The 72089-nt window shown below is 38.5% G+C and overlaps 5 protein-coding genes across 5 annotated transcripts in view; all 5 read right to left on the minus strand.

Moving 5' to 3' along the window:
• Positions 1–5057: 5057 nt before the first annotated feature.
• LOC119738583 (plexin-A4-like) lies at positions 5058–23360 on the minus strand. The gene is made up of 24 exons (XM_038213490.1): positions 22221–23360; positions 19611–19817; positions 18576–18701; positions 18047–18162; positions 16296–16428; positions 15555–15708; positions 15126–15225; positions 14869–14986; positions 14431–14565; positions 13685–13780; positions 13419–13527; positions 12696–12886; positions 11425–11579; positions 11162–11276; positions 10538–10674; positions 9576–9743; positions 9025–9106; positions 8473–8700; positions 7783–7959; positions 7244–7448; positions 6425–6592; positions 6053–6133; positions 5423–5604; positions 5058–5171 (listed from the first exon to the last, which is right to left on the minus strand). Exons 1-24 carry the CDS (start codon positions 23358–23360, stop codon positions 5058–5060), a joined length of 4437 nt encoding a protein of 1478 aa, XP_038069418.1.
• A 7811-nt stretch (positions 23361–31171) lies between these two features.
• On the minus strand, positions 31172–40918 carry LOC119738585 (hepatocyte growth factor receptor-like). Its single transcript, XM_038213492.1, has 14 exons — positions 40880–40918; positions 40251–40387; positions 39284–39451; positions 38651–38747; positions 37794–38021; positions 37076–37252; positions 36180–36381; positions 35403–35570; positions 35031–35111; positions 33272–33453; positions 32911–33020; positions 32504–32666; positions 31899–32035; positions 31172–31487 (listed from the first exon to the last, which is right to left on the minus strand). The coding sequence occupies exons 1-14, from the start codon at positions 40916–40918 to the stop codon at positions 31172–31174; spliced, it is 2205 nt and encodes a 734-aa protein (XP_038069420.1).
• Positions 40919–50486: 9568 nt separating this feature from the next.
• On the minus strand, positions 50487–53416 carry LOC119738587 (plexin-B-like). Its single transcript, XM_038213494.1, has 2 exons — positions 52280–53416; positions 50487–50708 (listed from the first exon to the last, which is right to left on the minus strand). The coding sequence occupies exons 1-2, from the start codon at positions 53414–53416 to the stop codon at positions 50487–50489; spliced, it is 1359 nt and encodes a 452-aa protein (XP_038069422.1).
• A 10321-nt stretch (positions 53417–63737) lies between these two features.
• Positions 63738–64538, minus strand: LOC119737093 (fibroblast growth factor receptor 4-like). The gene is made up of 2 exons (XM_038211183.1): positions 64382–64538; positions 63738–63911 (listed from the first exon to the last, which is right to left on the minus strand). The coding sequence occupies exons 1-2, from the start codon at positions 64490–64492 to the stop codon at positions 63738–63740; spliced, it is 285 nt and encodes a 94-aa protein (XP_038067111.1). The 5' UTR covers positions 64493–64538.
• A 258-nt stretch (positions 64539–64796) lies between these two features.
• LOC119738589 (plexin-B-like) overlaps positions 64797–72089 on the minus strand; it is a 16350-nt gene continuing 9057 nt past the window's right edge. The window contains exons 14-24 of the mRNA XM_038213496.1: positions 71760–71874; positions 71147–71283; positions 69733–69900; positions 69146–69242; positions 68194–68421; positions 67475–67651; positions 66938–67142; positions 66122–66289; positions 65751–65831; positions 65153–65334; positions 64797–64910 (exon numbers count right to left, since the gene is read on the minus strand). Of these exons, the coding sequence (XP_038069424.1) occupies positions 64797–64910; positions 65153–65334; positions 65751–65831; positions 66122–66289; positions 66938–67142; positions 67475–67651; positions 68194–68421; positions 69146–69242; positions 69733–69900; positions 71147–71283; positions 71760–71874 (1672 nt within the window). The remainder of the gene's footprint in view (positions 64911–65152; positions 65335–65750; positions 65832–66121; positions 66290–66937; positions 67143–67474; positions 67652–68193; positions 68422–69145; positions 69243–69732; positions 69901–71146; positions 71284–71759; positions 71875–72089) is intronic.

Below are 72089 nucleotides of genomic sequence, written 5' to 3' on the forward strand. Positions count from 1 at the left end.
TGTTATTCATAAGTTGCTCAAAGCCATAGATGATGGTACATTTTTATTGGTATTTTTTGGACCTTTCCAAGGCTTTTGATACAGTTAATCGTGAAATCTTAATTTGTAAACTAGAAAAGTATGGTATTCGTGGTGTATAGCCTTAAACTGTTACTTATCTGAACAAAAAGAATTTGTTTCTTATAACTCTGTAAATTCAAACCAGCAATCTATCCACTGTGGTGTTCCCCAGGGCTCTACATTAGGTCCTCTACTATTTATTCTGTATATTTACGATATATCTTATACATCTGACATCATATCATTCTGCTTGTTTGCGGATAACACAAGTTTGGTGTAATATTGAACTTAAAAAAATTAGTCACTTGGCATTTAGCAAACAAATTGTGTATAAATCTATTTAAAACTAACTGTATGATATTTTCTTCAAGACAACAAAAGTAAACCCAATCTGTTCCACTTGTTTTAAATGATATAATTTAAATCGTGTCAAGATTATCAAATTTCTTGGTGTGTCAATGGATGAACATCTTACATGGAAAAAACACATAAGTGATATCTAGAGCAAGATATCAAAAACGTTGGTATAATGAATCGCTTAAAGTTCCTATTCCAAGCAACATTTTAGTTATGCTTTATAATTCTTTAGTTCTCCCATTTTTTAACTTTTCAGTTCTAAACTGGGGTAGTTCCTCAGTAAATTTTGACAAACTTTTGTTGTTACAAAAGCGAGCTGTTTGCATCATTTCTAATGTTGGCCACCGTGATCATACTGCTAGCTTATTTGCAAATCTGTTACGAATTAAAGACATTTACTACTTAAATTAAGGTAAATTTATGTACATGAATAATTCATTACCTGCTTGTTTTAGCTCATAGGCCTATTTTACGTTATCATCAAACATACATTCACACAATACTCGAAGTGCTTCTAGAAAAAATATCCATGTTTGTTACAGTCGAACGTCCTTGTTTAAAAACAGTCCTATTCAACGTGGTGTAAATTACTGGAACAGTCTTAGTAAAATCTTTGAAAAAGTCACCATCACAAACTATATGTGTCGAAAAACTGAAGAAAAAAACCCAACTTCTTGATGCATATTTATAACTGTTATGTTTATAACTGTTATGTTATCTCGTAATGTTATCATGGGCGTCGCCAGGATTTTTTCAAGAGGGGGGCAAAAAAAAATTTGCCAAAAAATGCTTGTATTTCTCAACACATTCTCGATTTATCAGTTTTAGAGGGGGGCAGGGACATTTTGCCCCCCCCCAACTCATTACATTTACACCACTTTGTCTTCGCGCCTCTTTTTTTTTTCTTCCTTTATTTTTTTGGTTGCTTTTCCAGGGGGGGGGGCAAGTGCCCCCCCCTTGCCCCCCCCCCCCTCGCGACGCCCATGAATGTTATGTCTTAGTACCTGCATGCACACTCATTTGTTGTTGTAGTCCTTTGTCCTGTCTGTCCTGTTGTCTGTCCCTAGGTTAGGCTTCAAAAGCATTCTTGCCTCACCCAAACCTATATAAATGTTGTCCTTTGCGTAATAACTTGATATTAAACTTAACCTGTAATATTGTACGTGATGCAACACATCTGAACTAAAATTTGTCTTGACATTTTCAACAGAAACTCAATATTGGCTATGTTAGCAATACACCAGTTACTATGCAATGCTAATAATCTGTATTAAAAAAATGATTAAATATGTATCCGTGTATCAAATAAATGAAATAATGATCCAAAAGCAAGATTATCTTAAGTCAATTGAATATCGAATATGAGCATTTATACAGCACTCGGTGCTAACTACAATCATTGTCAGATCTCCTAACTCTAAGACATTTTCGCAGGAATTTACCAACTGTTTCTGGTGTTTTTTTTAACCTATTATGTCAAGTTGTTTTTGAACATTTACTAGGCAACCATTGAGCAGCTTCCCATACCTTGCATATAAAGAACCTCTTATAAAAAAGCAAATTTCTCTCAACACCTTCGACATCAGACTGTCCTTTCACCCCCAAAATGTAAATTTTAAGGTAAACAAGATATCGTTTTAATAAAATGAGCTACATTTCATATTCATTTTGCAGAAGAATGCATATGCACGTGCCATCTTTCCACTAAGAATATAACTCCTTTACAGGCATTCCAAATATAAAATGTCAATTATGTAATGCTAGAAAAACCTGTGTACAATACGTTAAATACAATAATATTGCTAGTATTGTTTGTTCCTTCTACTTTTATAGCGATACCGACAGTCGTTAATTTCCTGATAACTTCACCCCATTTTTATATAAATGCTTTGTGGAGCTTGCAGGAATCTGTGAAGATATTTCCCAGTCGGCAAGTTATCATTTGCAATCAAACATGTATGGCTTATTATTGTTTTACCGTTTTCACAGGAATGTATTTTACAAAGTTTAGATAACGTAGCATCACGTTTTAAAATGTTGCAATTTGGCTTGCTAAGCATGGTTATATAATACAATCCTGAAAAATCACTGTGTATTAGATTAAACGGCACAAGTATTAATATAACATGTAGGCCTATGAATTTTTCTTTATAAACGATCTGACAGGCATAATATTTTTCGGAAAATCCGAATGTAACTTACGGAATACAAATATTAAGTATCTGTGAACGTGTCGTTCAGTGATGGTAAACAACAGTAATACCTAAGATTAAAATACCATTGTCCATGAACAACAATGTCAATCGAAAATAAAAATGGCTTTTGGCATTGGTTTAAGACTCTTAAAAAGACGGATGTTTTAGCTATTATTTTAGCTTGCCACCTTCTATATATTGTAAACGATTTCATTCCAATACACGAAGAGAAAAAGCTAAAAAGGTCAAATCTTTTTTTCGTAGGATGAAAGTGAGCAAGGAGCGTGTCCTATAGATCCGTCTTGATAAGTAAAGATTTTAACATATTAGCCACTTAAAACAGACTTTTTCTTCAAACCATTTTCTTTTCGGATATCTCTTATCGGGGAATTTGCACAGTACTTACCTAATGACAATTTTATTGACATAATCCAAGGGATCATGGGCGGCGGTCGCATGGCTCCCGCTGGTTTCTCCGTCACTACACGGGCCGTCAGCACCAAAGGCGGTCTCTTGCTGCATCGGGACCAGATAGCTGTCGTCTGTGACACCAGGTTCTTCGCGATGTTTGATGGGTCGCATATCAACCACACCCGCACTAGGAGCTGCTACGTAGTCACGGTCTCCCTCCAACAGTTCTTCCAGCTCGTTGGCAACTTGGACAAAGGTGCAACGTGATTTGGGGTTGTCCTGCCAGCAACGTACCATTATGCCATAGCTGTATCAGTCAGCAAATGTAACAAGAATCATTAGATGCTGCATGCTTGATCATATATCAAATTCTGTTTGCATTTTTACGTGAAACCCCCGACAATACACTTTCCATCATGGGCGTAGCGAGGAGGAGGCAAGGGGGGGCACTTGCCCCCCCCCCCCTGGAAAACCACAAAAAAAAAAAAAAAGAAGAAGAAGAAAAAAAGAGAAAAAAGAAAAGAGAAAGAGGCGCGAAGACAAAGTGGTGTAAATTTAATGAGTTTGGGGGGGGCAAAATGTCCCGCCCCCCTCTAAAACTGATAAATCGAGAATATGTTGAAAAATACAAGCATTTTGGGCAAAAAAAATGTTTGCCCCCCTCTAGAAAAAATCCTGGCGACGCCCATGCTTTCCATTATTACTGATTACTCGAGCACATTAATCCTTCATTTTTGAGAGAAATGTTCGAGAATTTAGTTTCCCCTTTTTTCATTTGAAACCCCAAACAAAACACTCTTCACTGTTTCTCACAACTAGAGAGTGTTATACCTACTTTCAATCATGTAAAACCTTTGAGAGTAAAAAAGATGCATTAAGATCCATTCACCTTCAGAAAAATTTGAGTAAAATATATAAATAGAATCATGCATACTTTTACAGAAGTTAAAACCTCATTAGATGTGATATTATTTAAAGGTAATGGTGACCGCTGTTTGAACATACATTTCTGGCGGGCAGTTCTTGGGAGCATCCATGCGTTGACCTCTCTTCAAGAAATCATACACATCTTGGTTGGGAATTCCTTGATAAGGTTTTGCACCCTTACTGAAAATCTCCCACAGGAGCACACCGTAAGACCACTGTAGAAAACCAAAAAAAGACAAATATTTTTTCAATGTAAGAGACCATTCTAATGATGCCTGTTCAATTGCGCTACCGAACAGTTGACATGAGCAAGCTGGAAAGGGTAGCCAAGATTAACGAAGATTGACCAAACTACATTGTATTTGAGTCTTTATTGAACTGTTTAATGAGATCTTGTGTCAAATTGAAATAAAAACGTTTATTACTAAGTTAACTTAGAAATCACATCGAGGTGGGCGTCTTAAGACGAAATACTCCAGCTAATGAGGGTCAGGCGCCTTGAAAACATACCCGATGTAAATTATCAATAAACTGACGTTTCATGACCGGACATCGAAGTTCATGTAGTTTCTCTTCGAAAGATAGTTCCACAGAACGCAAAGAGATGTGTTTCGCTTTCTTTTTCCTCAGATCTTCATCTTAACATTATGGAACATTCCAATCAAAGATGGACCTAATTGCATACCACGTCAGTCCTGGCGTTGTACACTCGACGTTCCATGGACTCGGGAGCCATCCATTTGATAGGCAGCTTAGCCTGGGCATCGCCGCTTGTGTAGTAATCCGATTCGTGCATGTCACGGGATAGTCCAAAATCCGCTATCTTCACCAGAAGATCACTGTTCACCCTAAAGAGGTTGTTAAAAGTTTATCTTACTTTGGGGTCACATCATTTAAGAATTGCAATACCATTAATTCGAACTCTGGAGTTAATTCAATGAATGCATGTCCCTTGGTATCTCTGGTGCATTAAAATTATTTTCGATGAAACAGCTAACCATTTCTCGTAAGATTACCAAAATATCCGGAGTCAAATTTTGCTTTCATACAAACCCTTATATAAAGACATGTGCAAAAGCCTTGGATGACATAGAAGAGAGGATACACTTACATGCAATTTCTGGCCGCAATATCTCTGTGGACAAACTTGTGCTGAGCCAAGTAACTCATACCGAGTGCGGCATGTGAGGCAAACCTCATCAGCAGAGATGTCGCCAAGGTCTAAATTGAAAGTAAAAACCTCCAATGAATAAGTAAATACCACACTCAGAACAAAACACATGACATACTGTTTACTAAATGGGACAGCATTTTGTTTAATAAATCTCGTGAGTGAACTATTAATTATCAAACGTAACAACATCTACCAAAATCACCATTAAGTGAGTTCCAAACTCATGCCACTCATCACCAATTCTTTTATCAAACCTTCCTCTATTTATTATCGACATTGATCGCTCTTGACCACATACCTGTTTCTTCTTGACCAGATATGTCTTGAGGTCACCGTTGGCCATGAAGGGTATCACCACCAAGGGGTTTTTGACCGCGTCAAAGGTCAACCCCAGCAGCCCCAGTACGTTGACATGGTCGAAGGTTTTCATGATCAGGCCTTCCTCCAGGAACTTCACCACATTTTTCGGGTCCGAGGTGTCTATACATGCAAAAATAAGTCATTTATATGTGTTAACTGGCACGCCCAACTTACATTTGGCCAAGCTACTACACAAAAACAGGAACTTGTATTTCAACTTATTTTTATCACCACAGAAATGCAATAACACAGAGACACATTCAATTCAGTTCAAGAACATTTTACAACCAACAATTCGCAATTCTGAATGAAACGACTCTTTCGGCTCTTTCATTCAAGATGCACATTGATTAATGTTTTTTTGTTCCTCTTTCTCGGTATAAGGTCATCCAACACCTCTTCTGTAACTCTAATTAGCAACAAGTATAATCAAGACCAAAATGCATACCATTCTGAAATGGGCCCTTTTTTAACCGAGGAACAACTTTTCAGTGCTTTGTTTTGAATCCACGATACTGTCATAGAAAACATCTCTCACAAAATAATGGCCGACATTCTCATCACCAACCTTGCACTGTCTTTACGGCCACAATTTGATCTTCCCCTGACGTATCGTGTAGAACAGCTTTCAGTACACGCCCAAATGCACCTGTAAAATTTAGTCAAGTGTATTATATTCATCTGTACTGATTATCTTTTTCTGGTACCGAAGAACTAGCCAGCTGGCAGACCAACCGACCTACCGACTTACTAACAGACCCAGCGACTGGCCGAGTCTAAATTATTTCCCAAGGGTCGAAACGTGAAAATGTGTTTCAATCACGCCAATAACGGTATGCACACACAGCCCCTTTATGTAGGCCTCTCCTTCTCAGGTAAAATAACAGCTTACACTTTGAACTCAAGAAATGTTCATAGTTTCCTCGTACAGAGTCACTACCTTGTCCGAGAGTTTCCCCCAATTCCAGTTGGCTGAAGTCGATATGAATGTCGTCGGGAACGAAGCTGACCTTGTTGTTCAGGACAATGCGCTTTTGTTTTGGCTGAGCAGATTCGGACTGTTTCTGTGATCTATACCACCTGCGTCTTTTGACGTGGGAGTCAATTTCTGAGGAAAAGAGATACAATGTCGCATTAACAGTAAATAACGTAATATAGTGGTAAGTTTACGAGCACGTTCAGGCTTACAAATAAACAGACAAAACAACCTTTGCATGCTACACAAGATTCACAAGTTGTCTAAAATGGTAAACACAATTTTGACAAAAGAGTTCTATATTTATTTTTGTTTTTGTAGAGAAATTTGTTTCATCCTGTCCACAACTTGACAATTTACAGTCAAATGAGGAGCACGCCATTTGAATTCTTTTGTCATGTATTTTACCATCCAAACTGGCTGCCCGTTAGCAGCCATCTTGAGAGTTTTTTTTAGAAGTAGAACATAATTTAATACGGAGATGTGCAGCTACGTACTGTTTTAATTTTTTTTCTAAACTATCATAATTATGTTTGAAAATTAGGAATTTATAAGTAGCCGGTAGACACAAGTGATGAAGGATAATTGGCTTTGATATTCGAAAGGGTTTCGTGTTGTTTACCATTTCGCCGTCTTGCGATCAAGTGATTTTAACTTACAAGAGCATACTCATGTAGACTGCGATGATACCCTCTCTTCACCGCAGTTTTGTGCACCTGTTTCTAGCACTCAGGAATTAAATATTCGAGTAAACTGAAGTCATCTCTTGCCACCAGCACTTACCGAGATGAATCGCCACTATCCTGCCCAATAGTCTTCGATCGTGGGTGCGCTTCCTTCGCAATTGTCTGCAATACACGAAGGTAGCAGCGAGCAGTATCGCCATGGAGAGTGGAATGACCAAACTCGGTACAAGTATAGCGACAAGTGGCACCGTACTGGGATAGACCAAATAGCCCAACCTGAATTGTAAGTTATTGTGGCGAACCTATGGAATAACACAAATGAAATGATAAACAATTCAACAACTGACATAGACTTAACCAATTTGTTAATGTCGACGTTATAATAATTACTTTTGAAGAAACAATCAACAATGAAAAAGTAGTGTAATTACGTTTTTGGGAGAACTGGCCGAATGTTGGGTGTTTTTGAACCTTTCCGATTGAGTATAACAAATGTTCAACCCAAAAAGGAAAAGGATAAACTTCCCCCTTGGGGCCGCAAAAGAAGGAAAAAATCTAACAAAAAAAAGAATACTTGACAGCTAACCTCCCCAACCCCCACCCTCTGATTCAAACATGGATCCGCCTCTAACTTACCCATACAACAGGCAGACCTTTCCCGGTATCTTTTCCCATGAAGTCCCCGGCTGCTGGTGCCTCATCGGGCAATTCACATACGAGTGATGTGTCACTGATCACGCTGACGTCACAGCTCTCTTCGCCGATCGTCACCTTGATTTCTGCAGCTGTGATGGCGCTGTTAATCCGCTTGCCCTGTTAAAGCATCCACAGGTAATTAAGCTAAATAGTTTTAAGGGAAATTTATTGGCATCTACATTGGTATATTTCGGAAGAATTTAGTCTTTTCGGTCGTGACAGTCAATGTTCAACACTTGTTTTAGTTCTTAATACTTGGGTCATATGGCTGTATCACACGTACGGATTTATGTCGTTTTTCATGTACATGTACTCCTACACACCGTGTGACTTCTGAGGTAAAAAAAAAACACTGAACTTTTATTTCACATTACATTTACATTTGCTTTTGCAATGACTGATCTGAGCTTGATATGAAGTTTTGTAACTCAGCAAGAGGCTTAATGTGTTTTGGGAAGATCCACTTGAAGAGATATCCACTTAACTTTATCTTGAGTCACATATGAGAGGTGTTATCACTTTACAAAGCACTATACAAGTGTGCTTCGTGCACGTTTACTGACAGGCCCCATATAAAAAAAAACAGTGCAAAAAGGATAGGCGCATAGAATAAGACACGCGTATACCAACCGTGATTGTCAAGGTTTCTCCTTCTTTGTCTTTAATACCATCTTCAAATTTGTTATACATTGGATCCTCAAAGTACTCCAAGTCGACACCGTTATCCTCAGACCATGTCAACAGTTGAGTGACCCCATCCATGATGAAGCCAAAGGTCAAGTTTTCATTGCTTATGTCGAGGTCTGTTATGTTCGGAGACGGGCACCGCATCTCTGTTGCAGATTCACCTTGACATTCCTGCAAAATAAAGACCCACATCAGTCAGTAGACAATTCTGTTCAGCAATAGCTCCGGTTGACAATGGCACCCCTCTTTGTTTCTACTTCAAAACAGAAATGTGTTTAAAGATGTAATGGCTGTCATTCTTTACATAGTACCCTTATTGCAATGTTTACATTTAAAGTGGTCGTTTGCGGTAACTTAGCAAAATAGAAGTTTTAAATGTTTCCTAATTATATATGCTGGAAGAGTGGAGCAAGTAGATATAATAAGGGAGGTTGAGCAAGGATAGGGCAGATATAAAATCATGTATACAGATAATAAGTATAACACATTTCTCACCTCATTTGCATTAGTGACAACGATTTGACGGTTTCTACTTGTGTGTAGAAAAGTGCCAGTGACCGTCAACATTCGACCACCCCTGACAATTAAAATACCGATAGCAAATACTGAAAATATATTCTATACACTGAAAGATATGGGCTGGTGTAACATCACTCTAAACAATTTAGAAATGCAATAACATGTTCACTTTCAGATATTTTAGCAAATGACATTTGGAAGTTTAGAATAAAGCAAAAAATTTCACTGTAGTCTTCAGTAATAAAAAGATTTGTATTAGTCTGCTTCTTAAAACAAGCTAGCATAGTTTTGACTGTGAGCTTGCTATTTTGACAGCTTCTACCTAACAACAGAAACATAACATTTCAATAATACCAAGACCAAAATTCCCCTATTGCCCTCATTTTGTTGTTAGTATTTAAAATATTTAAAACACCAAAAGTATCTTTTGACAAAACAGGCTGTAACAGTAAAGATACAAATTAATGTGGATGATACAAATTGAAGCCCATAGTAAAACAAATGAAGACAATAAAATGTAGACTCACGAAACGATGCTTTTCAGAGGAGACACACCAGCAATGGTAGGATTCTCAGTGTACGTGTACATATCTGATGAGGTTCTCATGGCCCCATCGAAGGAGACTTTCACAACACCTTGATATCCAACTTGGTCAGCAGGGGTTGTGCATTCTAGCATGGATTCAACTGGTTGGCTGAATAATTTTGGAATGAAATAAAAAATCACAGTTAAGTTTTCTGCAGAGATGTTTACCAGGCGCGGTTCTACAGGAGGCTGGGGGGGGGGGGGGTTCTTTATGCCCCAAATGGTTGTCTATCCCCCCCCAAAAAAAAAAAAAAAAATCAATTGAAAAATAAATGCCAGTAGCCAATTCAGGAATTTGACGTCACATGCAACTTGTCTCCCCCCCCCAAAAAAGAGTTGAAGTGGGCATTTGTTCACCGTTTGGTAATACAGTGTGAACGATTGTAAGACTTTACCAGCGCTCCCCATAGAAAATATGGAACGAGCCCCCCCCCCCCCCCCCCCCCCCCTCGGAGGCCTGATAAAATCCGGTCTAAATTTCAGCACGCCTCCCGGCAAAAAATGTCAGGATCCACACATGCTAGCCCCCCCCCCCCCAGAAAAAAAATAAAATATAGGCTCTAGAACCGCGCCTGGCGTAAACTTGAATTAATCTTTGTGTATGATGTTCCTTATATTAATACTGAATGGATGAATAGCAATGTCTCTAGGTAATTCGAAATTGGACGAATTTAGAGCAATTCTACAGAAAAGGATAAAAAGTAGATTTTTATAATAAAATCTATAACTAACAAAATCCCTTCCCATAAAGGTGAGAAAGGAAAATCCTTTAAACTGAAGTTTGATAGAAGTCGAAATGATTTTTTGAAACTAAAGATTGCACCAATGTTGGGGAGCTCACTTTTCTTCCTGAATTAGTAATTATCGTACAAAATACTGTGTATTAGGAAAGAGACACAATACCCTGTTATGTGGCAAGGATAGTCGCCGATGAACGCTTCAATATTGCGTCCTGTGTTGAGGGCTGTGCCATTCACACTCACTGCCGTCCCACCGGCTTCTGGGCCGAGGCGGGGTTGGAAATGTGTAATAGCTGGGTCCTGTTACATCTTATTACAACATTTCTAGAACTGTGTTTGTCCCTCACACAATTTGCACAACAATTATATTATTGTTATATTATATTATTGTTGAAGTAAGTATTTGCTAGATAATCGTGCATAGAATCCTCGAATATTATTGATTTTAAAAATGTTGACGTTTCAAACGTAAATCTGAGATACGTTTAAGGAAATTCACTCAAACGCCTCGGATTTTTCCAAATATCCTCAACTCAAACGTAACATTTTTGATGTCAAATTATCAACTTATTCAGCTAAAATATATCTTATCATTGCTCCAGCTGACATAATGTGGTGCCGAACTGCAAAGAAAAGAACATTCGTGAAACGACCTCATTCGTGCTCATTTACATTCCGTGATTACTATTTCAGTGTAAACACATTTTCTTGGACGCTTGTTCCTTTTCCAAGCAGGTTCCTCAGTGGCTGAGTCCATGTAGATGAGTGCGTGCAGGACATGACTTACTCTGAAGTTAAAGTTGACTGTTCCTGAGCTGTGTTGCATTGTACCATCTGCACCCGTGACTGTCAAAGTAACCAACTCAGCTCCTTCACTTTCTGGTCTCGTTCTGCAGCTGACACTGAAATATAAAGTGATAATGTGACATTAAGACAAGGAGGTTCAGCAAAACCTTATCCACTCTGTACACTTTTAACATTTTACAATGTTCCACAACATGGCAACAAAAGAGAAGTAATGTCCTTGCATGGAGTATGATTTGACCCTACCTTGCTCCAATTTGGTAGTCTGAGTTTAATCCAGCCAGATCACAGGGCTGATCGCCAACCATCACTGACACGACATCCTCAAATCTCCGACCGATATCAGTTCCCATCACATCTATGACTGTGTTGCCTTCAATGGGCCCAGTCAAGGGAAATACCTAACGCGTGATTTGAAAACAATAATAACATAACACACAAAAGCAAGTACAAATATCATGGAATAATGTATTCCAATACAACACATTTTTAGTAAAGATGCATAACTCTTCAAAGATAATTTGTTCTACTTAGTGGCTTATATCGTCGCTTTGCTCACGAAGTGACAACCTCAAAATTTGACAAAAGTTCATTCTGAGATAATCGCATTTGAAGTTATTCATTTTTTCAAAGGACATTTTCGACCATTTTGCAGTAACAGAATTCGGAATTGTTTACATTGTCCGATAGGATATGATTTGCTCTTTGTTAGTTCATAGTTGTTTGTTAAAAATAGTTCGTAATTAAACAGTAATTCATTAATACAACTTTTTTGCACTTCGTGAGAACATCAGAACTTTGGCTCCCATATTTTGCCAATTACTTTGTACACAGTTTTTGTCACTTCGTGGGATCATGTATCTTTTTTTCGACGCAACAAACTTGTTACTTTTGCGCGTCACGACAGTTGAGCGCGCGCGCGTCTGTTCTTTTTCAACATCGTTCGCGCGCGCGTGTATGCTTCCATCCTGCCGCGTATAGACCATTGTATTATTTCTGGCCCTGCTCACGAGGTGACTTTTTGTCACTTCGTGAGAACATTTTACACTTTTTTACACTTTGTGAAAATGAAAATCACCGATTTCAGGCTTTTTGTCAATTGTTTGTTTACAATAATTAAGAAAGTAAACAATATTTTGCCTTGAAACTTGGCCAAATTGTTCCTTGAGACAACTATTAATTAAATGGCTAGTAAAACTTAAAATCGAATAATTATCGATTTTGGAGGTTTTTGTCACTTCGTGAGCAAAGCGACGAATATGCAGTCAACCATATCGGCCTACTAGTGGGTATTACGCCTTTGTTTATGCAGTCATAAGAATGGTTGTTGTTTTTTCATCTTGCACAGGAACGAAATTCCCTTTTTTCATTTTGTCATAAAGGCAGGTCAAATGGATACGAGATGTGATTCATTTGGTGACTTCAATCTTTGATACTTTGTGTGAAGTATTCTCGACTGGAATATTCAAGATACTTCAAAGCGAAAATATTCAACTGGAGAGTTGTATATTACTTACCTTGCTCAGAACTGGATCAGGGCAGTTCAATCCGTTATCCAAAATCACGGCATTTTCCCTGCAAATTTCATTCAGTTTGCAAACACCAGACTCGCTTGGCATGGCACCACACCAAACACATTCGAGCGTTGGGCGGGCTGTAGCGCAACGGCTGCAGTCTGGCTTCTGGACTTCACACTTGTACAATATTACTGTTTGATATGAGCAGAATACAAGATAATCTCATGGCTTTCAACTCAACATTATAAAGAACAAACTCCAATGCAAAACTGTTGATAACAAACAATGAAAAGCATATGAAGATGTTATTTTAAAAAAGCGATATACCCATTTCAAAAAAAGCAATTTGCACGGTTCTGAACTTTAAAGAATATTAAACCAACATAATTTCTGCTTTGTTGTATTCTTAAATTCGATACTGACTTTGGGCAGCCAGGAGTGGGTGTGATTCTAAAAGGTAACAAACTGACGTTTATCACGTTTTGGAAATAATCTCATATTATATATAATAATATAATTATGCAAAAAAATCCGAATACGAGCTAATCAAACTTTGGCAGATCGCTCTTCTGGACATACTGTTTTGTACCATAAGGCACTCATCAGCAGAATTGTGAATTGAATTGTGACAGAAGACGATTTCATTGGATAATAATGTAATTATGTATAAACATTTTAGACTGACGAAATCGTGAATCTCCTTAATCAGTCCTTATTCCTTACCATCAAATCCATGTATGTCATCTAGGATGTGCGCAACACCGCTCATGTCAGTCCATGAAACAGTCAGTCCCACTTCCAGCTCTGGTTCATCATTGGATAGGTAAGTGTACTTTTGAAGGCAAGCAAACAATCACCTGTTAATACATGAAGCTCTAAACATCGACATTGTGTCTGGCCAGTATGCATAATAAGTGATAACTTTCATTCTTATAAAAAAAAAAACACATAGCAATCTAAGTCACAAAATAAGTTGGAATTTAACTTACAGCCTTATCTTGGCATGTGATCCTATCTCCATTGCGATCTGCATTAACAGCCTGAGGTGATCCCTCTATATCTAAGCTGCACTGATAGCTAGAAATCTGCACATAACGGGTATAACGACTAATATTGATCTACAAAGTTAAGTGAGTCAGGGAAGAGTAAAACTAAGATTTACTCGGCAGTATTACCCCATCATATCTGCGTTTCATAGACTTCAGTGAAGGTCTTATAAAGTAAACAGCATTCTTTAAAAGCTCAATACTTGACAATGCAACGCCAACATCTTTAATGCAGTTATTCAGCAAATCCAATAAAGGTTAACCGATATAATGTAGACATGCATAACGATTTGCATGCCACCAAAGGACAATTGCAGCTTATCCTTCAAACAACATTAACCTATATCTAAGCACATGCAATGTTTACGATGATAACAGTATATATGATTATATAGGATGCATGGAGCATTTGCAAACTGCACCGGGCCCACCTCAAGTGCATTCGGTCCAAAAGGTCTTGTTATCAAACAATAAATGATAACTTCGCAATTCACTTTGCATTGAATGTCATAAAGAAGGTCAGATATCTAGACCAATAGCATTTAGCAAACTATTTTATCAAGTATTCCAAGGGGAAATTGTTCTTTTTCTTTGCATTGACGGGGGAATTTTTCCTATAGACGGGGCTTAACGTGGACATCAGTTAGAGACTGACATTGTTCCCCCCCCCCAGCCATTCATAAACTAACCTCAGCTTCGTATGGCAGGTTTGTAGTCAAGACAGTGATGCTCCTCATAATGTCATTAGGAAGCAGAACTTCAGCAGTCTGGTTCAGCAGCTGAGGGCAAAACTCAGGTCCTTTGACTGCAGAGGCGGTTGGATTCTGTAGGTAAACGCCAACAAACAACAAACTATGTCATTGCCTCCCCAAAATATACATCTGCTTTGACCTGAACTCATGATCTACAGAAATCTGATAGAAATTATCTAGTGTCCAAAATATAAATACAATTTCAGATACTTCGACGTGTACATGACAATTAGTGTCATTTTCAATAACTAATGCGCAAAATACGTATTAACTGAATAGTACACATATAGGATTCTACCATCAAGAAATTTAAGTAAAAACTTGGGTTTTTTTTCAAATTTTGTCTTGGCTTAGCTCGTATATGTTTGTTCTCACGTTATCTCCAGTAATGATGATTTCATTAGCACGTGTGCATGTGGAGCTTTCATGAGTACATCTGTTCTCAAACACGCACCAATCGCAGGCCCAGCGACTACCAACGCAGGATACACAACTACGCAAACAACCAAAGAGAATTGCATTGTTTAACGATTAAAACAATCATCAGGCAAACGTACTAGGGGAGAAAATATGCACTTAAACAACTTAAAGGAAAACAAACTGAAGTTCAAATACAACTGATTAATACTCACGATGTGTGCGTTGAACACTCGTAGAAGTAGAAGTCGGTGTCTATGAATTGAACTAAAGTTTCAGATGACTCGACACCCAAACCTACGCGTACTTCATCATCTTAACAATAAATAAGAACAGAATCACCTCGTTTATGAGTTGAAACAGACAATTCGAAAATGAGCGTGTATTTTTAAATTACTACGAGTTCAAATCCATTTTTGTGGGTACCAAATGTAGACATCATTTTCATGCTAACAGTAAGCACGTCAGTGTACCATACTGTACTGCCTACGATCACATTCCTCTGTTGATATAATGCGATTGATTTACAAGCATCATTTCATTCTAGAATGGACAAGAAGGAAACTATAAGTCGACTTTTTGAATGCTTGTTCTGTATATTTTGCCATAAATAACATCCTATGGACGTCTCTTATTGCACTTGCCTCCTTGCGGAATGGCAGGTATCCCATCACTAGGAGGTGATGTACACTCTAGTACTTCACCATTCTTCGTAGCTGGAGATTGGAATGACCCAAAATGACATTCATAACTCTGGCCTGTCCCTAGATCAGGTAACTGCTGCACAGTCAGGATGATCTAAATGTGAAAGAAAAGAAAAGATATATTAAATAATAATATTTATTATATTAATATTCAATGAACTCAAAGAGTTAGCTCCATTGGTCAGGGGTACTGAAGACAGAGTGGAAATAACATTTAGTGAGCTCAAATGACTGAGAATGAGCGACAGGTATAGTACATGACGCACGACATTCTGTATCATTCTGACGCACGATAAAATATTTTCTTAGAGAGTCACAAATTTCAGAACATAATAAAGATGGTGTGACATGAAATAAACCGTTCACTGTACGAAGCCTAAATTCATTCAGAGTACAGCAAATAAATTGCGCACAATTTTATACAAATGAAAACCTATTTCAATTCTGGAGATCCCTGGGAAGCAAAACTAAAATTATTAGGCCCTATACATGTACGTCGCTTGTACGATAGGCGTCGCATTGACGTAAAATATTTTTACATACCTATCCGCCTATCTGGATATGTCCATAACAGATCTACACTTTGAAGTAGGCCTAAGTGTTTAATTTCTAAAGCAGGTTTCATTTTTGTTCCTTTAACGGATGCAATAAAGATGTAATTTAAATGCATCTGTCTCTCACCGGTTGCTCAGTGACTGTAATTGGTAGGTTATCATAGGGAGCTACATCGGTAATATTAATGCACTGAGCAGCATTGTAGGCCAACCATCGAGTAGATACATCAGGTGATGGACAGTCTGCATATCTCGTACATCTAAGACAGAATTCAACGTTATCACATAGCTTGGTAGCCGACAATGACCAAAAACCAAAAACCAAAATTGAAAAAAATGAAATGTCCTACTTTCCAGATTTCATTGAGAATCAGTAGGTCATCACTGAATTAGATGGATCGTACGAAATTTGTTTCACATACAAATAATTGCAACTTCGGACAACCACAGCTCATCGAACTCTGTATTCGTCATGTAAATAAAATGGAAGTAATTTTAGGGACACGATCAACAACTAAACTGACCAACTATAGGAGCTCGCCCAATAAATGACTTCCCTTCCAGAGTGCACAAAAGCTTATTTTTTTATCTATACAGGGTGACAAAAAATTATTGCCTTTAAAAAGAACAGGTCGGTGTTTTTTTGTGTTTCGGGTATCAGATTAAAGCTGAGAGCTATTTCTTTTAAATACCGAAACAATCATGAAAATAGCACTTTGGGTTGCTGAGTAAACAGTAATTATGTAAAAGTGGTTATTTTTCATCCTGTACACACACAATTACCACAGTAAGGGATTTTCACTGTACCTATTTGTGCATGTCTAAATCCTCACAAATAACACGGCACATAAGGTCGATTTTAAGCATGCGCGTCGATCTTTTTTTTTTCCAAAATGTTCGGCGGTAGCTCCAACAGCGCCCTCTATTTCCTCACCTCCTCAATTTTTTTTTACCAAAGAGCACCAAGGAATGGGAAACTGAACCAAGGCAAATGATCGAAAGCACCAAGGCAAATTATGGAGGCCACCAATGTACATGAGGACACCAAAAAAGCAAAATAGTATCCACCTTGTCTGTACAATCCAAGCTGAAGAAAAGAAAAAAAAAAAAAAAAAAAAAAAAGCCGCGTGGCCGCGTCAATTCCAGAACTTTGGTCTGACCAGAGACCGAATATTTGTTTTTTGGCCTAATATGACAAGAGTAAAAATCGATTTGATAGAAATACCTTTTACTTTTCACCTGAACAGGTATCTCATCCTTTTTAGTATCTCAGTCCTATTTTAAACCTTTTCAGCATCATAAATAATTATGTCCAAATATTAAAGACGAATGAAGGATAATTGCACAGTACGCTTACATGTTTCACTGTTTGAAGTATTATGAAAAATGACTTCTTTTACATAATTGGCATTTTGTCGGCAACCCAAAGTGCTATTTTCATGGGGTTTTTTCAGTATTTGAAAGAAAACACTCCCAGCTTTAATCTGATGCCAAAAGTATAAACATCCACTGATCCTTTGTTTTTTAATGCAAATGTTTTAGGGTTGTATTTTTGGGGGGTCACCCTTTACATCATTAATATAGAATGGAAAGTTTGTGGTAACACCATGTCTGTTGGGATGTGTGGTTTTGACTCCGGCGACGTTTCGAACAGTGTGCTCTGTTCGTCTTCAGGAGACTGCCGGGCTCTTACTGGTGTAGTTGTTTTAGTAGTGGAGGCTTGGATTCAGCATCAGGAGGATTCTTCAGGAGGACCATTACAATGATACACCATGAATTATACATTTCCATACACGTTGCACCCCGTCTGAGTGGTGTCCACCGTTCTTACACCCCTCAACTCACTCACACACTTTGGAGACATCCCATGTGACTTACCTTCGTTCCAGAGTGCACCATCCACAATACGGGTCTCCATCATTCCCGGCATCAGTCCCAATACACGTTTCGCATGTAGTGTATTGGCCACAGTTCTCCACACGAAGCTTCACCAACTAAAGTGTAAAACATATTGTACCTTTTTTTACAATCTTAATGTTGAGAAAAAAGTATTGATTTCATCATCTGGAAAATTTTTGTTTTTCTTAAAATCTTTAATCTGGTTTTTTAGTTTACGAAGCAAAGGAACAATGTTTATTGTGTGCATTTGGCCAAATTTGCTATGCTTTTCGTTGTTATAAATAATACTCAAAGCACCGAATGGTTTCTGTGGCTTTTCATAAATGACTGGAAATCTAGTTGCTGTTAAAACAACACGTTTGCTTGTCAGCTTAGTTTTTGACTTTTGTGTTGACAAATCTGTCAACTTTTCTGTTAATGCGAAGCCCACGGGGAACGCTTAATGGAGCAGAGAAAGTTATTATTCAGTTAAAAGCATTCCTTCTCGGCAGGTTAGGTATGCGCTTACCTTTTGTTCCGTCAAGAGAAATAGTACACGTGTTGCGTCATTAACCTTGACATCTGGCAGAACTAGACTGGTGTCAACGCTAATGCGTTCATAATGTCGACTGGTAGTGTAACTTTCCACATGGACCTAATGACAAGATGCATAATTATGAGACACATAGGACTTAAATACATCTGTTTACACCTACATTGTAAACAAAGAGTTAAGATGTTTTGACACGGATTTGTGGATATTACCACGGGCAACCACGCACTGCTTGCCTTTAGTGTTTGTTTAAGCACCGTCGTTCATGCAAGCCAATTTATTAAGAGAAACCTTGCTGATTTGTTTCTCATTCAAAAAAATATCAATAAGTTTCGAGAATTAATGCGTCGTGCTAAAAAACTAAAGTCTCGACTCTCGAGTGCAAGGGATGTAAACGAAATGGTTTGAAATAAAACAGTTTCAAAACTGTCCAATTTAGGCTCTACGACGCCTTCAGTGACAGTTTTAAAGGGAGTATACTATACATCATTTGCTTTTGCTGTAATTTTCAGAAATTGATGGAATTGGGGGGTTGGAAATATGTAGCAAATATAGTTACACTTACTTTTTTGAGGTTTTGGGTTCGAAAATGCTGGAAAAACCACAAAAAAAAATCATATTCCAGTAGTCTGGTTCCCTGACTCCATAAAAGAAGAAACACAGCAGTTTACATACATTGGGGAATTGTAAGGTCAGGGAACCAGTCTAGCTGGCTTGTACCCGTTTATAGGTGTGTAATCGATTGCAAACAAGTGCGATGGTCAATTGGGGCCAGTATTTGAAAAAAAAAAAGTTTTTTCCAACGCTGGTCGGCCGACCAGCGTTGGAAATTGATACAAAAATACCACTTTTCTTAAAAATGACAGTATACCAGGTGCCATGATTTTACAGGATGCTTTACACTGTCATTCACTAACAGTCCGGCAAGGTATTTCAAAATGATTTGGTAGTTTTATTTTTTGATGTTTGCAAATGTTGTATTTTCCCTTTAATCGATTAGGGTTAATTTACCTTGAGTAGATCTCCACTCGATGTCCCGATTAAAGCGATGGTGTGGTTGACTTCTATTGTGGTTATGATTGATGACGAGAGAGTACCAGGCAGCTCTAGTATTGCCGTGGATGGAACGGGGTTTATGCCCTTGGCGTACTTGAATAATGGCGTATGAACAGCATCATTGGTCACGGGTATGCAGAAATAGCGATCCAGAATGGGAGTCTATAACGAAAGTATAAACAAGAAGGATAATTAAAGAGACCTCTACTCGATGTCTCAGTTAATTAAGTTCAAGGAGAGTCGTTGATGAAACGAGAATGAGTGCTTTAGCGTGTTTATATCACATTGATATATATCAGCCTGAGGATTGCAAACAAGGTTTTCTTGTTCAACCTAACACACAACTTTGAACCCATTTAAATTGTTATAGTTGCATATATTCTGCAATTTTTTTTTTAAAGGTTCAGCCTTAAAATGAGGTGGAGTTTCAGGACGAAGGGGGCTTGACTTGACATAACAGGTTTGCTATGTATTGGTTGAACACATTTAGGGGCCTCCAAAGTAACACCGATCGGAAAGCTGTGACTTTTATAACATTCTGCAACTCGTTGAGAATAAGGGTCAGATTATCCGGACATTTCTTTCAATTACTAACACACCGCATGCGGTCAATACAATTATGAATGGTATATAAGTCACAAAAACTCCCCAACAAAACCATTCTGTCTGGACGCGCTGTTTTGGTTAATAATGAAGGCCCATTCCCTACACGAATGATGAGCAAAATGTGGCATTTAGTGATTCACATTTTTCTATTTCACAGAAATTATCAAAGTTTGAATTTGGGCCTTCCAATGCATGCATATATGCAATTTTCTCTTGCACGGTCACGTTTTGGACAAGTAAAATGGCAATTCTCCATCAACTTCTTCAACCTGACGTATTTTTAAATTTAAATTTTATAGGTTTTCATCTGCCAAATCGTTGGTTTGAAAATAAATCTCTGAAAACTTTTCTGAAAATCTGGACTCAATTTTACTTTAATTTCAGAATGTGCAGCAACGTGAACATTGAAAATAAATAATATTGCAATAACGGCTTGTTTGTAATACATACAGGGCAAGTCAAAAAGAACGTGACAGCGATTTTCACATACTTGTTGAGCATATTTCAAAAATTCAATTAAATGGCATTAAAATATTGATCTTTAAACGAAAGTGACGAAAAAAATTATTGCAAATGCATATTTTGTCTGAGATAGGGTATTTTAAAAATTGTATGTGCAAAACCTGTTTGTCCACAGACGGCTTTATTCCAATGCATCCGCTTGACTGAGTTCCGAAACTTGATTAAAGACCAAAAAAACCCACTACACTAGACCTACACGTGACAACGGTGATTTTGGTGACTTGTATTCAAATTAGCATAATAACACTATTCTTGCGATTTTTAAAAGATTTTTTTCACCATGTATGGTTGAAAAGCTATACTTAATGCTACATTATTTAAAAAAAAAACAGTTCAAATAAGTTAAGGTTAAAATTCCTGTCAAAATTAGGTTTCCTTCTTTTTGCACCACCATGAATTTTGGAGCCCCATGCAGTTGAGTCTCAAGTGACCGACATAACTCCCCTTTCCTCAATAAAAGTCAAGAAATTTGATCTGTTTTATTATTATTGATCCTCAGTTGAAAAGTAAATCAGTTTGATAATTGCTCTGAAAGTTATTTAGCCTACTGCGATGGCGTGCAGAGCTTACATTGAAAAACCGACAAACACACCCGTTACTGGCAATGATCAGACTAGGGCTGTCGATTGGCTACAATGACAGTACAGATCGTAGCCGGCCTGGGGAAAAGATAAAATACCCAGGGGTTTTTGCGGATCAACGATTCTGTTTTGTTGATGTGCCTTACCAACTTTTCAGCCATCGTACCCAAAAGTGAACAATATCTACATATGATCATAGAGCATTGTAGTTGAAGTATTTGGGCATTCGTTTCCCGGTAGAAAAGATATATTTGTGTTATAACACCCTCACTATTCATGGTCATAATGCTTCTCAGTGCTTTTGTCATTCGTTAGAACTGCTGATTGGACCAATTATTTTCCTCAGTATGATAATTGCTCCATACGTTGTGGTACGTTTAAACTTATTTAAACGGGTTTTTGGTCTCGTGCTGGAATGACTTACCAGCCAAATAATTACTTTTTATTTTTTAACCCGAGGCATATTCAATGACTCAGGTTCCTTCATTTTTCATGATTTGAGTTCTTTTACCACATTTTCAAGGATATGAACGATTTAACATTTCTTTATTTTATCACGAGTAATCAAGCTACTCATCGTGTTTCATCTCCAGTTGTTCCCATAAATTGTACAATAAGTATAAGGATGTTACATGAAAATAGAATTATATGAGAACAAAAAGGAGCACCTAAACGTTGGTGGATTTTTAAGTTAAAATGTGTCATTTAAAGTGAAACACATTATATTGCTAGGAAAATAAAAATTGGGAAAAACCAATCCACTTTTCGAGGTGAAACTCGAAACAGCACGGGGAATTCATCTTTGAATCTCATTACAGAAATGCCAACATCATTTCAAATACGCTTCTGTACTTACCCTGAAACTACTGCAAAAAGAGCCATCCAAATAGTCAACAGAGTAGGCATTTCCATTCTTGATACAGCCTGTGACTGCTGCTTTGAAGGCATCCAAGATATCCCTCATCTTGTACACACACAATGCTGAGTGATCGATGGGTACATCACTGGTACCCGAAGCTCCTTGGTTCTTGGCAAACACAGCATACAGCACCTGCTCGTCTGCAGTGAGACCCAATGATGCCGCTAGATCAGGTCCTGCTGTTTCAAAGTAAGGTGCTTGCACCAAGCTGTACACACCGCCATCTGATCCACTGCACTGTAGGGTAATTTCTGTGTAAGCGTCTAAGTTTTGGCTATCCTGACAAACTCTGTTTATCTTTGTGATAACATTATGAGAATGGATGTCCTGTTTCTGTGAGACAACGAAGTATGTGAATCCTCTAAAGTCAAATGCTGCAACACAGTTAATACCAAAGTCGGCCATTTTTGCAGAATTACTGAAACTTATGGGGTCCATCTCTGTTGCTGATAAAAAGGTATTATTTGTAAGGGTCTTCCTTGATATTGATGGAAAGTGTCCCGAAGACCCAATATTTTCCCCAGTATATGTTACAGCCACATATAGCATTTCACGTCCGCCTCTTCCTGAAGCAATCAGACTAACAGTAGATGCATCCTCAAACCCAGCAACGTAACGAACAGATTCCATCATCACGCTCCTAATATCTTGCAACTGTCGTAACTGACAAATACCATCATACACACCACCACAGGTTATCAAACTGTTTGGCCGAGTACTGTCAACTACCAGTATCTTGTTGTAGTTATTTGTGAGGTGGCAGGGCATCACACTATCTGGCCTGCGGTCATCACAGGTTGTAACATTCAGTATCTCGTCCAAACTACGGTCCAACCTGTACAACCAATTGACAGCCCCAACATACACATCGTCATGGTCACTCAAGGCAAAATGGTTGAACTTTGATGCCCGTCTTTCGTTTTCACCCAAAATATCAGGATTGTCAAAGCTGGCCAACTCATAGTCTGACAGGTCTCCGTGCCACTCAGCTGATGTGATAAAAACATTTATGCAGATGACGCTCCAAGACAGAGCAATTGCCCACAGGAGGGTGGAGTGTCTCCTACAAGACTCCATAATATTGAGTTCACGGGGAAGTTTGAGATGGCACTGCACCGCTTTGTACAATGCAGTGGGTCATAGAGAAAAGTCTATAGCCACAGTCTGTAAAAAATATAGATAAATAAAAATTACCAAGGTTTACAGTACAGTAAGGGAATCCATACAATGAAAAGATTTACAGATAAAGGATGGTTCTCCTTATTTCTAAATGATTTTTTTTTCACAAACGTTCTAACTGTTGGTTTTGCACAAAGTCAATTTCTGGTTATGAAACGAATGTCCAGATCTGATCTTTCGGACCCTTGTCCAAAGCCTAGAAATTTCAGGGAAAAGGTTCTCGTTCGTTTACCTGATTATATACAAAGGGGTGAAAATTAAATACTTTTATGATTAAAGAGACAAAACAAAATCCAAAAATAGGACTGGATGTCGATTTCATTGTTTGTATCGTTCTAAAAAAACACACACACACAACTTTCTCCACTTTCGTGGAAAGGAAAATGGAAAATATATTGGTGTGATATTCAAAAGCAGTTGGCTTTTGCTCGTCTATAATAAATATTGGTTCGGAATTGACAATGACTTCTGGTTAACACCGATGTACATGTACTGGATAGTTAATGTCACACTCGGTTCTTCGATTGTTCAGCAACCCGGATCTACTACTGTATGGGTCTTACCAAAAGCTATCAAGCTGCAACAATATTAATGGTGGGAACCATTAACACGGTAGAAGCATCTTTAAGATCTGGATTTTGTTCGAATGGGGCTTTTGTTTCTTTTTAAGAAAAAATTGGCCCTTGAAAACACAAAACAAGGAATATCTCTATCAAAATAATTTTGACGAAGCTGGCAAGCACACTATTAGACGTGAAAATTGAGAAGAATTATTCGGAAGCATTTGGAAATTCCAGTCTAAAAAAATATATCTTGAAGGATTGAAATGATGAATGTCTTTAAAGCTGGATATTAAACCGAAATGTTGTCGTCTTTCTTCTCAATTAAGCGTGACCTCTTTTCGTTGATGTTCTATAGAGATTAAATCTTAAATGTAACCCTTATTGATATCTTTTGACTGAAAGCAGGTTCGTACAGTCCATGTGTTTACCGCTGGCCCTCTTAAGTGCAAAACTTTGTAGAATTCCACATTAGTCTTCGCACTTAGTTTCCATTCGTTCTTCCTCATAAATAATTTATATTATACTAGACTGTGGAATAACCAATGACTGTATGACGACTGTTTGAAGCTGTGGGAAAAAGTTATTAATTCAAGATATCAAACGCACCTGATAGTGTAGGTTGAATCACTAGCACTCAGGAAATAGCCTGTGGCACTTGGAAATATTGGATTGTACAAGAACAGTCACATCTATAAAAGAGCAAGATGTGCCCATTGCGTTAACCTCCACAAGTAACCGTGCTAATTGGCTAGACGCAGAGCAGTTAGTTGTAGATATAGTTTAGGCTGTCTCAGGAGTGCGAGGTGATTCTCCTCAGGATCCCTCTGCTTAGTCTAAAGAGCAAAAGTTGAGTGACTGATGCTGGGGTCGGTACTCCAATGAAAGTTCTTCATGTTTGTTAAATGATCACTCTACCACTCAGCCCATAGCCACAGCAACATGAACACACGTAGAGTGGCAAAAATATAATGTCGATAGGGTACGCAGTGCAGTACTGTATACATATTGATAGGAAAACAAAATAGAAAGGTTTCTTCATGGGCCAACGATCATCATTTGTTAAGTTGCCGTAGCTGAGTTTCTACATAGGCCTGGTTCAAATTTTTGGGTTTCGTTTCCGGGTGTTGAAACTCAGGTCTTTTTAACAGTTCCCTGAACGGTTGGTGAACTCGCTCAGTTGACGGTACACTCAGTGTAAGTTGTTACTGTGATGAACAAAATATTTTTTTTTTAAATTACTGACTGGTTTCTATAGTTCTTGAGACTGACAAGAAATCTAGTTGTGACGAAAACAAATCCAATTTACAGTGAATTTTCCCTTTTATTGTTGACTATTATTTCGAAGAATGTTCTGTTTTACTTTGATAAATTTAAATGTCAGGTAAACTTGTACTGTTTTCCATTTATATCCGAATACAATTCCTTTATAAAGAGAGTGTAGTCCTAATCTTTCTCTTCGTTAAATTTCCGTAAAACAACTTATGGAACCATAGAAATTCAGTATTGCATCATGACACGTCATGACACGCAATAACCTCTCTGTCTAGTTTTCAGTTATGCTCCGGTTCTGTTGTTTTTATAATGCCAGCATTACGAGATAGCAAAAACGTTTTCTGGCAATAAACCCAGCATGTCTGGATATATCACGAAGCTAAGGATCGAGTTGTCTACCCGACTGACAAGAGGTGTGTAGGAATAACTGGAGACAGCTAACAGAGGAGTGTCCGTAATGAACGGCTGAGCCTACACTCGCAAAACCCATAATGTTCAACTCCACATGCAGTAGAAAGAGAAGTCTATCGGAGTGTACAATTCTACAAAACATGACTTATTATGTACAGGTGAAGTCACGGTTGTTTAGCTCGAAGCATATATAATTGCTAAGGTATGTCATCATGATGGGAGTGACTCCAGCTACGAATTACCACAAGTCGTTTCCGTGAGTAAACTGACGCTATTAACATATTCAACTGCAGGGCAAATACTATCTACATTGGTTTCGATGAAGTAAACACTGACTGTATTACAGAAGCACTACAAAGACGGTGTCAAGTTTAACAAAGGTTTGGTTGAACTACTTCCCTGAGAGGTTCTTTGAAACGATGGGAACCGACTTTAGTTTCCTGGTGCATACGTTATAGGGTTCATCCCATCCACAGGTGATACTGGTCAAATTGGCAATGATAGATTGTTTTGTTTTACATGTCATTTGCATGGAAGTTACACATTTTTTTGTACTTATAAATTTCCGTCTCACGCTTATTCAAACGTGTAGTTAGTCTAGTTAGGTCTGACTGCAAAATACTCCAGCTTGTAATTAGCAGACAGTGCAACACGGTGTATGGCGTTATTATTGTGCGCATGACTAGCAGAGAGCGCAGGCTGGAAAGGCATCCTCCTTTTTCAGATATAGCTTTGGATTTTGGTCAAGTCTTTTTAAAATATTGTGTTCTAGAACTGATAAAGAATCGGGATACGTCACTTAATCAAAAGCACTAAAAAAAAACGAGTATCCACAAACTCGCCATTTTGTGTAGCGTAGTTAACAAACGGCGAATGTATTTGTCTTGATTGTTAGCAGATCATTTTGAAGACAATCATAAATATGTTAGAATATTTAACAATACTAAATTGTTTGTAAGATCGGTTATGGACAGATTCGTCAGTTCGTCAAACTCTGACGATTTATCTGAAATATTGTTCGATAATGAATCTAATCGAATTTGAACGAACATTGTATATGCGACAGGAGAGAGGACGAGAAACATTGGATCCTCATCAAATCATTTCTTTTAACTGATGAACAAATCTAGACGTCAACGTGCATACAAACGAATGACTTATTATGTACAGGTGAAGTCACAGTTGTTAAGCTCGAAGCAAATATAATTGCTAAGGTATGTCATCATTATGGGAGCGACTCCAGCTACGAATTTCCGCAAGTTGTTTCCGTAAGTTAACTCACGCTATTAACATTACGCATATTCAACTGCAGGGCAAATAAATATCGCTTCCGGGAGCAAACTGGCGATATTAACAATACGTGTATTCAACTGCTGAAGTAATCACTGATATACTGTATTATAGAAGCACTACAAAGACGGTGTCAAGTTTAACAAAGGTTTGGTTGAACTACTACCTTGAGAGGTACTTTTACACGATGGGAACCGACTTTAGTTTCCTGGTGCATACGTTAGGGTTGATCACTAATACACAGGTAAAACTGGTCAAATTGGCAATGGTAGATTGTTTTGTTTCACATGTCATTTTCATGGATTTTACTCACTTTTGTGTCCTGATAAATTTCCGTCTCACACTTATTTAAACGTGTAGTTAGTCTAGTTAGGTCTGACTGCAAAATACTCCAGCTTGTAATTAGCAGACGGTGCGACACGGTGTATGGCGTTATTATTGTGCGCATGACTAGCAGAGAGCGCAGGCTGGAAAGACATCCTCCTTTTTCAGATATAACCTTGGATTTTGGTCAAGTCTTTTTAAAATATTGTGTTCTAGAACTGATAAGGAATCGGGATACGTCACTTAATCAAAAGCACACAAAAACGAGTATCCACATACTCGCCATTTTGTGTAACTATAGCGTAGTTAAAGAGGTTGACTTGAAAAACAGCTCTCAAAAGTACCTTTTGTACTCATTTTATGACAGAAACAATAGTCGTTTTTATTTCATGACACTTTAGGCTACATATACACGAAAAATGACGGAAATGTCTTCGAGCATTCCACAACCTCTTTAACAAACGGCGAATGTATTTGTCTTAATTTTTGGCAGATTATCATGAAACAATCATAAATATGTTAGAATATTTAACAATACTAAATTGTTTGTAAGATCGGTTCTGGACAGGTTCGTCAGTTCGTCAAACTCTGACGATTTATCTGAAATATTGTTCGATAATGAATCGAATCGAATTTGAACGAACATTGTATATGCGACAGGAGAGAGGACGAGAAACATTGGATCCTCATCAAATCAATTTTTTAAACTGATGAACAATTCTAGACGTCAACGTGCATACAAACGAATATATTTGTCATCCTCCGTTTTCAAATTTATCCCACAGGGAATCTGAGGCGTCTTTTCTGAGTGCCCCGCCCACTTTGTTAAAAACTCCAATCCACCGCTGCTAGGAGGAACGCTTTCATTGCCATGCAGTCTCAACACTGATGAGAAGGAAGGCGAGCATGAGGTACATCTTGCAAACCTTAAAGTACCTTAGCTACAGTTCCCCTGCATCGTTAGAAGTATCATACAAGCGACACTTCTAATGTAATACTTGAAATACATTGGGAAGTATTCGTGTATAATCCTGAGCCAACCGGCGGTGTTTACAGGTCAATATCCCCTGGACGGTTTTATCTGGTTGTTGCATTGTTTAGATTCGTTTTCACCTGCATTTGCTGTCTTTGGTATCAATGTTGTGACTACAACCTATTTTATTTGAGTCTCCCGGATTTTCCCCAATCTCATTATACAAAAGTCAATAATAGGGTAGTTTGCTATTACTTGATGCATTTTCAGGTGTTTACGGTGGGATGAACTTAGTCGTACAAACCAATTAACACTGCATGAAAATCAGACTGGCGCTGGCCTTTTCCAAAGATGTGAGTTGTATTCTATGCTTTACTCACAGTTCTGTAATACTGAGTCAAAACACTGCAGTGTTTTTCATTTCTCTTTATCCGGTGTGTAAGTGTGACGTCATTTCAACTTAACCATGCTTCTGCACATGGTGTGGCATTGGAACACATGGAACCGAAAGTAAGTGCATCTGGAGTTCTTAGCCAATGGGCGCTAGTGATCAGTGGGGCGCGCGCGTGTATATGACGCAGTCACTTACGAACCGGATAGTATCACTCCTGCCCAAATATGGTGAGGACATGCTTTCACATCACTTTCATGTCTGTAACCATTATACCAAAAATCATGTAGGGCCAACAAATACAACTTACAATCTTGAATATGCTAAATTGCGCAGTATGATATTATATTCAGATAAACGTAGTCAACTAAGCGTATAGAATTATATCGAATATATCGCATATAAAAGTTGCAATTAAGTCATGTTGTGTTTCTGCATTATCGAGGCAACATATGTGAGCGGCTTTTCTTACCTTACATTAAGAACTTTTTTACAAAGGTGTGTTTATTTTTTGAAACAGCTTATTTTTTTGAAGATGCCTCTCCTTTCACATATGAAAAACACGATGCAATTATGTAAATGCAGCAATTTACATAAGGTAGAATGCATATTAATTTGGCAAAATAATGCATATATGCACGTGGCGTCTGTCTTCACAGACTAGTTTGTAGGAATATATGAATCTCCACTAAATACCAATTCAAAAGGATTCCATTTTTTTTTCATGAGAGTCTAATGGTACAGTTGTGTTGACAATGGAATATCCCTCAATCAATGTCTCTACTAAAGCGAAAACCTGTGCACACGCGATTGCGTTAGAACAGATATTTAGTCAGCTAGCAGGCCTGCATGTACATGTATTGAAAATATAACAAGTAATGTCAATTATGTAATAGAATATAAGCAGATGGAGCATTCAAATTAAAAATGCCGATTTTAGTCGTTTTTGTATTGATTTAAACCAGGATTTAGATTAATGATTAAAATAAAATAATTCAAATCAAACATCCCTGCTCCCCAAAACTATAACAATAAGAAGAAAGTCATCGGATAAATCGATCTGTCTGTGAAATGTATGTGATTCAACATATCTGAACTCCGATTTGTCTTAACATTTTAAACAGAAATTCAATGTTGGCTATAAGTTAGCAATATACCATTGCAATGCTAATAATCTGAATAAAAAGGTGCTTAAATATGTATCTGTATCGAATGAATCATGATCCAAAAGCAAGATTAAATCAAATCAAATGAAAATCGAATACATGTATGAGCATTTATACAGCACTCGGTGCTAACTACATGTACAATCATTGTTAGATCTCCAACTCTGCAACTTTTTAAAATAAATCTTTCGAAGGTATTAACCAACTTATTCTGGTATTTTGTTAACCTCTTAAGTCAGTTTGTTTTTCTACATTAACTGGCAACCATTGAGCAGCTTCCGTTACCTTGCTTAAAGAACTTCTTTTCAAAATTGCTATTTTTTTGGAACCTTCGACAGAACACTCTCCTTTCACCATTTTTTAAAACACTTTTAAAGGTAAACAAGATATCACCTCAATGAAATGAGCTACATTTCATATTTGTTTCGCAGAAGAATGCATATGCACGTGTCATCTGTCTAAGTATATAGGTCTTTACTGGTGTTCCAAATATACAATTATGTCAATTATGTAATACACTATTTAACTTAATAATTAAATGCTGAAAACAACTGTGTACAATACGTTAAATAAAATAACATTGCTATTAGTGTTTGCTCCAATTTTTAGTTTTATAGCGATACCGACAGTCGATAATTTATTGATAACTTCACCCGTTTTTATATAAATGTTTTGTGCAACTTGCAGGAATCTGTAAGGACATTTCCCAGTCGGCAAGTTATCAATTGCAAATAAACATTGTATGGCTTATTATTATTTTACTGTTTGTACAGGAATGTACTTTACGAAGCTAATGGTTATATAATACAATACTGGAAAATCACTGTGTATTTTAGAATAAACGGTTCAAGTATTATTATAAAATTCGAACATTTTTATCTTTAAAAACAATCTTGCACTCATTTGCGGGAAATCAGAATATTATGAAGTAATACAAATTACGTATCTGTGAACGTTTCATTCAATGATGGTGAACAACAGTAATACCTCAGATTAAAATACCAATGTCCATAAACAACAATGTCAATCGCAGAAGAAAAAAAGGCATTTGGCACTGGTTTAAGACGCTTAAAAGCCATGTTTTAGCTATTAGTTTAGCCTGCCACCTTCTATATATTGTAAACGATTTCATTCCAATACACGGAAGATAACCTAGAAAGGTCAAATCTTTTTTCTTAGGAATGAAAGTGAGCAAGGAGTGTGTCCTATAGATCCTTCTTGATAAGTAAAGATTTTAATATATTGGCCACTTGAAACAGACTTTTTTCTTTAAACCATTTTCTTTTCGGATACTTCTTATCTGGGAATTTGCACGTCACTTATCTAATGACAATTTTATTGACATAATCCAAGGGATCATGGGCGGCGGTCGCATGGCTCCCGCTGGTTTCTCCGTCACTACACGGGCCGTCAGCACCAAAGGCGGTCTCCTGCTGCATCGGGACCAGAAAACTGTCGTCTGTGACACCAGGTTCTTTGCGATGTTTGATGGGTCGCTTACCAAACACACCCGCACTAGGAGCTGCTACGTAGTCATTGTCTCCCTCCAACAGTTCTTCCAGCTCGTTGGCAACTTGGACGAAGGTGCAACGTGACTTGGGGTTGTCCTGCCAGCAACGTACCATTATGCCGTAGCTGTATCAGTCAGCAAATGTAACAAAAATCATTAGATGCTGCATGCTTGATCGTATATCAAATTGTGTTTGCACTTTTACTTGAAACCCCTGACAATACACTTTCCATTATTACTGATTACTCAAGCACATTGACCCTACATTTTTGAGAAAAATGTTTGAGAATTGAGTTTCCCTTTTTTCATTTGAAACCCCAAACAAAATACTCTACACTGTTTCTCACAACTAGAGAGTGTTATACCTACTGTCAATTATGTAAAACCTTTGAGAGTAAAAAAGATGCATTAAGATCCCTTCACCTTCAGAAAAAATTGACTAAAATATAATAGAATCGTGCATACCTTTACAGAAGTTAAAACGACATTATATGTGTTATTATTTAAAGGTAATGGTGACCGCTGTTTGAACATACATTTCTGACGGGCAGTTCTTGGGAGCATCCATGCGTTGACCACTCTTCAAGAAAATATACACATCTTGGAGGGGTATTCCTGGATACGGTCTTGCACCCTTACTGAAAATCTCCCACAGGAGCACACCGTATGACCACTGTAGAAAACCAAAGAAGACAAATATTTTTCAATGTAAGAGACCATTCTTATGATGCCTGTTCAATTGAGCTACCGAACACTTTACATGAGCTAGCTGGAAAGGGAAGCCAAGATTAACGAAGATTGACGGAACTATACATTTGTATTTGAGTCTTTATTGAACTGTTTAATGAGATCTTGTGTCAAATGGAAAAGACAACGTTCATAAGTAAGTTAACTTAGAAATCAGTTCGAGATGGGCGTCTTAAGACGAAATACTCCAGATGATGGTCGGGCGCCTTGAAAACATATCCGATGTAAATGATCAATAAATTGACGTTTCATGACCGGACATCGAAGTTCATGTAGTTTCTCTTTGATGGATAGTTCCACACAACGCAAAGAGATGTGCGCCACTTTCTTTCCCTTCAGATCTTTATCTAAACATCACCTAACATTCCAATCAAAGATGGATTTAATTGCATACCACGTCAGTCCTGGCGTTGTACACTCGACGTTCCATGGACTCGGGAGCCAGCCATCTGATAGGCAGCTTAGCCTGAACATCGCCGCTTGTGTAGTAATCCGATTCGTGCATGTCACGGGACAGTCCAAAATCAGCTATCTTCACCAGAAGATCACTATCCACCCTAATGAGGTTGTTAAACGTTGATCTTACTTTGAGGTCACATCATTTAAGAATTGCAATACCATTAATTCGAACTCTGGAGTTAATTCAATGAATGCATGACCCTTGGTATCTCTGGTGCATTAAAATTATTTTTGATGAAACAGCTGACCGATTTCTCGTATCATTCATTTTGCTTTACTCAAACACACATATAAAGACATGTGTAAAAGCCCCAGATGATATAGAAGAGAGCATACACTTACATGCAATTTCTGGCCGCAAGATCTCTGTGGACAAACTTGTGCTGAGCCAAGTAACTCATACCGAGTGCAGCATGTGAGGCAAACCTCATCAGCAGAGATGTCGCCAAGGTCTAAATTAAAAGTAAAAACCTCCAATGAATAAATAAATACCACACTCAGAACAAAACACATGACATACTGTTTACTAAATGGGACAGCATTTTGTTTAATAAATCTCGTGAGTGAACTATTAATTATTAAACGTAACAACATCTACCAAAATCACCATTAAGTGAGTTCCAAACGCATGCCACTCATTACCAATTCTTTTATCAAACCTTCCACCACTTATTATCGACATTGATCACTCTTGACTACATACCTGTTTCTTCTTGACCAGATATGTCTTGAGGTCACCGTTTGCCATGAAGGGTATCACCATCAAGGGTTTTTTGTCAGCGTCAAAGGTCAACCCCAGAAGCCCCAGCACGTTGATATGGTCGAAGGTTTTCATGATCAGGCTTTCCTCCAGGAACTTCACCACATTTTTCGTGTCCGAGGTGTCTATATACATTTGTAGAAGCAAAATTAAGGCATTTATATGTGATAACTGGCACGCCCAGCTAAAATGTGGCCAAGCTAGTACACAAAAACAGGAATATGTATTTTTTTAACTTATTTTCATCATAAAATTAATGTGGCCTGACGTTGCGAACTTAGCAAGTTCTTCTTCAGAGGCTAAAACAGAAATGACAAAGGTACATACATTTACATGGGGGTGCACACAAACATGCAGGGCTGAAAGAAGAAACACAAAAGGAGGATTAGGTGTGAAAGGTGTGGAAAGATGCAGGGGAGGGTGGATGAGAGAACAAAGAAACAAAGGGAGATGGCAAACCACAGGGGGTCTTGTGTAAACAGGGGAGGGACCAGAAAGGGGAAGGATCAAAGGTCACAGGGAGTGGGAACGGACAAAAGAGTGTGAGAGTGAAGGGATGATGTGGGGGGGGGGACAGTATTGAGGTGGAAAGGGATGAAAGATGGGGGAAGATGGGTAAACACAAACAAGGAAGACCAGATGGATTATCTGTAACAGAAGACAATGGAGGAAGAAAAGGATTAATCATTTCCAAGTTGGATGTTGAGACCATGTGGTTGAATAGTTCGAAGACGATTCATCCACACTTTCTCTCTGCTGAGGCGAACTGAGTCCTTGCGATGGCCAAGAGATTCAATGCCCTGCAAAATCATATCAGAAATGGAGTGGTTAGGCAGGTTGAAGTGATGACCAACAGGGGTGTCTAGTTTCTTGGTGTTGACCGTTGACCGGTGGGCATAGAAACGCTTCTTGAGCGTATTCTTAGTCTCACCTACATACTGCACTCCACAGACCCTGCAAGAAATGAGATATATGACATTAGAGGTGTTACAAGTGATGTTACCAATGGTTCTATGGGTAGTGACAGAAGAGTGGCCAGAAAAGGAGTCAGACTCCTGGATATGAATCTGGCAGACAACACATCTGGAACTGCACTTGAAAGTACCATGCTGGGTGGGAGGGGATGCATCTAAGGAAGGGACTTCAGCTCGAACAATCAAGTCCCGTAGATTTCGAGGACGCCTGTAAGCCAATGTAATAACCCAGTGACACCGGAGAACAATGTAATTCATTTCAGTTCAAGAACATTTTACAAGTGTCTCCTGACGACAGATAGAGCATACTGTTCGAAACGTCGAAATAAACCGATGGTTCTTCTCATACACAACTCACAAAAAGATATCGTTCACATGGTGTTACCGCAAACCTCCCATTCATTGATCATGTCCACCTGCAATGCCTCAAGTCTCATCTAACATTTTACAACCCACAATTCGCAATTTTTTAATTAAAAGACTCTTTCGCTTCTTTCATTCAAGACGCACATTGATTAATGTTGTTAGAAGTTCCTCTTTCTCGGAATAAGGTCATCCAACACCCCTTCTGCAAATCTAATCAGCAACAAGTATACTCAAGACTAAAATGCATACCATTTTGAAATGGGCCCTTTTTTAACCGAGGAACAACTTTTCAATGCTCCGTTTCGAATCTACACTGTCAGTGCAAACATCTCTTACAAATGGCCGACATTCTCATCACCAACCTTGCACTGTCTTCACTGCCACAATCTGATCTTCCCCTGACGTGTCGTGTAGAACAGCTTTCAGTACACGTCCAAATGCACCTGTAAAATTTGGTCAAGTGTATTATACTCATCTATACTGATTATCTTTTGCTGGTACCGAAGAACTAGCCAGATGGCAGACCAACCGACCTACCGACCTACCGACTTACTGACAGACCGAGCGACTGAGTCTAAATAATCTCCTAAAGGTCGAAACGTGAAAATGCGTTTCAATAACAGTTTGCACACATAGCCCCTGTACTTTATGTAGGCCTCTCCTTCTCAGGTAAAATAACAGCTAACACTTGGAACTCATGAAACGTTCATTGTTTCCTCGTACAAAGTCACTACCTCGTCCGAGAGTTTCTCCCAATTCCAGTTGGCTGAAGTCGATATGAATGTCGTCGGGAACGAAGCTGACCTTCTTGCTCAGGACAATGCGCTTGTGTTTTCGCTGAGCAGATTCCGACTGTTTCTGGGATCTATACCTCCTGCGTCTTTTGACATGGGAGTCAATTTCTGAAGAAAAGAGATACAATGTCGCATTAACAGTAAATAACGTAATATAGTGGTAAGTTTACGAGCGCGTTCAGGCTTACAAATCAACAGACAAAACAACCTTTGCATGCTACACAAGATTCACGTGTTGTCTGAAATGACAAGCACCATCTTGACAAAAGAGTTCTATATTTATTTTTGTTGAGGAGGAATTTGTTTCATTCTGTCCACGAATTTACAATTTACAGTCAATTGAGGAGGTTGCCATTGGAATTCTTTTGCCATGTATTTTACCATCAAAACCGGCTGCCCGTTAGCAGCCATCTTGAGATGATTTTTTTTTTAGAAGTAGATCATAATTTAATATGGAGATGTGCAGCTACGTCCTGTTTATTTTTTTTTCTAAACTATCATAATTATGTTTGAAAATAAAGAATTGATAAGTAGCCAGAATAAATGGATATTAAGTTTTTAAGGGTTTCAGGATATTTACCATTTCGCTATCTTGAGATCGAGTGATTTTAAGAGCACATTCCTAGGTAGAGTGAGATTATCCCTTTGCCGCAGTTTTGTGCACCTTTTTTGGCATTCAGGAGTTAACTCAAGTCACCTCTTGCCACCAGCACTTACCGAGATGAATCGCCATTATCCTGCCCAACAGTCTTCGGTCGTGGGTGCGCTTCCTTCGCAATTGTCTGCAGTACATGAAGGTAGCAGGGAGAAGTATCGCCATGGAGAGTAGGATGGTCAAACTCGGTACAAGTATAGCGACAAGTGGCACCGTGGGATAGACCAAGTAGCCCAACTTGCATTTTAAATTATTGTGACGAACCTATGGAATAACGCAAAATGAAATGATAAACTTTTCAACAAATGACATGGACTTAACCAACTAGTTAATGTCAACGTTATAAAAATTACTTTTGAAGAAACAATCAACAGTGATGGAAAAGTATAGAGTAATTACGGTTTGGGGAGAACTGATTGAAATTGGGTGATGTTGTTGCTTTCGGATTGAGTAAACTGATGTTCACACAATCTGAGGAACAATGTATAAACCTTAATAATATTCAATCCTAGATGAGCCGGTTTTCTTGGTCATTTTACAGCCAGGCGGTCTTCTCTTCAGATTTCGGGAATGTAATGACCGCATAATTATTATAAAATTCTGCCATGCTATAAGGTATATTAATATGATTCAATTTTTTTTAATTGGTTATCCATTCATAATGTCGAAACAATTGAACACAACCTGAGAAAGAACATTACATGTACAAAGTTGTACTTAAAATGTATTGGAAAAAATGCAGAAAAACTTCATTTCTTTGAGATTTTTTAAGGACAATATCAAATTAGCACAATTAAAATTAGCACAATTAAAAATTACCTGCCATTTTGTACTCACAACAATGAAAAGGAAACGGATAAGCTTCCCCCCCCGGGCCGCAAAAGAAGGAAAAATCTTGCAAGAAAAGAGCACTTGACAGCTACCCACACATTCATACATGGATCCGCCCCTAACTTACCCATACAACAGGCAGACCTTTCCCAGTATCTTCTCCCATGTAGTCACCGGCTGTTGGTGCCTCATCGGGCAATTCACATACGAGTGTTGTCCCAGTGAACAGGCTAATGGGACAGCTCTCTACTCCGATCGTCACGATGATTTCTCCCTCTGTGATGGCGCTGTCAATCCGCTCGCCCTGTTAAAGCATCCACAGGTAGTTCAAGTTCAATTGATTTTAAAAGGAAAATAAGAGGTATCTGGATTGGTATATTTTGGACAGATTTAATCATTTCGGTTGTGACAAATGTTTTATTTCTAAAAAAAAGGTTATAACCTGTATCACACGTAAGACTTTCTTCTTTTTCTTCTCATGTTCATGTACCCCTATACATATATCCGTATGGGGACCGATGTAAAAAAAAAAAAAAAAAAAAAAACCTTAACTGTTATTTCACATCACATCTAGATTTGCGCTTGCAATGACTGATCTGAGCTTATGAAGTTTTGTAACTTAGCAAAAGTTACCAAGATAGGCCTACTGTATTTTTGGAAGATCCACTTGATTCAGAAGGAAGAGATATCAACTTAAATTTATCTTGAGTCCATATGAGAGGTGACATGCAATGCACTGTATAAGTGTGCTTCGTGCAGTTTTACCGACAGGCCCCATATCTACAGATAGAAAAGAACACAACAATGAAAAGGATAGGCACAAAGAATAAGACACGCATACCAACCGTGATTTTTAAGGTTTCTCCTTCCTTGTCCTTCATACCATCTTCAAATTTGTTATACACTGGATCCTCAAGGTACTCCAAGTCGACATCGTTATCCTGAAACCATGTCAACAGTTGAGTGACCCCATCCATGATGAAGCCAAAGGTCAAGTTTTCATTGCTTATGTCGAGGTCTCTTATGTTAGGGGATGGGCACCGCATCTCTGTTGCAGATTCACCTTGACATTCCTGCAAAATAAAGACCCACATCAGTCAGATGACAATTCTGTTCAGTATTAGCTCCGGTTGACAATGGCACCTCTCTTTGTTTCTACTTCTACTAGAAGTTTTAAAAAGTTTCCTTTTTAGGATCACTGGATCCTCAAAGTACTCCAGGTGGACATCGTTATCCTCAGACCATGCCAACAGTTGAGTGACCCCATCCATGATGAAGCCAAATGTTTCATGGATCTCTGACAAAGTCTGTTATGTTAGGAGACAAGCACAACATCTCTGTTGCAGATTTAACTTCACATTCCTGCAAAATAAAGACGTCATCAGTTGACAATTCTGGTCAGCATTAGCCCTGGTTGACAATATGGCACCTCTCTTTGTTTCTACTTCAAAACAGAAATGTGAGTGTTTCATGATGTAATGGCTGTCACACTTTACATAGTACAATTATTGCCATTTTCACATTAAAAGTGGTCGTTCGCGGTAACTGAACAAAATAAAAATAATAAGGATTTAAAAAGCTTCCTAATTATATATGTTGCAATAGTGGAGCAAGTAGATAGAGATCGGAGGTAAAGGGGAGGTTGAGCAGGGATAGGGCAGATATAAAGTCATTTATACAGAGATCAAAACACATTTCTCACCTCCACTTTACGATTACCGTTTCCATTAGTGACAACGATTTGACGGTTTCTACTTGTGGTTAGAAAAGTCCCAGTAACCGTCAAATTTCGACCACCCCTGACAATTAAAACACCGATAACAAATACTGGAAATACATTCTACACTGAAAGATATTGGCTGGTGTAACATCAATTTAAACAATTAAGAAATGCACGCACGTGTTCACCTTCAGAAACTTTCAGCATATGACAATTTAAAGCTTAGAATCAGCTATAACATTTCACTGTTCATTCAAATAACAGCAGTCTTCAGTTATAAAGATTTGTATTAGTTCGCTTCTGAAAACAGCCATGCATAAACTTGGCTGCAAGCTTGCTACTTGACAGCGTATCGCGTATCTAACAACAGAAACATAACATTTCACTAATACCAGGACCAAAATTCCCTTTTTTACCTTCATTTTGTTGTTTGTGTTTAAAAATATTTAAAACACAGACATTTTCATTGGACAATACAGGCTGTAATACAAATTAGGTAGAAATAATGTGGTCGATACAAATTGAAGTATATACCAACAAAGCTATACCAAAAAGCTATACAAAATAGCCCATCATGGTACAATAGATGAAGGCGGAAAAATCATGTAGACTCACGAAACGATGCTTTTCAGAGGAGACACCTTAGTAACGGTAGGATTCTCAGCGTACGTGTACATATCTGATGAGGTTCTCATGGCTCCATCGAAGGAGAGTTTCACAACACCTTGATATCCAACTTGGCCAGCAGTAGTTGTGCATTCTAGCATGGACTCCACTGGTTGGCTGAGTAATTTGGGAAAGAAAAACAATTACTTGAGACAAGCCATGTTTACTAAAATCCATTGTAAGTTTGTTTTTGAAGAAATGTGAAAGTGAGATTCATCTAAGTGAATAATAGTTCTTGTCACTGTATGGAATGTTTCCAAGATATATGGAGTTTCTTTAGGAAAGTCAATTTTTTAATAACATCCTGAAAAAAAAACAATTAAAATGATATTTCTTAATGTTGACCATTACAAAAATAACATGAAATAAAAATCAGCACCAAAGAATATCCATTTTGCGGAATACACAGTGTCATGAATAGGGAATAAGATTTTCTAATAAATTCAAAGAAATGAAACTTGTTAAAATACAAACAATTGTTTGGAGTCACTGATAAAAGCGATGTTGGCGAGATCCCTCTTTTTCCTGAAGTAATAACTATTCAACCAAAAAGTGGTATTGTTTCGAACGAATGTTACAATTAATATCATTCAAGAGTTAATCCTGGGGAAAAACTAGACAATACTTTGATATTTGCCGTATGTGCAACAATTTGTGTATGATACTCCTTTACACTGAATAGATGTAGCAATGTCTCAAGGTAAATATTGGTGGAACTTAGAGCAATTCTACAGAACAGGATAAAGTAGATTTGTATATATAATAAAATATCATACACAAGAATGCTGATTGTTTCTAATCAAAGCTTGAATTAATATTCTGGACATAAACCAGAGGTGGGAGTTAGACAATGCTCCGATTCTTGCCGTATCCGCAACAATTTGGAAAATGATGTGTAACGAAAGAGACATAATACCCTGTTATGTGGCAAGGATTGTCGCCGATGAACGCTTCAATATTGCGTCCAGTGTTGAGGGCCGCTCCATTCACACTAACTATCGTCCCACCGGCTTCTGGGCCGAGACTGGGTTGGAAATCTGTAATCTTTGGGTTCTGTTAACGAAAATCATTATGTGAAAAAATTCCAAGAACTGTGTTTGTCTATCAAACATTTTTCCACACCAATTATATTATTGTTACAGTTGGAATAAGTATTTGCTAGTTATTCGTGCATCGAATCCTCGAGTATCATTGTTTATAAAATGTTTTGACATTTCAATAGTAAACTTGACCTACGTTTAGGAAATTCACTTAAATGCCTTGGATTTTCCCAAATATCCTCAACCAAAACATAAAATATTTGGTGTGTAATTATCAACTAATTCAGCTATAATATATCTAATTATTGCTCCAGCTGACATAATGCGGTGCCGAACTGCTAAGACAAGAACATTCGTGAACAGACCTCATTCGTGATCATACATTCCGTGCTTATTTCCACAACAGTGTAAAAACATTTCCTTGGACGCTTGTTCCTTTTCCAAGCAGGTAGGCTACCTCAGTGGCTGAGTCAGTGTAAACGAGTCCGTGCAGGACGTGACTTACTCTGAAGTTAAAGTTGACCGTTCCTGAGCTGTGTTGCATTGTACCATCTGCACCCGTGACTGTCAAAGTAACCAACTCGGCTCCTTCACTTTCTGCTCTCGTTATGCAGTTGACACTGAAACATAACGTAATACGTGACGTTAAAATAGAAGGTTGAGCAAATCCTCATCCACTCTGGAACTTTACTTTTAAGATTTTACAATTATGTACACTTTTAATATTTTACAATGTTCCACAACATGGCACACACTCCGCTGTTGACTACATTGTGAATTAGAAATTGTGAGGGGAAAAATTAACATTTTGATCAGAAATTGAAATATTTTTGTTAGCAAGACATACCGACATTGCCTACAAATACTGAGAAAAACACAATATTATAACTGACAGAGAACAATTATAGATAACATTTTTCGGTAAAAAAAAATGTTAACAAAACGTCGAAAAACTGAATATGAGAACATTAGTCAAAGCTTGAATAAAAAGTACAAGAACTGGTAATGTCCTTGCATGAAGTATGATTTGACCCTACCTTGCTCCAATTTGGTAGTCTGAGCTTAATCCAGCCAGATCACATGGTTGATCGCCAACCATCACACTCACAACATCACTAAATCTCCGACCGATATCAGTTCCCATCACAACTATGATTGTGTTGCCTTCAATAGGCCCAGTCAAAGGAAATACCTAATGCGTGATTTTAGAAGCAATAATAACATAACACACCAAAGCAAGTAGACCTATATGTAACATGAAATAATGTATTTAAATACAACACATTATTAAAGATGCATTGGCAAATGTTCTTGAAAGACAAATTGTTCAGCATATATATACTGTAATGGAGGTGCCGGGCTGCCGGCAGAGGGCGCCAGCACGGACCCACGGTGCAACCGTAGCGTTGGGACCCTTGCTGCTGGGCCAGGGAGACCCGTTGCCGGACTGCGCCGACTCAGTAGTGTGACCTTTGTATAGCCTGCCTTTTTGTTGTGAGTTGTATAAAGAGAGAGCCTCGTGAAAAGAAAGTGGAAAGAATAAATGGCCGTAGAGCCCCGAAACCCTGAAGAATAGTGTCTGTGGTTTCCTTCGCCTGGCGGGTTACAACCCAGGATCCGGTCGACGTTACATTGGTGGCAGCCGTGGCATGTCTGACAGAGGAAAAAACAGGTAGAATTTGGAGTGTTTTTCGCCATGAATACACCGGGTTGCGAATATTTTATTTACACAATAGTACAGGGTGACCATTTCCGACGACTTGAATCAAGGTTATAGGATTGTGTAGCGGCGCTCTACAATCCTGTAACAATTTACCTACGCGCGCGCGAAATGTATTAAATGTGCGAAAGTATATAATTTAGGAATTGCGGGATTTTGCCGAGCAGCGCCGTTGCCTAGTGGTTATGCAGGCTAGTTACTGAGCAGGGTTCTCGAGATCGAATCCTGACCCTGCCCTGTCAGATTTTGCTCTTTTTTTCAACAAGTCAAAGTTTTATCTTAGAAACGTTATTTGTCAGTCAGATACTACTTGTAAAGCAGCAATTTTCTTTTTCTTTTTCTGATCCGAGGCTCTGGAGGATATTTTTTTAAAAGGGAAATAAAGTCCGAAATCCGTACCAAGTTGAAAAGCAGTAGCCTCCACTCCAGCCTGTTAATGATAACCAAGGTACCCCAGATAGTTGTGTAATAAAAAATATCGCCCGGGTCGAGTTAGTCTGGCGTCCGACTTGCCACGCGGCGGGTACGCACGCTGGATCAGGGCCTCGCAGAGCGTAAACCAACCTGATGAGATGGCCAGCAAAGCGTTCGTCACGTTGGATGACTCGGAGTTGGACTTTTTCAGTGTTTCGGGGAGCCAGCTAGGCCCACATGCTAAATCCCATGGGGAATCGCGCCGCACTGTGCAACACGGCGCAACAGACGCTCTGTTCCATTCGGAACACTGCCGAGTTGCGCCTGTTGATAAAGCAGGACTGCCCGGGCTTGATCGTCCGGAGACACCCCGCATGAACACACGTGCCAGGGCCCACGATGGGAACAGCCCCGTAACACACACACACCATACAACGGACACATGTTTTCATCCGGAACAGCTCCGTTCCACGGACACAAATACACCGGGCATGTTTCCCTCCGAAACGGCTCCGTTCCGCGCATGTACAAGCGCCGGATGCGTGTTCCCCGGTAGAGTTGCTCCGCACGGGAATCAATGGAGCGGAGCCGGTAGAGTTGCTCCGCACGGGATTCAATGGAGCGGAGCCGGCGGAGTTGCTTCGCACGGGAATCAATGGAGCGGAGCCGGTAGAGTTGCTCCGCACGTAATTCAATGGAGCGGAGCCGGCGAGGTTGCTCCGCACGGGAGTCTATGGAGCGGAGCCGATGGAGTTGCTCCGCACGTAATTCAATGGAGCGGAGCCGGCGAGGTTGCTCCGCACGGGAGTCTATGGAGCGGAGCCGATGGAGTTGCTCCGCACGTGATTCAATGGAGCGGAGCCGGCGAGGTTGCTTCGCACGGGAGTCTATGGAGCAAAGCCGATGGAGTTGCTCCGCACGGGAGTCAATGGAGCAGAGCCGGCGAGGTTGCTCCGCATTGGAGTCTATGGGGCGGAGCCGATGGAGTTGCTCCGCACGGGAGTCAATGGAGTGGAGCCGATGGAGTTGCTCCGCACGGGAGCCAATGGAGTGGAGCCGACAGAGTGGCTCCGCACGGGAGTTAATCGAGCGGAACCGTGAGGTTGCTCTGCACGGGAGTCTATGGAGCGGAGCCGATGGAGTAGCTCCGCACAGGAGTCAATTACGGAGAGGAGACCCCGGGGAGGGCCCAGATGAGAACCCAGAGGTGATCCCAACGGAGAACCCAGAGGAAAACCCAGAGGAGACCCCAGAGGTGACCCCGGAGGAGACCACAGAGGAGACCAGGCGACCCAAGCGAATACCCCAGCAGAGGCGCCGCCTTGTTCGGGGACGAACAAGGGTCCTCGGAGGGGGCTGTGTAACGGCGGTGCCGGGCTGCCGGCAGAGGGCGCCAGCACGGACCCCCGGTGCAACCGTAGCGTTGGGACCCCTGCTGCTGGGCCAGGGAGACCCGTTGCCGGACTGCACCGACTCAGTAGTGTGACTTTTGTATAGCGTTCCTTTTTGTTGTGAGTTGTATAAAGAGAGAGCTTGTGTGAAGAAAGTGGAAAGAATAAATGGCCGTAGAGCCCCGAAACCCTGAAGAATAGTGTCTGTGGTTTCTTCGTCTGGCGTGTGACAACCCAACATTTTGGTCGACGTTACAATACCAAATAAAACATAATATTTCACTAATATGAAATTATACAATTTGGTACCTTACATACAGTCATCCCTATAGTATAAGCCTACTTGATATAATAGGCCCTACACCTCTGCATTTGCAGTCATACAAATTGGGGAGGGGGGTATCTTGCACATGACAACATTTCGGTTTTTTGTCTGAAATGGATACAAAGTGTGCTTCATTTGGTGGCAGAAGTCTTTGATTCCTTGTGAGAAATATGGATAATTTCAAACAGGCTGACACTTATCCTTGGCTGGAATATTAATCAAGAATATTCAAGCGAATAATATTCAACTGGAGAGTTGTATAACGTACCTCACTCAGAACTGGATCAGGGCAGTTCAATCTGTTATCCAAAGTCACCCTATTTTCACTGCAAATTTCATTCAGTTTGCACACACCAGACTCGCTCGGCTTGGCACCACACCAAACACATTCGAGCGCTGGGCGGGCTGTAACACAACGGCTGCAGTCTGGCTTCTGGACCTCACACTTGTACAATGTTACTGTTTGATATGAACAGAATGAACAGAATACTAGATTATCTCATGTCTTTCAACTCAATATTAAAGAACAACCTCCAACACAACACTGTTGATAACAAACGATGAAAAACCCAAAAGAGTATATTTTAAAAACGCGATATACCCATTTCAAAAAAGGAAAAAGTTTGCACGGTTCTGAACTTTAAAGAATATTAAAAAAACATCATTTTCGTTTTATTGTATTCTTAAATTCGATACTGAATTTGGGCAGCCAGGAGTGGGTGTGACTCTAAAAGGTAACACAATGACGTTTTATCATGTTTTGGAAATAAATTCTTCATATATAACCATTTTAGATTGACGAAAGTGTTAATCTCCTTAATCAGTCCTTATTCCTTACCATCAAATCCATGTATGTCATCTAGGATGTGCGCAACACCGCTTGTGTCAGTCCATGAAACAGACAGTTTCACTTCCAGCTCTGGTTCATCATTCGAGAAGTAAGTGTACTGTTGAAGGCAAGCAAACAACCTCACCTTTTAATACCTGAAGCTCAAAACATCAACATTGTGTCCGGCCAGTATGCAAAATAGAGGATTACTTTCATTCGTATCAAAGAGATTAGCAATTCAAGGATACAATAAATATAAGTTAAGGTATAACCTACAGCCTTATCTCGGCATGTGATTCTGTCTCCATTGCGGTCTGCATCTACAAACTGAGGTGACCTCTCAACATCTAAGCTGCACTGATAGCTAGAAATCTGCACATGGCAAAAACAAAGGGTGTAACGACAAATGTTTTCTTGCAAAGTTAAGTGAGTCTAGAAAGAGTGTTAAAAACTAAGAATTACTTGACAGTATTTCCTTTCAAAGGCCTTTGAAAGTAAACAGCTTTCTTTGAAAGTTCAATACATGACAATGCGACGCAATGTTTATGTTGCATGACACCAAAGAGCGATTCAAGAGCAGCTTATCATTCAAATATTAACCTTTATCTAAGCACACGCAATGTTAATGCTTATGATATTATATAGGGTGCATAAACCATTTGAAACTGCACCAACTACACTCGCCTCAAGTTTACATATTCGGTCAATGATAACTTTGCAATTCGCTTTGCATTTAATTCAATGTCATAAAGAAGGTCAGATATGACCCATAGCATTTAGCAAACTATATCGGACAGTATTCCAATGGGGGAATTGTATTTTCTTCTAGGGGATGAATTAAGCAAGGTGATAACTGGACTCAGAGAAATCTGGAAACTGTTACTATCAGGCACTGACATGGGAATGTTCTGATAGACGGAGGTTATCGTGGACATCAGTTACAAACTGACATTGTTTTTGTTTGTTGTGTTATTTTCAGGCATTAATAAACAAACCTCAGCTTCGTCTGGCAGGTTTTTAGTCATGACAGTGATGTTCCTCATAATTTCATTAGGAAGCAGAATTTCAGCAGTCTGGTTCAGCAGTTGAGGGCAAAACTCAGGTCCTTTGACTGCAGAAGCGGTCGGATTCTGTAGGTTGAATGCCAACAAACAACAAACTATGTCATGACCTCCCCAAAAATATACATCTGCTTCATTCTAAAACTCATGATCAAGAGAAATCTGATAGGAATTATCTTATTTCCAAAGTAAAAGTATAATTTCAGATACTTCCACGTGTGCTTAATGGAAGGAGTACATGACAATTAGTGTCATTTTCAATAACTAATGCGCAAAATACGTGTTTACTGAATAGTCAACACATAGGATTCTACAATCAAGAGATGTAAGCAAAATAATATTTTTTTTTTCTTTTCAAAATTTGTATCGGCTTAGCTCTTATACTTTTGTTCTCACGTTATCTCCAGTAACGATGATTTCATTAGCAGGTGTGCATGTGGAGCTTTCATGAGTACATCTATTCTCAAACACGCACCAATCGCAGGCCCAGCGACTACCAACGCAGGATACACAACTACGTACACAACCAAAGAGAATTGCATTATTTAAAGATTTTAAAAAAAGCATCAGGCATACGTAATAGGGGAGAAAATATGCATTTAAACAACCTAAAGGAAAACAAATTGAATTTCAAATACAACTGATTAATACTCACGAGGTGTGCGTTGAACACTCGTAGAAGTAGAAGTCGGTGTCTATAAATTGAACTGAAGTTTCAGATGACTCGACACCCAAATATACATGTACTGCATCATCTAAGCAATAAAGTAAGAACAAAATCACCTTGTTTATGAGTTGAAACAGACAATTCGAAAATGAGCGTGTATTTTTAAATTACTACGAGTTCAAATCGATTTTTGTGGGTACCAAATGTAGACATTATTTTCATGCTAACAGTAAGCACGTCAGTGTACCATATTGTACAGCCTATATGATCACATTCCTCTGTTGATATAATGCGATTGATTTACAAGCATTATTTCATTCTATAATGGACAAGAAGGAAACTACAAGTCGACTTTTTGAGTGCTTGCTCTGTATATTTTGCCATAAATAACATCCTATGGATGTCTCTTATTGCACTTGCCTCCTTGCGGAATGGCAGGTATCCCATCACTAGGAGGTGACGTACACTCTAGTACTTCACCATTCTTCGTAGCTGGAGATTCGAATGACCCGAAATGACATCCATAACTCTGGCCGGTCCCTAGATCGGGGAACTTTTGCACAGTCAGGTTGATCTAAAAAGTGAAAGAAAAAAAATTATATTTAAATACTAATATATTTATTTTATTAATATTGAATAAACTCCAAGAGTTAGCTCCACTGGTCAGGGATACTATAGACAGAGTTAAAATAACATTTGGTGAGCTCAAATGACTCCGACGCACGATAAATATTTTCTTTGAGATTCACGAAATTCAAAACATAATAAAGATGGCGTGACATCAAATATACAGGTCTCTGTACAAAGCCAAGATTTATTAAGAGTAGGCCTACATACAATAAAATGCATGCAATTGTTACTCCTAAAAATTAAGAAGGCAAAGTGCGAGAAACAATTTGTGTAATTATTCACAGATAAAAAAAATTATTTAAAGGATGGTGATCCAAGGGAAGCAAAATTAAAGTGATTAGACCTTATATGTCGTCTGTACGATAGACGTCGCATTGACGCTAACTTCTTCATATCATATTTATATATGGTAAATATATCTGGATCAATCCATAACAAATCTGCACTTTGAAGTGAGTGTTTAATTTTTTAAAGCAAATTTCATTGCTTTTTACTCTAAGGATACAACTAAGATGTGATTTAAATGCATCCGTATCTCACCAGTTGCTCAGTGACTGTGATTGGCAGGTTATTATAGGGAGCTACCGTGGTAATACTAATGCAGTGATCAGCATTGTAGGCCAACCATCGAGTAGATACATCAGGTGATGGACAGTCTGAATATCTCGTACATCTAGGCAAGAATTCAATGTTATCATATGATCAGGATAGATTGGTAGTCGACAGTCATCCAAAGCAAAAACCAAAACGGAAGAACATGACATGCTCTACCTTCTAGATTTCATTGGAGAACATCGTTACGTCACCACTGAATTTGAATGTTCTTTTACGTACAAATGACATCGGACAAATACAATGAACGAGCTCCTTGAACTCTGTATTAATCATATAAATAGAAAAGAAGTTTTTTTCACTGACACAATCAACTAAACTGACCAGCTGTAGGAAGTTTCCCAATAAATTACTTCTATTCCAGAGTGCACAACCTATGTTTTACCTACATCAGATGCAGTGCAATACATGTTGCACCCTGTATGAGTGGTGATAGACTACCGTTCTATAAAACTTCTGAAATTACCCATCAATGTACTCGGGTGGCATCCCGTGTGACTTGCCCAGTCATGTGGTTGCTAAGGCAAAGCGTCTGCCGTTGTTGGGCAAAGCTAATCCGATTACGTACTTAGACACTATAGCAGAGCAGTGAAATTCAAGCACCACAAAAAACATGGCCTTTTCTCAGAAAATATGTACAGTATGATTGAACAGTTAAATTTTAACGGAAGAAGAAATTCTTAGCCTCATGTCAGTGTAAAAATCGCCGTCATCGCTGCCGAAACGCCAATACTGGTTACTGGTATAGCTGACCTTTAAATCTGGAAGAAATCGTTCGAAAACTTCCCCAAATCTCTGTATTTATATCTATTTCTAGGAATTTCTCAAAATGTGTTATTTCACGAGTAATTGAACACTTATATCATCTAAGTATATTCCGAATTTCAGCTTAATATGTTGTTGCAAACGCTAGTGCTACAATTTGAATCATCTCCATGGAATATTTCGACGATGATTTCTGCCAACCCAAGTCACATGCATTGTTTAGCAAAGCGCCTTAGACGCTACGGTTGACCGATTTCGGCCAAGCCACACAATATCGTACGTATTGTAGATCAGCATATTCATTAGCGTCACTCGGCGTGTTTTGGCGTGGGTCCCGGTATCGACCAATGGAAGCCGGCAAAAAGGATGATATTGATCAATTAATAACTGGTGAAGGAGGCTTTTCTCAAAATTTTTACTGCACACCATAAAGAATAGGAACTTTATTAATATTCGTGAGGCTTGAAAAGATTGACATCTATTGCAAACGTCAATGATGCACGTAACCAGGCCTATTTTTCCAATTTCAATGAAGGTAAGGAACACATCACAACGATTTTTAGCATATACTTGGATCATTATGAGGAAAGTAAATTATGGGAAGATACGGTCTCCCAAACGGGAGAAATTATTTTTCAAAGATTTCGCCCGCCAACGGTGAACATGTGTGTGCCCATGTAGTTTATTCAAAATGAAGTATTACGTAACCTTTAGAAATCGCCCTTCGCAACCAAATGACTGTACCTTCGTTCCAGAGTGCACCATCCACAATATGGGTCTCCATCATTCCCTGCATCAGTCCCAATACACGTTTCGCATGTAATGTATTGGCCACAATTCTCAACGCGAAGCTTCACCAACTAAAAGGTAAAATATATTGTAACTTTCTTACAATTTTATTGTACACTATTATCTTAATGTTGAAAAAAAGTATTTGATTTCAGCAAAAAGTTGGGGGGTTTTCTTGATGATCGTATGTTCATTTGGTCAAATTGCTAAGCTCTTTGTTGTTATGGTAATATTCAAAGTACCTTATGTTTTCTCTGGCTTTCCATAAATAACTGATAATCTAGTTGCTCTAAAAAAAAAACCACATCAGTTTAGCTTTTGATTTTTTTTCACTGCCAAATCTGTAACCTTTTCTGCTAATGTGCCATGGGCGAAGTTAAATGGAGTGGAGAAAGTCATTATTTAGCAGGTGAGGTATGTGCTTACCTTTTGTTCCGTCAAGAGAAAAAGTACTCGTATTGTGTCATTAACCTTGACATCTGGCAGAACTAGACTGGTATCAACGCTTATGCGTTCATAAAGTCGGCTGGCAGTATTACTTTCCATATGAACCTAATGACAAGATGACGCATAGGACCTTAATACATCTGTTTACACCTACATTGTACATAGAGAGTTAAGAAATTTCACATGGATTTATGGATAATTAAGGTCAACCCGGCATGCACTGCTTGCCTTGAGTGTATGCTTAAGCAGCGTCGCTCTTGCAAGCCAATTTATTAAGAGAGACCAAAAATATAGCTGATTATTTCTCATTTTTAAAAATTAATAACTTTCCAGAATCAATGCGTCGTCCTAAAAACTAAAGTTTCGAGTGCAAGGGGTGTAAACTAAATGGTTTGAAATAAAACTGCCTCTAAACTGTCCAATTTAGGCTCTACGACGCCTTCAGTCATACATTTCAACCGATTAGGGATTATTTACCTTGAGTAGATCTCCACTCGATGTTCCGATTAAAGCGATGGTGTAGTTGACTTCAGTAGTGGTTATGATGGATGACATGAGAGTACCAGGCAGCTCTAGAATTGCCGTGGATGGAACAGGGGCTATGCCATTGGCGTACTTGAATAATGGCGTTTGATTTGAATCATCGGTCACTGTTATGCAGAAATAGCGATCCAGAATGGGAATCTATAACGAATTTAGTAGATACAAGAAAAAATGATTAACCAGTAAAAGCAATATCTTGGTTCGTCAATGGAAATTATCAATTAGACACATGAATCCAGTCAGTTCAAGGAGAGTCGTTGATGAAACGAGAATTCTAATTCAATTCAATAAATTAAAGGGTTTTATTATCGATTCGTCGCAGCCCAAAGGCTGAATTGTGAGTGATTTACAATAAAGTACAAATATAACAAAACATTTGAATTACTTCATACAAAAATGAATCGTCATCAATTCATAGCTATCAAATAAGAATAAATGAATAAGATGTCAAATAGAATAGCAATATAATGACACACATAAAGAATTTATATTTTATCTTCTAAGTAAACAACAAAGCAACATTCGTGCTGATGAAATTACGGTTGTTAAAATAAGCTCAGTTGAAAATAAATATTTCGATTTCTATGTTATCATAACAAATTCTCATACCCAAATTATCAGAAAAAAAGAATGAATGCTATAGCGTGTTTATGCAACCACATTGATGCATCAGCCAGGGACTACAAAGAAAGTTGCCTTATTTTTACCATCATCTATGGTTCAATTAACTAAATTTTGCACCATTATTGCAGAAAGAAACAATTGGAACCGTTCAGCCCTGAAATGAAGTGGAGAAGCGGGACAGAGGGCTTGACTTTACACGACAGGTTTGCTATTCATTTAGGGGGGGGGGGCATATTTAGGGCCTACAGAGTAACAGACATCAAGAACAGAAAAGCAATGGCAAAGAGACGCACACTGGACCTGGTCCCCATCTGGAAAGATGGAGGCGTCGATATATTGTCAAAATGTTACATTTTATCCTTTTAACCATCATTTTGCAGTTTCTCCTCTTCGCTATTCAATATATTCCCGCTCGTTGTTGTGAAATAGCAGCGTATTTTGCATGTAGGCTATAGTGCTTGTTTTACGATGACTAAGATGACACATTTAATTTATGTAAGGCAACCTGTGCATTGGGGTTGAGTTGGGTAATTGGGTTGGATTGGGTTTACGCCACAAAAGTACAGGTAACGCACCTTTTGATTCGCAAGCGTTCAATTTACAGATGTATACCTTTTGCTCTTCAAAATGTGGATTTTGTTTAGTTTGAATATTTTTTTCATTTCATTTTATGCATTTTAGGTTAGGCAACCTGTGCATTTGGGTTGGGTTGGTGTAAGTCGGGTTGGACTTACGCCACACAAGTACAGGTAATCTGGCTTTTTATTCGAAGACGTGCAATTTACAGGTGCATACATTTTGCTCTTCAAGAAGTGGATTTGTTTAGTTTTCATATTTTATCATTTCATTTTTATGCACAAATTGTTGTCTGGCAGCCAATAATTCGAAATTTGTAAAGATATAATTCAATAACTAAACACTGTTGGATTTTTGAGTAAATTGTCTCACTTAAAAGTGAATAAATTTTATATTGCTGGGCAAATAGAGAAAAAAAAATCGACGTGTAACTCGAAAACAGCACGGGGAATTCATCTTTGAATCTCATTAGAGAAATGACAACATCATTCTAAATACGCTTCTGTACTCACCCCGAAACTTTTGCAAAAAGAACCCTCCAAATAGTCAACAGAGTACGTATTTCCATCCTGAATGCATCCCCGCACTGCTTCTCTGAAGGCATCCAAGATATCCGTCATCCTGTACACACACAATGCTGACTGATCGATGGGAACATCACTGGTACCCGGAGATCCTTGGTTCTTGGCAAACACAGCATACAGCACCTGCTCGTCTGCATGGAGACCCAATGATGCCGCTAGATCAGGTCCTGCTGGTCCAAAGTGAGCTGCTTGCACCAAGCTGTACACACTGCTATCGGATCCACTGCACTGTAGGGTAATTTCTGTGTAAGCGTCTAGGTTTAGACCGCCTTGACAGACTCTGTTGATCTTGGAAACAAACTGTGCAGAATTCAAATCCTCTTTCTGAGAGGCAACTAAATATGTGAATCCGTCAAGCTCGAAAGTCACAACAGACTTTATGGTATAAGAGTCCATATTTGCCTCGCTATTGAAAGAGACTTTATCCGTTATGAATGCTGATAAAAAGGGACTGCCTAGGCTTCTTCTTGTAATTGCTGGAAAGAATCCTGCAGAATCAATATGTTCCCCAGTAAACGTAACAGCCACATAAAGCATCTGTTGTCCACCTCTTCCTGGAGCAATCAGACTAACAGTAGATGCGTCCTCAAACCCAGCAACGTAAGGAACAGATTCCATCATCAAGTTCCTAATATCCTGTAACTGTCGTAACTGACAAATACCATCATACACACCGCCGCAGGTTATCAAACTGTTTGGCCGAGTACTGTCAACTACCAGTATCTTGTTGTAGTTATTTGTAAGGTGACAGGGCATCACACTATCTGGCCTGCTGTCATCACAGGTTGAAACAATCTGTATCTCTTCCAAACTACTGTCCAACCTGTACAACCAATTGACAGCTCCAACATACACATCGCCATGGTCACTCAAGGTAAAATGGTTGAACTTTGATACACGTCTTTTGGGTTCATCCAAAATATCAGGATTGCCAAAGCTGGCCAACTCATAGTCTGACAGGTCTCCCTGCCGCTCAGCTGATGTGGCAAAAACGCTTACGCAGATGATGCTCCAAGACAGAACAATTGCCCACAAGAGGGTGGAATGTCTCCTACAAGACTGCATGATCTTCAGTTCACGGAGGATGTTTGAGATGGAAATGCAGCCCTTTATCTCATGCAGTGGATCAGAAGGAAAAGTCTATAGTCACAGGCTGTAAAAAAAAAATACAGTAAGGAAATCCATACAATGAAAAGATTTACAGATGAAGGATTATTATTTTTTTTCCTAAAGGAATTGTTTTTAACAAACTTTCTAAATATTGGTTTTGCACAAAGTCAATTTCTGGTTATTGAAGTAAAAACTTACCACTGCACGCCATTATCGGATCTTCGATTCTTTGGGGCACGTGCCTAAAGCACAGAATGTTCTAGAAAAAAATTCTTGTTCAATAACCTCAAAAACATACAAAGAGTGTGAAAATATAATACTTTTATGATCTGTTCTGAATTTACTGTTTCATGTCTCGGAGAAACAAAAACAAATTGAAAAAAACTGGGACTGGACCGTCGATTTCATTGCTTTTATCTTTCTGAAAAATACCCTTTCCACTTCCGCAGAAAAGGGGAAAATGTTCGGTAGGACACACAAATGCAGTTGGCTGTTGCTCGTCTATAAGAAATATTGGTTGGGAATTCGCAATGATTTCTGGTTAACACCGACGACATGGAAGCGGATAGCCGATGTCATACTCGGTTCTCCAATTCTTTGGAAACCCGGTTCTACAAGGTGAGTTAAAAAGAAAGTGACCTAATCGGAACAAAATATTTTTAAAATGTGTGGCTCGCTCCATTTCACAACAATAGCAAAAAGATAAAGTAGGCCTACATGCTATTGACTAGTAACTGTGGAAATTTCACGTAATTTGCATATTCCATTCCCAAGTTATGACAAAAATCGCCATCAATATTTCAGAGAAAAAAAAAGTTCACTTGTTCCTCATATTCAAAATACAGAATCTGACATTTAAAATAGTGTTTCAGGTTTGACTCAATGATTGAAATCTCATTTTGTATTTGAATGCCTGCGTGTAATCTGTAATGCCCACTCAACCCAACGTTCAATGGCATTCCATTGAAATATATCACAAATAGGCTATTTCTGTAAAACATGCAGAACTTCTGATAGCATGGATGAATTTCTAGTGGGCCGTTTTTCCTTTTTTTTTCAGATGAGTGGAAAAACATGTTCTTTTAAGACATACTTACTTGATGTGTCAAATTTGATTCCTTTTTAAGAACAAAAATATCATTGATCAAGGTCACTTTTTTTTTTGGCTCACCCTTTACTACACAGTTTTTATTAATGGTGAAGACCATAACACGGAAGCAGCACTTTAAGGATTGGATTTTGTTGTTTACATGTATGCGTGAAAATATGAAGAATTTTCCCGAAGTATTTGGAAATTCCAGTTAAAAACTAAAACACACAATATCTTGCAGACTTGAGATGATATCCGGAAATTTAATCGAAATTTTGCCGTCCTTTTTTTTTACCTCTTTTCATTGATATCCCACACAGATTAACGATTAGATGTAACCCTTATGGACATCTATTCGACTGGAAGCAGTTTCGTACCCGTACATCTGTTCACCGCTGGCCCTCTTAAGTGCTAAACGTTGTAGTATTTCACACTTAGTCTACGCCTGCGATTCCCCATTCATTCTTGCTCAAAATTATAAATTGTATTCTACAAATGTGGAAAAACCGACGACTAACGACTGTTCGAAAGTCCGGGGAAACGTTATTAATTCAAGATATTAAACATACCTGGTAATGTAGGCCGAATCACTAGCACTCAGGAAATAGTCTGTGGCGCTAAGAAATATTGGTAGCAGTCACATCTATAACAGAGCTTGACGTGTGACAATTGCGTTAACTGCCACAAGTAATCATGCTAAATGGGCTAGACGCAGAACGGTTAGTTGTAGAGAGTTTAGGCAGTCTCAGGTGTGCGACATGATTCTCCTCAACATATCAATCCCTCTACTTAGTGAAAAGAGCAAATAGTTCAGTGACTGATGCTGGGGTCGGTACTGCAATGAGTTTTTCATACGGTTTGGACATTCCCTTTCAATCGCTATACCACTCAGCACATTGAACACAGCCACGACCACACAAACACACACGTAGAGCTGCAAAAATCCCATGTCGATAGGGTACACAATGCAGCAAAGTACATATTGCACAAGTAGAAAATAAAAAAAGGTTTCCTCATGGGCCAACAATCATCATTTGTTTAGTTGCCGTAGCGGAGTTTTTTCCAAGAACTTGTTCAAGTTTGTGGGGTTTCGTTTCCAGGTGTTAAAACTCCAGGTATTTTTGAAAAAGGCTCGCTCACTTGAAAGTGCCACTCAACGTTACTGTGGTTGTTACTGTGGCGAACAAAATATAACAAAAAATACTGACTGGTTTATATAGTTCTTGAGACTCACAAGAAATGTAGTTGTGACGAAAAAAATCCAATTCACATTGAATTTTCCCGTACACAGTGTTGACTATTATTAAAAAAAACAAAATATCAGTTTTGCCTTTTACTGTTTTCCTTTTATATCCGAATCCAATTCCTTCACAGGGGGTGTAGTCATATCTTTTCCCACTGTCAAAATTCCATGATACAACTTATGGAACCACAGAAATTCAGTATTTCAAGGCTTCGTCGTGACACGCAATACCCTCTCATTTTACTTGTTACACCTCAGCCTAGAGGCTCAGTGGAGGGGTATTGTCATCGCCTACGGCGTCCTCCCGTCCGTCCGGGCAGCTTAGTTTGCGGATGATAACTTGAGTTAGAATTGAGACTTTGGTGTTTAACTTCGGTATAAGTTGGGATTGGTTTGGGGTTCAAAAGTGAGGGGTTTCAACAGCAACACCGTTCATTTTCAGTTATGCCTCGGTTCTGTTTTTTTTTTTCCTTCTTTTTTTTTTTTATAATGCCAAAATTACAAGACAGCCAAAAAGTTTTCTGGCAATAAACCCAGCATGTCTAGATAAGTCATGATACTACGAGTTGTCTACTCGGCCAAAAAGAGGTGGGCAGGAATAACTGGAGACAACCAACAGAAGAGTGACCGTAAGAACGGCTGAGCCTACACTCGCAAAACCCAAAATGTTCAACTCCACATGCAGTAGCAAGAGAAGTCTATCGGAGTGTAAAATTCTACAAAACATGACTTATTATGTACAGGTGAAGTCACGGTTGTTTAGCTCGACCCATAATTGCTCAGGTATGTCATCATTACAAGAGCGACTCCAGCTACGAATTACCACAAGTCGTTTCCGTAATTAAACTGACGCTATTAACATATTGTTAACTATTAACATACATTGGTTTCGATGAAGTAAACACTGACTATATTACAGAAGCACTACAAAGACGGTGTCAAGTTTAACAAAGGTTTGGTTGAACTACTTCCCTGAGAGGTTCTTTGAAACGATGGGAACCGACTTTAGTTTCCTGGTGCATACGTTAGGGTTTATCCCATCCACAGGTGATACTTGTCAAATTGGCAAGGATAGATTGTTTCGTTTCACCTGTCATTTTCATGGAAGTTACATATTTTTTTGTACTTGTAAATTTCCGTCTCACACTTACTCAAACGTATAGTTAGTCTAGTTAGGTCTGACTGCAAAATACTCCAGCTTGTAATTAGCAGACGGTGCGACACGGTGTATGGCGTTATTATTGTGCGCATGACTAGCAGAGAGCGCAGGCTGGAAAGGCATCCTCCTTTTTCAGATATAGCTTTGGATTTTGGTCAACTCTTTTTGAAATATTGTGCTCTATAATTGTTAAGGAATCGGAATACGTCACTTAATCAAAAGCACAAAAAAACGAGTATCCACAAACTCGCCGTTTTGTGTAACTATAGCGTAATTAACAAACGGCGAATGTATTTGTCTTGATTTTTAGTGGATCACCTTGAAGACAATCATAAATATGTTAGAATATCTAACAATCCTAAATTGCGTATAAGGTCAGTTCTGGACAGATTCGTTAGTTCGTCAAACTCTGACGATTTATCTGAAATATTGTTCGATATTAAATGAATCGCGACATTCGAACGAACGTGGCATAAGCGACAGGAGAGCGGACGAGAAACATTGGATCCTTATCAAATCAATTTTTCTTTTAAACCGATAAACTAATCGAGACGTCAACGTGCATACACACGAATCTATTTGTCCTCCTCCCTTTTCAAGTATATTCTGCCGGGAATCTGAGGTATGTGTGGTCTTCACTGAGTGCCCCGCCCACTTCATTTAAAAAAAACTCCAATCCACCGCTGCTTATAGGAACACTTTCATTGCCGTGCAGTCTCAACACTGATTACAAGGAATGCGAGCAGGAGGTACATCTTGCAAACCTTGAACTACCTTCTCTACAGTTCCCCTCAGCATCGTTTGAAGTGTAATACATACGACACTACATCGGGCAGTATTCACCTATAACCCTGAGCCAACCGGAGGTGTTTAGGCCTACAGTTCAAAATGAAAATCCACTGGACGGTTTTATCTGCTTGTTGCATTGTTTAGATTCGCCGAAGTTTTCACCTGTTTATTGTCTTTTGCATCAATGTTGCAACTACCACCTCTTTTATTCCAGTCTCCTGAATTTTCCCCCGAATCTCATAATTTAAAAGTCAATAATGGGCAGTTTGCCATATATTACTTAATGCGTTTTCAGGAGTTTACGGTTGGATGAACTTAGTCGTGCTAACCAATTAACACTGAAAATAAGACGCTGGCCTGTTCCCACGATGTGAGTTGTATTCTATGCTTTATTCACATTTCTGTAATATTGCGTGAAAACACGGACTTCTCTCATCGATTGGTTGTATTTCATTTCTCTTCATACGGTTTGTAAGTTTGATGTAATTTCAACTTAACCATGTGTTCTGCACACGGTGTAGCATTTGAACCAAGTGGAACCGGAAGTAAGTGCATCTGGAGTGCTTAGCCAATGGGCGCTAGTGATCAGTGGGGCGCGCGCGTGTATATGACGCAGTCACTTACGAACCGGATAGTATCACTCCTGCCAAAATATGGTGAGGACATGCTTTCACATAACTTTCATGTCTGTAACCATAATATATACACAAAATAATGTAGGGCCTAAATGAATGCGCTTGAATATGCTTAAAAGCGCAGTATGATGTTATATTCAGATATACGTAGTCAACTAAGCGTATAAAATTACATCGAATATATCGCATATAAAAGTTGCTTTTACACATGATACAATTTATCATAACATTTAATTTTGTCATCGTTTGACAGATCTCTGAACAATAATTTGTACTTGCTGTCAGAAGATGTTAATGGATGATGACCTGACCCTACTGATATCAAGGATAATTTAATTTTCGGATTAAATTGAATGGCCAGGTGTTAAATGTTCCTTTTTATTCAACTGAAAATCTATTTTAATATGTTGTTACCCGTTGGAATAAGGTTGAAATCCTATACTGACAATAAACAAAGACTGCTACGCATTTCAAACACAGAGCGTCAATGTCTTGACTGTTTAAACGGAAATTCAATATTCGAAATTGTAATGTTAATTACGCAATTTTGCTAAAGCGAAATCTGATTAACATGTAAAAATGTATCCGTGTATCAAATGAATATACATGATCCAAAAAGCAAGATTATACAAAGCCAAATGATTTCGAATATGAAAATAACAGTGCTTGATCCTCATGACAATCATGATGGCAAAATTTTACTTTATAAAATTCATTTTTCGCGGACATATACCAATGTTTCGTTTTTGAAAAAAAAAATTAGGTCATGTTGTTTGCGTGCATTATCGAGGCACCAGGTGAGCGGCTTTTCATACCTTATTATTAAGAACCACTTTTACAAATCTGTGTTAATTTGACTAATCGTTCACACATAAGACCACGATGTCAATTTCTTGTGTAAATGCAGCTATTTGCATATCAAGTTGCGTAGAATGCATATTAATTTGGCAGGAAAATGCATTGTGCACGTGGCATCTGCACAAACCAGCTTGTAAGAATGTACGAATCTCCATTAAATACCGATCCAAAGGCATTCCATTTTTTTCATACGAGTGAAACGGTACATTTGTGTTGATAATGGAATATCCCTCGATCAATGTCTTTACTTTTTTTAAGGAGAAAATCTGTGCACATGCGATTGCCTTAGAACAGATACATGTACTTAGTCAGTTAAGAATATAGGCCTGTATTGCAAATGTCAATTATGTAATAAAATATATGCAGGGGGAGCATTAATAATAAAAAAATCTTGACTCTAACAGAAATTCAGTTTGGATATGTTAATAATTTACCAGTTACTATGCTATTCTGATAATCTGAATAAAAAAAAGTGATTAAATATGTATCTGTGTATCAAATGAATAAATGACCTATAACAGCAAGATTATATAAAGTCAATTAAATATCGAATATGAGCATTTGTACAGCACTCGGTGCTAACTACAATCATTGTTCGATCTCCTCATTGTACGACTTTTAAAATACATTTTCGCACGCATTTACCAACTGTTTCTTGTTTTGTTTTTTTTACCTGTTAAGTCAGGGCATTTTTCTTCATTTACTAGGCAACCATTGAGCAGCGTTTTATACCTTGCATAAAAAACTTCTTTACAAAAACGCTAATTTCTAGCAACACCTTCGACAGAAGACTCTCCTATAACACACACAAATGTATGTATTTTAGGTAAACAAGATATATTTTTTTAATAAAAGGAGCTATATTTCGTATGTATTTTTGAGAACAATACATGTGCACGTGGCATCTGTCTCCACAGACTAGTTGGTAAGAATGTACGAATCCCCATTGAATACCAATCCAAAGGGATTGCATTTCCATGCGACTCAACTGTACACCCCTCGGTTTAACACATGCGATCAATGTCGTTACCATATTAAAGGAGAAAACCTGTGCACACGCGACTGCGTTAGAACAGATACTGAGTCAGCTAAGAATAGAGGCCTTTACATGTATTCAAAATATAAAATGTCAATTGTGTAATACACTATTTATCTTAATAATTAAATGCTGGAAAACCTGTGTACAATACGTTAAATGAAATAACATTGTTATTATTGTTTACTCCTTTTAGTTTAATAGCGATACCGATTTCCTGATAACTTCACCCATTTTATATAAATGCTTTGTGCAGCTTGCAGGAATCTGTGAAAATATTTCCCAATCGGCAAGTAATAATTTGCAATCAAACACGTTTGGCTTAGTATTGTTTTACCGTTTTCACAGGAATGTATTTTACAAAGTTTAGATAACGTAGCATCACGTTTTAAAATGTTGCAATTTTCCTAGGTAAGTATGGTTATATATTACAATACTGGAAAATCACTGTGTATAGATTAATGCGTGCAAATATAAAATGTCAATTATGTAATAGAATATATATGCAGGTGGAGCATTCAAATTAAAAAGCCGATATTAGTCATTTTGTATTGATTTCAATCAGGATTGAAATCAATGATTAGAATAAAACAATCAATTCAAACAACCCTGCTCCCTAAAAATACTCTACAAAATGGAACCCTCAGTATCAAGTATAAGAAGAAAGTCATCGGATAGAACGACCTGTCTGTGAAATGTGAGTATGTGATCCAACAAATCTGAGTAAAATATTTCTTGACTTTTTAAACAGAAATTCAATATTGGCTATGTCATCAATATACCAGTTATTTTATGCAATTCTGATTATCTTTAAAAAAAAAAGTGATTAATATGTGTCTGTGTATCAAATAAATAAATGATCTAACAACAAGATTATATAAAGTAAATTGAATATCGAATATGAGCATTTATACAGCACTCAGTGCTAACTACAATCGTTGTTCGATCTCCTCACTGTACGACTTTTAAAATACATTTTCGCACGCATTTACCTAACTGTTTCTAGTGGTTTTTTTTTAAACCTGTTAAGTCAGGGTATTTGTCTACATTAATTTACTAGGCAACCATTGAGCAGCTTTTTATACCTTGCATAAAAACAACTTCTTTACAAAACGCTAATTTCTAGCAACACCTTCGACAGAAGACTCTCCTATAACACACAAACATGTATATATTTTAGGTAAACAAGATATAATTTTTTAATAAACTGAGCTACATTTCGTATTTATTTTTGAGAGCAATACATGTGCACGTGGCATCTGTCTCCACAGACTAGTTGGTAAGAATGTACGAATCACCATTGAATACCAATCCAAAGGGATTGCATTTTCATGCGACTCAACTGTACACGCCTCGGTTTAACACATGTGATCAATGTCGTTACTATAAGAAGAAAACCTGCGCACACGCGATGGCGTTAGAACAGATATACTTAGTAAACTAAGAATAGAGGCCTTTACATGTATTCAAAATATAAAATGTCAATTATGTAATACACTATTTACTTAATAATTAAATGCTGGACAAATTAACAATACGTTAAATAAAATTATAGTGCTGCTATTTTTTTTGTTTCCTTTACGGTGCCTATATAGGCCTAGTCGTTAATTTCCTGATAACTTCAACCATTTTTATATAAATGTTTTGTCCAGCGTGTAGGAATCTGTGCAAAAGTTCCCAATCGGCAACTTATCACTTGCAGATAACGTAGGATCATGTTTTAAAATGTTGCAATTTGCCTAGCTAGGCATTGTCAATGAAAACAATACTGGAAGATTATATGTACATGTATTAGATTAAATGACGCAGGTGTTATTATACAAATAACGAATGTTTGTGAGTGTGATGGTAAGAATAATTTCATGAGGTGACAGATTGAATGTTCTATTCCACGAGGCGAAGCCGAGTGGAATAGAACATTCAATCTGTCCCCGAATGAAATTATTCTTTCCATCGCACGAACGTAAAACATTCGTTATTTGTTTTATACAACACCTGAATAAATTCTCGTCATTTGATTGGTAAATTATAAACTACAATTTATTTTGATTTTAAAGATGTTTAACTACCCCTTCACGAAAATGTTTGAACCAAACGTTGTAGCGCTGGCTCGTTGGAACAATACGCGCTACGCTGAACACGCACACCAGCATGCATTTTGCACGCAAATACCGCGTCATGGAACAAGCGCAAAGTGAAACGGTATAACGCATGGGTATAACGCATGGTCGCACCGTGCATTATACCGAATAATAATATGTCACGTGATCTACAATTCACCAATCAGATGACGGGGATTTATTCAGGTGTTGTATAATATAACATGTATGCAATTTAAAAAAAAAACCCGATCTTACACTCATTTGCGGGAAATCCGAATATTACTCAAGCAATAAAAAAATGTATCCATGAACGTTTGATTCAATGATGGTGAACGACAGTAATACCTCAGATTACTAAATACCACAAAAACTTCAATCGAAAAACAAAAACGGCTTCTGGCATTGGTTTTGACGCTTAAAATGACAAATGATTTAGCTATTAGTCTAGCTTGCCACCTTCTATATATTGTAAATGATTTTATTCCAACACACAGAGACAAAACGCTAGAAAGGTTAAATCTTTTTTCTTATGAATGAAAGTGAGCAAGGAGTGTGTCCTATAGATCCATCTTGATAAGCTAAGATTTTAATATATTGGCCACTTGAAACAGACTTTTTCTTCAAACCATTTTCTTTTCGGATATTTCTTATCTGGGAATTTGCAGGACACTTTATCTAATGACAATTTCATTGACATAATCCAAGGGATCATGGGCGGCGGTCGCATGGCTCCGGCTGGTTTCTCCGTCACTACACGGGCCGTCAGCACCAAAGGCGGTCTCCTGCAGCATCGGGACCAGATAGCTGTCGTCTGAGACAACAAGTTCTTCGCGATGTTCGATGGGTCGCATACCAACCACACTCGAACTAGGAGCTGCTACGTAGTTGCGGTCTCCTTCCAACAGTTCTTCCAGCTCGTTAGCAACTTGGACGAAGGTGCAACGTGATTTGGGGTTGTCCTGCCAGCAACGTACCATAATGCCGTAGCTGTATCAGTCAGCAAATGTAACAAGAATCATTAGATGTTGCATGCTTGATCGTATATCAAATTGTGTCTGCGCTTTTACTTGAAACCCCCGACAATACACTTTCCATTATTACTGATTACTCGAGCACATTAACCCTACATTTTTGAGAAAAATGTTTGAGAATTGAGTTTCCCTTTTTTCATTTGAAACCCCAAACAAAACACTCTTCACTGTTTCTCACAACTAGAGAGTGTTATGCCTACTTTCAATTATGTAAAACCTTTGAGAGTAAAGAAGATGCATTAAGATCCCTTCACCTTCAGAAAAATTTGAGTAAAATATATAAAAAGAATCATGCATACTTTTACAGAAGTTAAAACGGCATTAGATGTGTTATTATTTAAAGGTAATGGTGACCGCTGTTTGAACATACATTTCTGGCGGGCAGTTCTTGGGAGCATCCATGCGTTGACCTCTCTTCAAGAAATCATACACATCTTGGTTGGGAATTCCTGGATACGGTTTTGCACCCTTACTGAAAATCTCCCACAGGAGCACACCGTATGACCACTGTAGAAAACCAAAGAAGACAAATATTTTTTTCAATGTAAGAGACCATTCTAATGATGCCTGTTCAATTGAGCTACCGAACAGTTGACATGAGCAAGCTAGAAAGAGTAGCCAAGATTAACGAAGATTGACCAAGCTACATTGTATTTGAGTTTTTATTGAACTGTTTAATGAGATCTTGTGTCAAATTGAAATTAAACGTTTATTACTAAGTTAACTTAGAAATCAGTTCGAGGTGGGCGTCTTAAGACGAAATACTCCAGCTAATGAGGGTCAGGCGCCTTGAAAACATACCCGATGTAAATTATCAATAAACTGACGTTTCATGACCGGGCATCGAAGTTCATGTAGTTTCTCTTCGAAGGATAGTTCCACAGAACGCAAAGAGATGTGTCTTGCTTTCTTTTCCGTTAAGATCTTTATCTAAACATCATCTAACATTCCAATCAACGATGGATTTAAGTGCGTACCACGTCAGTCCTGGCGTTGTACACTCGACGTTCCATGGACTCGGGAGCCAGCCATCTGATAGGCAGCTTAGCCTGAACATCGCCGCTTGTGTAGTAATCCGATTCGTGCATGTCACGGGATAGTCCAAAATCCGCTATCTTCACCAGAAGATCACTGTTCACCCTACAGAGGTTGTTAAACGTTGATTTTACTTTGGGATCAAATCATTTAAGAATTGCAATGCCATTAGTTCGAAGTCTTGAGTTAATTCAATGAATGCATGTCCCCTGGTATCTCTGGTGCATTAAAATTATTTTCGATGAAACAGCTGACCGATTTCTCTCGGAAACATCCGAGGTCTAATTTTGCTTTTACTCAAACACACATATAAAGAAATTTGTAAAAGCCCCAGATGATATAGAAGAGAGGATACACTTACATGCAATTTCTGGCCGCAAGATCTCTGTGTACAAACTTGTGCTGAGCCAAGTAACTCATACCGAGTGCAGCATGTGAGGCAAACCTCATCAGCAGAGATGTCGCCAAGGTCTAAATTAAAAGTAAAAACCTCCAATGAATAAATAAATACCACACTCAGAACAAAACACATGACATACTGTTTACGAAATGGGACTGCATTTTGTTTAATAAATCTGAATATTAATTATCAAACGTAACAACATCTACCAAAATTACCATTAAGTCAGTTCCAAACTCATGCCACTCATCAACAATTCTTTTATCGAACCTTCATCTACTTATTATCGACATTGATCGCTCCTGAATAATACCTGTTTCTTCTTGACCAGATATGTCTTGAGGTCACCGTTTGCCATGAAGGGTATCACCACCAAGGGGTTTTTGTCCGCGTCAAAGGTCAACCCCAGAAGCCCCAGCACGTTGACATGGTCGAAGGTTTTCATGATCAGGCCTTCCTCCAGGAACTTCACCACATTTTTCGGGTCCGAGGTGTCTATACATGCAAAAGTAAGGCATTTATATGTGATAACTGGCACGCCCTGCTCACATTTGGCCAAGATACAACACAAAAACAGGAACTTGTATTTCAACTTATTTTCATCACCACAGAAATGCAATAACCCAGTGACACCGGAGAACATTCAATTCAGTTCAAGAACATTTTACAACCAACAATTCGCAATTCTGAATGAAAAGACTCTTTCAGCTCTTTCATTCAAGACGCACAACGATTAATGTTGTTTAGTTCCTCTTTCTCGGTATAAGGTCATCCATATACTCGAGACCAAAATTCATAGCATTTTGAAATGGGCCCTTTTCAACCGAGGAACAACATTTCAATGCTTTGTTTCGAATCCATACTGTCATAGCAAACATCTCTCTCAAATGGCTGACATACTCGTCACCAACCTTGCACTGTCTTCACAGCCACAATTTGATCTTCTCCGGACGTATCGTGTAGAACAGCTTTCAGTACACGCCCAAATGCACCTGTAAAATTTGGTCAAATGTATTATACTCATCTGTACTGATTATCTTTTGCTGGTACCGAAGACTAGCCAGCTGGCAGACCAACCAACCTACCGACTTACTAACGGACCCAGCGACTGGCCGAGTCTAAATAATTTCCTAAAGGTCGAAACGTGAAAATGTGTTTCAATCACGCCAATAACGGTTTGCACACACAGCCCCTTTATGTAGGCCTCTCCTTCTCACGTAAAATAACAGCTTACACTTTGAACTCATGAAATGTTCATTGTTTCCTCGTACAAAGTCTCTACCTTGTCCGAGAGTCTCTCCCAATTCCAGTTGGCTGAAGTCGATATGAATGTCGTCGGGAACGAAGCTGACCTTGTTGTTCAGGACAATGCGCTTTTGTTTTGGCTGAGCAGATTCCGACTGTTTCTGGGATCTATACCACCTGCGTCTTTTGACGTGGGAGTCAATTTCTGAAGAAAAGTGATACAGTGTCGCATTAACAGTAAATAACGTAATATATTGGTAGGTTTACGAGCACGTTCAGGCTTACAAATCAACAGACAAAACAACCTTTGCATGCTACACAAGATTCACAAGTTGTCTAAAATGGTAAACACAATCTTGACAAAAGAGTTTGATATTTATTTTTTTTTTTGTAGAAAAATTTGTTTCATCCTGTCTACAACTTGACAATTTACAGTCAAATGAGGAGCATGCCATTTGAATTCTTTTGCCATGTATTTTACCATCAAAACCGGCTGCCCGTTAGCAGCCATCTTGAGAGTTTTTTTAGAAGTAGAACATAATTTAATACGGAGACGTGCAGCTACGTACTGTTTAATTTTTTTCTAAACTATCATAATTATGCTTGAAAATTAGGAATTGATAAGTAGCCGGTAAACACAAGTGATGAAGGATAATTGGCTTTGAAATTTGAAAGGGTTTCGTGTTGTTTACCATTTCGCCGTCTTCCGATCAAGTGATTTTAACTTACAAGAGCATACTCATATAGACTGAGATGATACTCTCTCTTCACCGCAGTTTTGTGCACCTGTTTCTAGCACTCAGGAATTAAATATTCGAGTAAACTGAAGTCATCTCTTGCCACCAGCACTTACCGAGATGAATCGCCACTATCCTGCCCAATAGTCTTCGGTCGTGGGTGCGCTTCCTTTGCAATTGTTTGCAATACACGAAGGTAGCAGCGAGCAGTATCGCCATGGAGAGTGGAATGACCAAACTCGGTACAAGTATAGCGACAAGTGGCACCGTACTTGGATAGACCAAGTAGCCCAACCTAAATTGTAAGTTATTGTGGCGCACCTATGTAATAATACAAATGAAATGATAAACAATTCAACAACTGATTAGACTTAACCAATTCGTTAATGTCGACGTTATAATAATTACTTTTGAAGAAACAATCAACAATGAAAAAGTAGTATAATTACGTTTTGGGGAGAACTGGCCGAATTTTGGGCGTTTTTGAACCTTTCGGATTGAGTATAACAGATGTTCAACCGAAAAAGAAAAGGATAAACTTCCCCCTTGGGGCCGCAAAAGAAGGAAAAAATCTAACAACAAAAAGAACACTTGACACCTAACCTCCCCAACCCCCACCCTCTGATTCAAACATCGATCCGCCTCTAACTTACCCATACCACAGGCAGACCTTTCCCGGTATCTTTTCCCATGAAGTCCCCGGCTGCTGGTGCCTCATCGGGCAATTCACATACCAGTGATTTCTCACTGATCAAGTTGACGTCACAGCTCTCTTCGCCGATCGTCACCTTGATTTCTACAGCTGTGATGGCGCTTTTAATCCGCTTGCCCTGTTAAAGCATCCACAAGTAATTTAAGTTAAATAGTTTTAAAGGAAATTTATTGGTATCTGCATTGGTATATTTCGGAAGAATTTAGTCTTTTCGGTTGTGACAAAATGTGCAACACTTGTTTTATTTCTAAATAAAAAGGTCATATAGCCGTATCACACGTAAGACTTTCTGTCGTTTTTCATGTATTTATTCCTATACACACCGTGTGAGGACTGAGGTAAAAAAGAAAGAACCTTAATTGTTATTTCACATCACATCTAGATTTGCTTTGCAATAACTGATCTGAGCTAATGAAGTTTTGTAACTCAGCAAGAGTTACCAAGTTAGGCCTACTGTTTTTTGGGAAGATCCACTTAATTCAGGAGGAAGAGATATCAAACTTGAATTTATCCCTAGTCACATATGAGAGGTGATGTCACTTCACAAAGCACTGTGTAAGTGTGCTTCTTGCACTTTGACCGACAGACCCCATATCTACTCATAGAAAAAAACACAACAATGAAAAGGATAAACACATAGAATAAAACACGTATACCAACCATGATTGTCAGGGTTTCTCCTTCTTTGTTCTTCGTACCACGTTCAAATTCATCATACTCTGGATCCTCAACGTACTCCAAGTCGACACCGTTATCCTGAGACCATGTCAACAGTTGAGTGACCCCATCCATGATGAAGCCAAAGGTCAAGTTATCATTGCTTATGTTGAGGTCTGTTATGTTAGGAGACGGGCAACGCATCTCTGTTGCAGATTTACCTTGACATTCCTGCGAAATAAAGACCCACATCAGTCAGTTGACAATTCTGGTCAGCATTAGCTCCGGTTGACAATGGCACCTCTCTTTGTTTCTACTTTAAAACAGAAATGGTTTTTGATGATGTAATGGCTGCCACACTTAACATAGTACCCTTTTTGCCATTTTCACATTTAAAGTGGTCGTTCGCGGTAACTCAGCAATATAGAAGTTTTAAAAAGTTTCCTTTTTAGGATCACTGGATCCTCAAAGAACTCCAGGTGGACATCGATATCCTCAGACCATGCCAACAGTTGAGTGACCCCATCCATGATGAAGCCAAATGTTTCATTGATCTCTGACAAGGTCTGTTATGTTGGGAGACAAGCACAACATTTCTGTTGCAGATTTAACTTCACATTCCTGCAAAATAAAGACGCCATCAGTTGACAATTCTGGTCAGCATTAGCTCTGGTTGACCATATGGCACCTCTCTTTGTTTCTACTTCAAAACAGAAATTTGTTTCATGATGTAATGGCTGTCACACTTTACATAGTTCACTTATTGCCATTTTGTAAAAGTGGTCGTTCGCGGTAACCGAACAAAATGTAAAAAAATAAAGGATTTAAAAAGCTTCCTAATTATATATGTTGCAATAGTGGAGCAAGTAGATAGAGATCGGTGGTTAAGGGGAGGTTGAGCAAGGATAGGGCAGATATAAAATCATTTATTCAGAGATCAAAACACATTTCTCACCTCCACTTTACGATCACCGTTTCCATTAGTGACAACGATTTGACGGTTTCCACTTGTGTTTAGAAAAGTGCCAGTAACGTTCAAAATTCGACCACCCCTGACAATTAGAAACACCGATAGCAAATACTGAAAATAAGTTCTACACTGAAAGATACTGGTTGATGTATAGAATCAATTTAAATAATTTAGAAATGTATACGCACATGTTCACTTTTGATATAATAATAATGACATTTTGAAGTTTAGAATAAAGCATAATATTTCACTGTTCACTCAGTTATCAGTATCTTCGGTGATAAGATGATTTGTAGTAACCTGCTTCTTAAAACAATCAAGCATAAATTTGGCTGTAAGCTTGCTGTCTTGAAAGCGTGCCTTACAATAGAAACATAACATTTCACAAAATTAATACCTAGACAAACATTTATTTTTACTCCATTTTTTGTTTGCATTTAAAAAGTTTTAAAACACCGAAATTCTCTTTGGACAATACAGTCTGTAATGATTTACTAATAATGTGGATGATGCCAATTGAAGTATATACCCCATGATAAAACAGATGAAGACAAAAAATCATGTAGACTCACGAATTGATGCTTTTCAGAGGAGACACCTTAGTAATGGTGGGATTCTCAGTGTACGTGTACATATCTGATGAGGTTCTCATGGCCCCATCAAAGGAGACTTTCACAACACCTTGATATCCAACTTGGCCAACAGGGGTTGTGCATTCTAGCATGAATTCAACTGGTGGGCTGGATAATTTTGGAAAGAAATAAAAATCACAGTTAAGTTTTCTGCAGAGATTTTTACCAGGCGCGGTTCTACAGGAGGCTGGGGGGTGTCTTTAGGCCCCCAAATGTTGTCTAGCCCCCCCCCCCCCACCTCCAAAAAAAAAAATTCTATTGAAAAAAATGCCAGTAGCCAATGTAGGAATTTGACGTCACATGCGACTTGTCTCCCCCCCCCCTAAAAAAAATAAAATTGAAGGGGGCATTTGTCCACCGTTTGGTAATACAGTGTGCACGATTGTAAGACTTTATCAGCGCTCCTCATAGAAAATATGGTACGAGGCCCACTCCCCCCCCCCCTCGGAGGCCTGATAAAAACCGGTCTAAATTTCAGCACGCCTCCAGGCAAAAATTTCAGAATCCACACATGCTAGCCCCCAACAAATATAGGCTCTAGAACCGCGCCTGGCGTAAACTTAAATGCATCTTTGTGTATGATGCTCCTTAATACTGAATGGATGTATAGCAATGTCTCAAGGTTATTCGAAATTGGACGAATTTAGAGCAATTCTACAGAATAAGATAAAGTAGATTTTTATAAAAGAATTTATAACTAACAAAATCCCTTAAAGGTGGGAAAGGGAAGGCGATCGTGAAGTGAAGGGCCCGGTTCCTATATAGGGAACAAAATCCACTTTGAAAGTATTGGACCTACCAAACTAGTTTACGACATTCTCAATAAACAGGTATGTCATAGACAGAGGGCAGGGTTTTGATTTTTTGAGGGAAATTTGGGGGTAAAATGACGGTGACAGCGCGGAGACAACACGCGACCCGAAAATAAAGATGGCGATCACCGCGCGATGTACCGTGAGCACGCACGGCGCGCCGAATCGCAAGGCACAAACCGCGCAGGAAAATCGTGATTTCTACCCTAAGAATCTGTTCAAAATTGCAAAACGGGTGTTTGATTGTAAAGGTGAATTTTGAGCAATGAAAAATATTTTTGACTCTAATTTGATCAAAACAAAACAGGGGCCCTTCACTTCACGATCGCCAATGTTGTACCAATGTTGTACCAATGTTTGGGAGATCCCTCTTTTCCCTGAATTAATATTATTAATAATAATTATCGTAAAAAGCACTGTTATTTGTTTTCAATGAATGCTTCAATAAATGTCATTCCAGAGGGAAAAATTAGACAATACTCCGATTTTTGCCGTATGCGCAACAATTTGAATAATGATGTGCAACGAAAGAGACATAATACCCTGTTATGTTGCAAGGTTTGTCGCCGATGAACGCTTCAATATCGCGTCCTGTGTTGAGAGCTGCTCCATTCACACTCACTGCCGTCCCACCGGCTTCTGGGCCGAGGAGGGGTTGGAAATCTGTAATCATTGGGTCCTGTTAAGAAAAACATGAAAACATTTCTAGAACTGTTTTTGTCTATCACACAATTTCCACAACAATTATATTATTTTTATATTATATTATTGTTGAAGTAAGTATTTGCTAGATATTCGTGCATAGAATCCTCGAGTATACTTGATTTTAAGTATGTTGGCGTTTCAAACGTAAATCTGAGATACGTTTGAGGAAATTCACTCAAATGCCTGGGATTTTTCCAAATATCCTCAACTCAAACATAACATTTTTGGTGTAAAATTATCAACTAATTCAGCTAAAGTATATCTTATCATTGCTCCAGCTGACATAATGCGGTGCCGCACTGCTCAGAAAAGAACATTCGTGAACAGACCTCTTTCGTGATCATACATTCCGTGATTACTATTTCAGTGTAAAAAAAAAAATTCTTGGACGCTTGTTCATTCCTCAGTGGCTGAGTCAGTGTAAACGAGTGCGTGCAGGACGTGACTTACTTTGAAGTTAAAGTTGACCGTTCCTGAGCTGTGTTGCATTGTACCGTCTGCACCCACGACTGTCAAAGTAACCAACTCGGCTCCTTCACTTTCTGCTCTCGTTCTGCAGCTGACACTGAAACATAACGTAATACGTGACATTAAGACAAGGAAGTTGAGCAAACCTCCTCAACCTCATCCACTCTGGAACTAATACATGGCCTATTAAGTAAATACTATATTTGTTAAGCACAAAATGTCTCCTTTTAGATTTTACAATGTTCCACAGCACGGCACACGTGATTGTGAATTGAGAATTCTAAAGGGAAAATGATTAGAAATCCAAACAAT

The sequence above is a fragment of the Patiria miniata genome, unplaced genomic scaffold, assembly GCF_015706575.1.
Source record: "Patiria miniata isolate m_02_andy unplaced genomic scaffold, ASM1570657v1 HiC_scaffold_3, whole genome shotgun sequence".
Taxonomy (NCBI): Eukaryota; Metazoa; Echinodermata; class Asteroidea; order Valvatida; family Asterinidae; genus Patiria; species Patiria miniata.

Bases quoted from the DNA above. Each gene is read 5' to 3' on its own strand.
- LOC119738583 (XM_038213490.1), bottom strand. From the start codon at position 23,360: ATGGAGTCTTGTAGGAGACACTCCACCCTCCTGTGGGCAATTGCTCTG. The intron at 15,709-16,295 runs GTGAGAGACAGA...TTTCACATTTAG, and splicing joins TTACAGTCACTGAGCAACCG to ATCATCCTGACTGTGCAGCA. The intron at 6,134-6,424 runs GTAGTGACTCTG...TAAATTTTACAG, and splicing joins GGGGGAAACTCTCGGACAAG to GTGCATTTGGGCGTGTACTG.
- LOC119738585 (XM_038213492.1), bottom strand. From the start codon at position 40,918: ATGCAACACAGCTCAGGAACGGTCAACTTTAACTTCAGA. The intron at 35,112-35,402 runs GTAGTGACTTTG...CAAATTTTACAG, and splicing joins GGGAGAAACTCTCGGACGAG to GTGCATTTGGACGTGTACTG. The intron at 31,488-31,898 runs GTATGTTCAAAC...TGACTGATACAG, and splicing joins AAGAACTGCCCGTCAGAAAT to CTACGGCATAATGGTACGTT.
- LOC119738587 (XM_038213494.1), bottom strand. From the start codon at position 53,416: ATGCAGTCTTGTAGGAGACATTCCACCCTCTTGTGGGCAATTGTTCTG. The intron at 50,709-52,279 runs GTGAGTACAGAA...AATTCGTTATAG, and splicing joins CTTTTTGCAAAAGTTTCGGG to ATTCCCATTCTGGATCGCTA.
- LOC119737093 (XM_038211183.1), bottom strand. From the start codon at position 64,492: ATGCACGAATCGGATTACTACACAAGCGGCGATGTTCAGGCTAAGCTG. The intron at 63,912-64,381 runs GTACGCACTTAA...GGTTTTCTACAG, and splicing joins ACAACGCCAGGACTGACGTG to TGGTCATACGGTGTGCTCCT.